Source organism: Mesoplodon densirostris, chromosome 10 (assembly GCF_025265405.1).
Source record: "Mesoplodon densirostris isolate mMesDen1 chromosome 10, mMesDen1 primary haplotype, whole genome shotgun sequence".
NCBI lineage: Eukaryota > Metazoa > Chordata > Mammalia > Artiodactyla > Ziphiidae > Mesoplodon > Mesoplodon densirostris.
This window is the reverse complement of record NC_082670.1, coordinates 48,770,515-48,842,603: the sequence shown is the minus strand read 5'-3', so window position 1 is coordinate 48,842,603 and position 72,089 is coordinate 48,770,515.

Here is a 72,089-nt window from a genome sequence, read left to right as displayed (position 1 = left end):
CCATTTCCCTGGCTGAGATACCCCTCCTGTCCCGGCCCCCACTCCTTTTTTTCCTTCCTCACCTCAGCCCGGAGAGAAATTCCTGCGGAAGTTATGGGTGACACATCCTCTTCTTTACAGGTGGCAGCCTGGCAACTCCTGCAGAAAGTCCAGCAGAGCCCCACTCACACCGGGCCACCAACAAAGCCGTGGACCCTCACACCCTCCCACCAGCACAGCCCCGAGACTGCTGACGGGGCAGAGAATATGGAGTCAGGCACAGCTGCAGGGTCTATTGCTGCCTGAAATGCTGTTTCCATTGACCTCAAACCAGGCACACCTGGGGAGGGCTTGCCAGCAGGGTCAGGCTGCCCAGGTCAGCTAATCCTCAGCCCTCAGGGAATCACATTGCAGAAAATGGACCTCGCTAAGACAGAATATTAGCCAAGGAAAAAAAGGGCACAATTTCATTTGCAGCACCGTAGATGAGTCTACAGGTAATCACGTGACTTGTAGTAAGTCAGAAAGTGAAAGACACATATCCTAGGATATCACTTATAGGTGTTACCTAAAAACGGATACCAGGGCAGATATTTCCTCGGAGAAGGGCAATCACAGATTCATTAAACAAACTTATGGTTCACCAATGGAAAGGTGTGAGGATTGGATTCATTACGATATTGGGGTTAAGAGACATATACAAACACAGGTGAAATATATAATCACCAAAGACCTACGGAATGCCAAGAGAAGACTACTCAACATTCTGTCATAACGTACATGGGAAAAGGGTCCCAGGAAGAACAGACATATGTATATGTGTAAAAGAACCACATCTTGCACACCTACAACAAGCCAAACGTTGTCATCAAACTTGCTGTAATAAAAAATAAAAAATTAAATTAAAAACACGAACAAGAAGTAGTGAGACAAACTTGAGGGGCTTTCTCCTGGCACATTCCATTCTAAATTCCAATCTAGAACAGGACTTCTATTGAGGCTCTGTTGCCTTAGTAACTAGATTTTCGAAGGGAGAACTGCTGCCACCTTGTGGCCGTTTCACACAACAGCAGCTTTAATCCCAGCGCTAATGGTCAGTGGATATTCCAAATCATTGCAGGCCTGTAAATGACACCTGCCCTGAAAACAAATCCTGGGGTCATATATCGACCAAAAAGTTCAAAAGACGTCCATATTTCAAAACGACAGTTTCAAGAGGCATATTTCACGCACATTAGTGTTCTGCTGCTTTTGATTTCTTTCTTTTTTGGTTAAAAAAAAACGGGAATGGAAAAAGGCAATCCTCAGAATGGGCGAAAACGTTCGCAAACGAATCAATGGACAAAGGTTTAATCTCCAATATATATAAACAGCTCACGCTGCTTAATATTAATAAAACAAACAACCCAATACAAAAATGGGCAGAAGATCTAAATAGACGTTTCTTCAAAGAAGTCACAGAGACGGCCAAGACGCACATGAAAAGCTGCTCAACACCACTATTTATTAGAGAAATGCAAATCACAATGACAATGAGGTATCACCTCACCCCTGTTAGAATCGGCATCATCAGAAAATCTACAAACAACAAATTCTGGGGAGGGTGTGGACAAAAGGAAGCCTCTTCCACTATTGGTGGGAAGGTAAATTGATACAGTCACTATGGAGAACAGTATGGAGTTTCCTTAAAGAAACTAGAAATAGAATTACCATAGGATCCAGCAATCCCACTTCTGGGCATATACCCAGAGAAAACCATAAATCAAAAACACACATTCACCACAATGTTCATTGCAGCACTATTTACAATAGCCAGGTAATGGAAGCAACCTAAATGCCCACAGACAGAAGAATGGATAAAGATGTGGTACATATATAAAATGGAATATGACTCAGCCATGAAAAGGAATGAAACTGGGTTACTTGTAGAGAAGTCGGTGGATCTAGAGACTGTCATACAGAATGAAGTAAGTCAGAAAGAGCAAAACAAATATTCTGTCTTAATGCATGTATGTGGAACCTAGATATATGGTACAGATGAACAGGTTTGCAGGGCAGAAATAGAGAAACAGAGGTAGAGAACAAACGTAAGGACACCAAGTGGGGGAAGCCATGGGGTGTTGGTGGTCAGATGAGTTGGGAGATAGGTATTGACCTGTATATATGTATATGAATAAAATAGATAACTAATAATAACCTGCTGTATAGAAAAATAAATATAATTAAACTTCAAAATTTTTAGAAGTAAAATTTAAAATAAAACAGAAAAAAGTTCTTCCCTTCACACAGATGTATTTCTATGAATGAATTATTTCCATGCTTATATCAATAAATACATAAAAGATGAATAAATTCTAACTTGAACCAAAAAAGAAAAAAAAAATCCTGAACCCAGCTGTTATACAGAGGAAAACCCTATCAGGGCACTTGCTCCAGCGGTAAACAATTCTGAAATTGGTCAGAGGTGGGGAATCATCTCCCATACAGCCAGCAGCCCGGGCCCCCCACGCAAGGAGCGTCCTCATTGCAAAGCTGGGGGACCATTCCGAGGCCTCTGTGAGTAAACGTGAGCTGAGCCCCAGGCCAGCTGCTGCTGAACTGTTCCCACCCTTCCCAGGTGAAACACCTGAATATGTACAAGGGATTGAAAGCCTAGAGGAAGGGCCATGGAGCCACACCAGCGACAGCACGCAGGCCAACTTGGTGCCTGCAGGCCAGCCAGGATGGTCCTGGCCCCAGGAGCTCTTCTGGAACGTTTCCATTTCCCTGGCTGAGATACCCCTCCTGTCCCGGCCCCCACTCCTTTTTTTCCTTCCTCACCTCAGCTCGGAGAGAAATTCCAGCGGAAGTTATGGGTGACACATCCTCTTCTTTACAGGTGGCAGCCTGGCAACTCCTGCAGAAAGTCCAGCAGAGCCCCACTCACACCGGGCCACCAACAAAGCCGTGGACCCTCACACCCTCCCACCAGCACAGCCCCGAGACTGCTGACGGGGCAGAGAATATGGAGTCAGGCACAGCTGCAGGGGCTATTGCTGCCTGGAGTGCTGTTTCTATTGACCTCAACCCAGGCACACCTGGGGAGGGCTTGCCGGCAGAGTCAGGCTGCCCAGGTCAGCTAATCCTCAGCCCTCAGGGAATCACATTGCAGAAAATGGACCTCGCTAAGACAGAATATTAGCCAAGGAAAAAAAGGGCACAATGCCATTTGCAGCACCGTAGATGAGTCTACAGGTAATCACGTGACTTGTAGTAAGTCAGAAAGTGAAAGACACATATCCTAGGATATCACTTATAGGTGTTACCTAAAAACGGATACCAGGGCAGATATTTCCACGGAGAAGGGCAATCACAGATTCATTAAACAAACTTATGGTTCACCAATGGAAAGGTGTGAGGATTGGATCATTATGATATTGGGGTTAAGAGACATATACAAACACAGGTGAAATATATAATCACCAAAGACCTACGGAATGCCAAGAGAAGACTACTCAACATTCTGTCATAACGTACATGGGAAAAGGGTCCCAGGAAGAACAGACATATGTATATGTTTAAAAGAACCACATCTTGCACACCTACAACAAGCCAAACGTTGTAATCAAACTTGCTGTAATAAAAAATTAAAAATTAAATTGAAAACACGAACAAGAAGTAGTGAGACAAACTTGAGGGGCTTTCTCCTGGCACATTCCATTCTAAATTCCAATCTAGAACACGGCTTCCATTGAGGCTCTGTTGCCCTAGTAACCAGATTTGCTAAGGGAGAACTGCTGCCACCTTGTGGCCGTTTCACACAACAGCAGCTTTAATCGCAGCGCTAATGGTCAGTGGATATTCCAAATCATTGAGGCCTGTAAAAGACACCTGCCCTGAAAACAAATCCTGGGGTCATATATCGACCAAAAAGTTCAAAAGACGTCCATATTTCAAAACGACAGTTTCAAGAGGCATATTTCACGCACATTAGTGTTCTGCTTCTTTTGCTTTCTTTCTTTTTTGGTTAAAAAAAACGGGAATGGAAAAAGGCAACCCTCAGAATGGGCGAAAACATTCGCAAACGAATCAATGGACAAAGGTTTAATCTCCAATATATATAAACAGCTCACGCAGCTTAATATTAATAAAACAAACAACCCAATACAAAAATGGGCAGAAGATCTAAATAGACGTTTCTTCAAAGAAGTCACAGAGACGGCCAAGACGCACATGAAAAGCTGCTCAACACCACTAATTATTAGAGAAATGCAAATCACAATGACAATGAGGTATCACCTCACCCCTGTTAGAATCGGCATCATCAGAAAATCTACAAACAACAAATTCTGGGGAGGGTGTGGACAAAAGGAAGCCTCTTCCACTATTGGTGGGAAGGTAAATTGATACAGTCACTATGGAGAACAGTATGGAGTTTCCTTAAAGAAACTAGAAATAGAATTACCATAGGATCCAGCAATCCCACTTCTGGGCATATACCCAGAGAAAACCATAAATCAAAAACACACATTCACCACAATGTTCATTGCAGCACTATTTACAATAGCCAGGTAATGGAAGCAACCTAAATGCCCACAGACAGAAGAATGGATAAAGATGTGGTACATATATAAAATGGAATATGACTCAGCCATGAAAAGGAATGAAACTGGGTTACTTGTAGAGAAGTCGGTGGATCTAGAGACTGTCATACAGAATGAAGTAAGTCAGAAAGAGCAAAACAAATATTCTGTCTTAATGCATGTATGTGGAACCTAGATATATGGTACAGATGAACAGGTTTGCAGGGCAGAAATAGAGAAACAGAGGTAGAGAACAAACGTAAGGACACCAAGTGGGGGAAGCCATGGGGTGTTGGTGGTCAGATGAGTTGGGAGATAGGTATTGACCTGTATATATGTATATGAATAAAATAGATAACTAATAATAACCTGCTGTATAGAAAAATAAATATAATTAAACTTCAAAATTTTTAGAAGTAAAATTTAAAATAAAACAGAAAAAAGTTCTTCCCTTCACACAGATGTATTTCTATGAATGAATTATTTCCATGCTTATATCAATAAATACATAAAAGATGAATAAATTCTAACTTGAACCAAAAAAGAAAAAAAAAATCCTGAACCCAGCTGTTATACAGAGGAAAACCCTATCAGGGCACTTGCTCCAGCGGTAAACAATTCTGAAATTGGTCAGAGGTGGGGAATCATCTCCCATACAGCCAGCAGCCCGGGCCCCCCACGCAAGGAGCGTCCTCATTGCAAAGCTGGGGGACCATTCCGAGGCCTCTGTGAGTAAACGTGAGCTGAGCCCCAGGCCAGCTGCTGCTGAACTGTTCCCACCCTTCCCAGGTGAAACACCTGAATATGTACAAGGGATTGAAAGCCTAGAGGAAGGGCCATGGAGCCACACCAGCGACAGCACGCAGGCCAACTTGGTGCCTGCAGGCCAGCCAGGATGTTCCTGGCCCCAGGAGCTCTTCTGGAACGTTTCCATTTCCCTGGCTGAGATACCCCTCCTGTCCCGGCCCCCACTCCTTTTTTTCCTTCCTCACCTCAGCTCGGAGAGAAATTCCAGCGGAAGTTATGGGTGACACATCCTCTTCTTTACAGGTGGCAGCCTGGCAACTCCTGCAGAAAGTCCAGCAGAGCCCCACTCACACCGGGCCACCAACAAAGCCGTGGACCCTCACACCCTCCCACCAGCACAGCCCCGAGACTGCTGACGGGGCAGAGAATATGGAGTCAGGCACAGCTGCAGGGGCTATTGCTGCCTGGAGTGCTGTTTCTATTGACCTCAACCCAGGCACACCTGGGGAGGGCTTGCCGGCAGAGTCAGGCTGCCCAGGTCAGCTAATCCTCAGCCCTCAGGGAATCACATTGCAGAAAATGGACCTCGCTAAGACAGAATATTAGCCAAGGAAAAAAAGGGCACAATGCCATTTGCAGCACCGTAGATGAGTCTACAGGTAATCACGTGACTTGTAGTAAGTCAGAAAGTGAAAGACACATATCCTAGGATATCACTTATAGGTGTTACCTAAAAACGGATACCAGGGCAGATATTTCCACGGAGAAGGGCAATCACAGATTCATTAAACAAACTTATGGTTCACCAATGGAAAGGTGTGAGGATTGGATCATTATGATATTGGGGTTAAGAGACATATACAAACACAGGTGAAATATATAATCACCAAAGACCTACGGAATGCCAAGAGAAGACTACTCAACATTCTGTCATAACGTACATGGGAAAAGGGTCCCAGGAAGAACAGACATATGTATATGTTTAAAAGAACCACATCTTGCACACCTACAACAAGCCAAACGTTGTAATCAAACTTGCTGTAATAAAAAATTAAAAATTAAATTGAAAACACGAACAAGAAGTAGTGAGACAAACTTGAGGGGCTTTCTCCTGGCACATTCCATTCTAAATTCCAATCTAGAACACGGCTTCCATTGAGGCTCTGTTGCCCTAGTAACCAGATTTGCTAAGGGAGAACTGCTGCCACCTTGTGGCCGTTTCACACAACAGCAGCTTTAATCGCAGCGCTAATGGTCAGTGGATATTCCAAATCATTGAGGCCTGTAAAAGACACCTGCCCTGAAAACAAATCCTGGGGTCATATATCGACCAAAAAGTTCAAAAGACGTCCATATTTCAAAACGACAGTTTCAAGAGGCATATTTCACGCACATTAGTGTTCTGCTTCTTTTGCTTTCTTTCTTTTTTGGTTAAAAAAAACGGGAATGGAAAAAGGCAACCCTCAGAATGGGCGAAAACATTCGCAAACGAATCAATGGACAAAGGTTTAATCTCCAATATATATAAACAGCTCACGCAGCTTAATATTAATAAAACAAACAACCCAATACAAAAATGGGCAGAAGATCTAAATAGACGTTTCTTCAAAGAAGTCACAGAGACGGCCAAGACGCACATGAAAAGCTGCTCAACACCACTAATTATTAGAGAAATGCAAATCAAAACGACAATGAGGTATCACCTCACACCTGTTAGAATCGGCGTCATCAGAAAATCTACAAACAACAAATTCTGGGGAGGGTGTGGACAAAAGGAACCCTCTTCCACTATTGGTGGGAAGGTAAATTGATACAGTCACTATGGAGAACAGTATGGAGTTTCCTTAAAGAAACTAGAAATAGAATTACCATAGGATCCAGCAATCCCACTTCTGGGCATATACCCAGAGAAAACCATAAATCAAAAACACACATTCACCACAATGTTCATTGCAGCACTATTTACAATAGCCAGGTAATGGAAGCAACCTAAATGCCCACAGACAGAAGAATGGATAAAGATGTGGTACATATATAAAATGGGATATGACTCAGCCATGAAAAGGAAGGAAACTATGTTATTTGTAGTGAAGTCGGTGGATCTAGAGACTGTCATACAGAATGAAGTAAGTCAGAATGAGCAAAATAAATATTCTGTCTTAATGCATGTATGTGGAACCTAGATATATGGTACAGATGAAGAGGTTTGCAGGGCAGAAATAGAGAAACAGAGGTAGAGAACAAAAGTATGGAAACCAAGTCGGGGAAGCCATGGGGTGTTGGTGGTCAGATGAGTTGGGAGATAGGTATTGACCTGTATATATATATATGAATAAAATAGATAACTAATAATAACCTGCTGTATAGAAAAATAAATATAATTAAACTTCAAAATTTGTAGAAGTAAAATTTAAAAATAAAACAGAAAAAAGTTCTTCGCTTCACACAGATGTATTTCTATGAATGAATTATTTCCATGCTTATATCAATAAATACATAAAAGATGAATAAATTCTAACTTGAACCAAAAAAGAAAAAAAAAACCTGAACCCAGCAGTTATACAGAGGAAAACCCTATCAGGGCACTTGCTCCAGCGGTAAACAATTCTGAAATTGGTCAGAGGTGGGGAATCATCTCCCATACAGCCAGCAACCCGGCCCCCCCACGCAAGGAGCGTCCTCATTGCAAAGCTGGGGGACCGTGCCGAGGCCTCTGTGAGTAAACGTGAGCTTTGCCCCAGGCCAGCTGCTGCTGAACTGTTCCCACCCTTCCCAGGTAAAACACCTGAATATGTACAAGGGCTTGAAAGCCTAGAGGAAAGGCCGTGGAGCCACAACAGCGACAGCACGCAGGCCAACTTGGTGCCTGCAGGCCAGCCAGGATGGTCCTGGCCCAAGGAGCTCTTCTGGAACGTTTCCATTTCCCTGGCTGAGATACCCCTCCTGTCCCGGCCCCCACTCCTTTTTTTCCTTCCTCACCTCAGCTCGGAGAGAAATTCCAGCGGAAGTTATGGGTGACACATCCTCTTCTTTACAGGTGGCAGCCTGGCAACTCCTGCAGAAAGTCCAGCAGAGCCCCACTCACACCGGGCCACCAACAAAGCCGTGGACCCTCACACCCTCCCAACAGCACAGCCCCGAGACTGCTGACGGGGCAGAGAATATGGAGTCAGGCACAGCTGCAGGGTCTATTGCTGCCTGAAATGCTGTTTCCATTGACCTCAAACCAGGCACACCTGGGGAGGGCTTGCCAGCAGGGTCAGGCTGCCCAGGTCAGCTAATCCTCAGCCCTCAGGGAATCACATTGCAGAAAATGGACCTCGCTAAGACAGAATATTAGCCAAGGAAAAAAAGGGCACAATTTCATTTGCAGCACCGTAGATGAGTCTACAGGTAATCACGTGACTTGTAGTAAGTCAGAAAGTGAAAGACACATATCCTAGGATATCACTTATAGGTGTTACCTAAAAACGGATACCAGGGCAGATATTTCCTCGGAGAAGGGCAATCACAGATTCATTAAACAAACTTATGGTTCACCAATGGAAAGGTGTGAGGATTGGATTCATTACGATATTGGGGTTAAGAGACATATACAAACACAGGTGAAATATATAATCACCAAAGACCTACGGAATGCCAAGAGAAGACTACTCAACATTCTGTCATAACGTACATGGGAAAAGGGTCCCAGGAAGAACAGACATATGTATATGTGTAAAAGAACCACATCTTGCACACCTACAACAAGCCAAACGTTGTCATCAAACTTGCTGTAATAAAAAATAAAAAATTAAATTAAAAACACGAACAAGAAGTAGTGAGACAAACTTGAGGGGCTTTCTCCTGGCACATTCCATTCTAAATTCCAATCTAGAACACGACTTCTATTGAGGCTCTGTTGCCTTAGTAACTAGATTTTCGAAGGGAGAACTGCTGCCACCTTGTGGCCGTTTCACACAACAGCAGCTTTAATCCCAGCGCTAATGGTCAGGGGATATTCCAAATCATTGCAGGCCTGTAAATGACACCTGCCCTGAAAACAAATCCTGGGGTCATATATCAACCAAAAAGTTCAAAAGACGTCCATATTTCAAAACGACAGTTTCAAGAGGGATATTTCACGCACATTAGTGTTCTGCTGCTTTTGCTTTCTTTCTTTTTTGGTTAAAAAAAAACGGGAATGGAAAAAGGCAACCCTCAGAATGGGCGAAAACGTTCGCAAACGAATCAATGGACAAAGGTTTAATCTCCAATATATATAAACAGCTCACGCTGCTTAATATTAATAAAACAAACAACCCAATACAAAAATGGGCAGAAGATCTAAATAGACGTTTCTTCAAAGAAGTCACAGAGACGGCCAAGACGCACATGAAAACCTGCTCAACACCACTAATTATTAGAGAAATGCAAATCACAATGACAATGAGGTATCACCTCACACCTGTTAGAATCGGCGTCATCAGAAAATCTACAAACAACAAATTCTGGGGAGGGTGTGGACAAAAGGAACCCTCTTCCACTATTGGTGGGAAGGTAAATTGATACAGTCACTATGGAGAACAGTATGGAGTTTCCTTAAAGAAACTAGAAATAGAATTACCATAGGATCCAGCAATCCCACTTCTGGGCATATACCCAGAGAAAACCATAAATCAAAAACACACATTCACCACAATGTTCATTGCAGCACTATTTACAATAGCCAGGTAATGGAAGCAACCTAAATGCCCACAGACAGAAGAATGGATAAAGATGTGGTACATATATAAAATGGAATATGACTCAGCCATGAAAAGGAATGAAACTGGGTTATTTGTAGAGAAGTCGGTGGATCTAGAGACTGTCATACAGAATGAAGTAAGTCAGAAAGAGCAAAACAAATATTCTGTCTTAATGCATGTATGTGGAACCTAGATATATGGTACAGATGAACAGGTTTGCAGGGCAGAAATAGAGAAACAGAGGTAGAGAACAAACGTAAGGACACCAAGTGGGGGAAGCCATGGGGTGTTGGTGGTCAGATGAGTTGGGAGATAGGTATTGACCTGTATATATGTATATGAATAAAAGAGATAACTAATAATAACCTGCTGTATAGAAAAATAAATATAAATAAACTTCAAAATTTTTAGAAGTAAAATTTAAAATAAAACAGAAAAAAGTTCTTCCCTTCACACAGATGTATTTCTATGAATGAATTATTTCCATGCTTATATCAATAAATACATAAAAGATGAATAAATTCTAACTTGAACCAAAAAAGAAAAAAAAAATCCTGAACCCAGCAGTTATACAGAGGAAAACCCTATCAGGGCACTTGCTCCAGCGGTAAACAATTCTGAAATTGGTCAGAGGTGGGGAATCATCTCCCATAGAGCCAGCAGCCCGGCCCCCACACGCAAGGAGCGTCCTCATTGCAAAGCTGGGGGACCGTGCCGAGGCCTCTGTGAGTAAACGTGAGCTGAGCCCCAGGCCAGCTGCTGCTGAACTGTTCCCACCCTTCCCAGGTAAAACACCTGAATATGTACAAGGGCTTGAATGCCTAGAGGAAAGGCCGTGGAGCCACACCAGTGACAGAACGCAGGCCAAAGTGGTGCCTGCAGGCCAGCCAGGATGGTCCTGGCCCCGGGAGCTCTTCTGGAAGCTTTCCATTTCCCTGGCTGAGATACCCCTCCTGTCCCGGCCCCCACTCCTTTTTTTCCTTCCTCACCTCAGCCCGGAGAGAAATTCCAGCGGAAGTTATGGGTGACACATCCTCTTCTTTACAGGTGGCAGCCTGGCAACTCCTGCAGAAAGTCCAGCAGAGCCCCACTCACACCGGGCCACCAACAAAGCCGTGGACCCTCACACCCTCCCACCAGCACAGCCCCGAGACTGCTGACGGGGCAGAGAATATGGAGTCAGGCACAGCTGCAGGGGCTATTGCTGCCTGGAGTGCTGTTTCTATTGACCTCAACCCAGGCACACCTGGGGAGGGCTTGCTGGCAGGGTCAGGCTGCCCAGGTCAGCTAATCCTCAGCCCTCAGGGAATCACATTGCAGAAAATGGACCTCGCTAAGACAGAATATTAGCCAAGGAAAAAAAGGGCACAATGCCATTTGCAGCACCGTAGATGAGTCTACAGGTAATCACGTGACTTGTAGTAAGTCAGAAAGTGAAAGACACATATCCTAGGATATCACTTAAAGGTGTTACCTAAAAACGGATACCAGGGCAGATATTTCCACGGAGAAGGGCAATCACAGATTCATTAAACAAACTTATGGTTCACCAATGGAAAGGTGTGAGGATTGGATTCATTACGATATTGGGGTTAAGAGACATATACAAACACAGGTGAAATATATAATCACCAAAGACCTACGGAATACCAAGAGAAGACTACTCAACATTTTGTCATAACGTACATGGGAAAAGGGTCCCAGAAAGAACAGACATATGTATATGTGTAAAAGAATCATATCTTGCACACCTACAACAAGCCAAACGTTGTAATCAAACTTGCTGTAATAAAAAATAAAAAATTAAATTAAAAACACGAACAAGAAGTAGTGAGACAAACTTGAGGGGCTTTCTCCTGGCACATCCCATTCTATATTCCAATCTAGAACACGACTTCCATTGAGGCTCTGTTGCCTTAGTAACCAGATTTGCTAAGGGAGAACTGCTGCCACCTTGTGGCCGTTTCACACAACAGCAGCTTTAATCCCAGTGCTAATAGTCAGTGGATATTCCAAATCATTGCAGGCCTGTAAATGACACCTGCACTGAAAACAAATCCTTGGGTCATATATCGACCAAAAAGTTCAAAAGACGTCCTTATTTCAAAACGACAGTTTCAAGAGGCATATTTCACTCACATTAGTGTTCTGCTTCTTTTGCTTTCTTTCTTTTTTTGGTTAAAAAAAAACGGGAATGGAAAAAGGCAACCCTCAGAATGGGCGAAAACGTTCGCAAACGAATCAATGGACAAAGGTTTAATCTCCAATATATATAAACAGCTCACGCAGCTTAATATTAATAAAACAAACAACCCAATACAAAAATGGGCAGAATATCTAAATAGACGTTTCTTCAAAGAAGTCACAGAGACGGCCAAGACGCACATGAAAAGCTGCTCAACACCACTAATTATTAGAGAAATGCAAATCACAATGACAATGAGGTATCACCTCACACCTGTTAGAATCGGCGTCATCAGAAAATCTACAAACAACAAATTCTGGGGAGGGTGTGGACAAAAGGAAGCCTCTGCCACTATTGGTGGGAAGGTAAATTGATACAGTCACTATGGAGAACAGTATGGAGTTTCCTTAAAGAAACTAGAAATAGAATTACCATAGGATCCAGCAATCCCACTTCTGGGCATATACCCAGAGAAAACCATAAATCAAAAACACACATTCACCACAATGTTCATTGCAGCACTATTTACAATAGCCAGGTAATGGAAGCAACCTAAATGCCCACAGACAGAAGAATGGATAAAGATGTGGTACATATATAAAATGGAATATGACTCAGCCATGAAAAGGAATGAAACTGGGTTATTTGTAGAGAAGTCGGTGGATCTAGAGACTGTCATACAGAATGAAGTAAGTCAGAAAGAGCAAAACAAATATTCTGTCTTAATGCATGTATGTGGAACCTAGATATATGGTACAGATGAACAGGTTTGCAGGGCAGAAATAGAGAAACAGAGGTAGAGAACAAACGTAAGGACACCAAGTGGGGGAAGCCATGGGGTGTTGGTGGTCAGATGAGTTGGGAGATAGGTATTGACCTGTATATATGTATATGAATAAAATAGATAACTAATAATAACCTGCTGTATAGAAAAATAAATATAATTAAACTTCAAAATTTTTAGAAGTAAAATTTAAAATAAAACAGAAAAAAGTTCTTCCCTTCACACAGATGTATTTCCATGAATGAATTATTTCCATGCTTATATCAATAAATACATAAAAGATGAATAAATTCTAACTTGAACCAAAAAAGAAAAAAAAAAACCTGAACCCAGCAGTTATACAGAGGAAAACCCTATCAGGGCACTTGCTCCAGCGGTAAACAATTCTGAAATTGGTCAGAGGTGGGGAATCATCTCCCATACAGCCAGCAGCCCGGCCCCCCGACGCAAGGAGCGTCCTCATTGCAAAGCTGGGGGACCGTGCCGAGGCCTCTGTGAGTAAACGTGAGCTGAGCCCCAGGCCAGCTGCTGCTGAACTGTTCCCACCCTTCCCAGGGAAAACACCTGAATATGTACAAGGGCTTGAAAGCCCAGAGGAAAGGCCGTGGAGCCACACCAGTGACAGCACGCAGGCCAACTTGGTGCCTGCAGGCCAGCCAGGATGGTCCTGGCCCCGGGCGCTCTTCTGGAAGCTTTCCATTTCCATGGCTGAGATACCCCTCCTGTCCCGGCCCCCACTCCTTTTTTTCCTTCCTCACCTCAGCCCGGAGAGAAATTCCTGCGGAAGTTATGGGTGACACATCCTCTTCTTTACAGGTGGCAGCCTGGCAACTCCTGCAGAAAGTCCAGCAGAGCCCCACTCACACCGGGCCACCAACAAAGCCGTGGACCCTCACACCCTCCCAGCAGCACAGCCCCGAGACTGCTGACGGGGCAGAGAATATGGAGTCAGGCACAGCTGCAGGGTCTATTGCTGCCTGGAGTGCTGTTTCTATTGACCTCAACCCAGGCACACCTGGGGAGGGCTTGCCAGCAGGGTCAGGCTGCCCAGGTCAGCTAATCCTCAGCCCTCGGGAATCACATTGCAGAAAACAGACCTCACTAAGACAGAATATTAGCCAAGGAAAAAAAGGGCACAATGCCATTTGCAGCACCGTGGATGAGTCTACAGGTAATCACGTGACTTGTAGTAAGTCAGAAAGTGAAAGACACATATCGTAGGATATCACTTATAGGTGTTACCTAAAAACGGATACCAGGGCAGATATTTCCACGGAGAAGGGCAATCACAGATTCATTAAACAAACTTATGGTTCACCAATGGAAAGGTGTGAGGATTGGATTCATTACGATATTGGGGTTAAGAGACATATACAAACACAGGTGAAATATATAATCACCAAAGACCTACGGAATGCCAAGAGAAGACTACTCAACATTCTGTCATAACGTACATGGGAAAAGGGTCCCAGGAAGAACAGACATATGTATATGTGTAAAAGAACCACATCTTGCACACCTACAACAAGCCAAACGTTGTAATCAAACTTGCTGTAATAAAAAATAAAAAATTAAATTAAAAACACGAACAAGAAGTAGTGAGACAAACTTGAGGGGCTTTCTCCTGGCACATTCCATTCTAAATTCCAATCTAGAACAGGACTTCTATTGAGGCTCTGTTGCCTTAGTAACTAGATTTTCGAAGGGAGAACTGCTGCCACCTTGTGGCCGTTTCACACAACAGCAGCTTTAATCCCAGCGCTAATGGTCAGTGGATATTCCAAATCATTGCAGGCCTGTAAGTGACACCTGCCCTGAAAACAAATCCTGGCGTCATATATCGACCAAAAAGTTCAAAAGACGTCCATATTTCAAAACGACAGTTACAAGAGGCATATTTCACGCACATTAGTGTTCTGCTGCTTTTGCTTTCTTTCTTTTTTGGTTAAAAAAAAAACGGGAATGGAAAAAGGCAACCCTCAGAATGGGCGAAAACGTTCGCAAACGAATCAATGGACAAAGGTTTAATCTCCAATATATATAAACAGCTCACGCTGCTTAATATTAATAAAACAAACAACCCAATACAAAAATGGGCAGAATATCTAAATAGACGTTTCTTCAAAGAAGTCACAGAGACGGCCAAGACGCACATGAAAACCTGCTCAACACCACTAATTATTAGAGAAATGCAAATCACAATGACAATGAGGTATCACCTCACACCTGTTAGAATCGGCGTCATCAGAAAATCTACAAACAACAAATTCTGGGGAGGGTGTGGACAAAAGGAAGCCTCTGCCACTATTGGTGGGAAGGTAAATTGATACAGTCACTATGGAGAACAGTATGGAGTTTCCTTAAAGAAACTAGAAATAGAATTACCATAGGATCCAGCAATCCCACTTCTGGGCATATACCCAGAGAAAACCATAAATCAAAAACACACATTCACCACAATGTTCATTGCAGCACTATTTACAATAGCCAGGTAATGGAAGCAACCTAAATGCCCACAGACAGAAGAATGGATAAAGATGTGGTACATATATAAAATGGAATATGACTCAGCCATGAAAAGGAATGAAACTGGGTTATTTGTAGAGAAGTCGGTGGATCTAGAGACTGTCATACAGAATGAAGTAAGTCAGAAAGAGCAAAACAAATATTCTGTCTTAATGCATGTATGTGGAACCTAGATATATGGTACAGATGAACAGGTTTGCAGGGCAGAAATAGAGAAACAGAGGTAGAGAACAAACGTAAGGACACCAAGTGGGGGAAGCCATGGGGTGTTGGTGGTCAGATGAGTTGGGAGATAGGTATTGACCTGTATATATGTATATGAATAAAATAGATAACTAATAATAACCTGCTGTATAGAAAAATAAATATAATTAAACTTCAAAATTTTTAGAAGTAAAATTTAAAATAAAACAGAAAAAAGTTCTTCCCTTCACACAGATGTATTTCCATGAATGAATTATTTCCATGCTTATATCAATAAATACATAAAAGATGAATAAATTCTAACTTGAACCAAAAAAGAAAAAAAAAACCTGAACCCAGCAGTTATACAGAGGAAAACCCTATCAGGGCACTTGCTCCAGCGGTAAACAATTCTGAAATTGGTCAGAGGTGGGGAATCATCTCCCATACAGCCAGCAGCCCGGCCCCCCGACGCAAGGAGCGTCCTCATTGCAAAGCTGGGGGACCGTGCCGAGGCCTCTGTGAGTAAACGTGAGCTGAGCCCCAGGCCAGCTGCTGCTGAACTGTTCCCACCCTTCCCAGGTAAAACACCTGAATATGTACAAGGGCTTGAAAGCCCAGAGGAAAGGCCGTGGAGCCACACCAGTGACAGCACGCAAGCCAACTTGGTGCCTGCAGGCCAGCCAGGATGGTCCTGGCCCCAGGAGCTCTTCTGGAACGTTTCCATTTCCCTGGCTGAGATACCCCTCCTGTCCCGGCCCCCACTCCTTTTTTTCCTTCCTCACCTCAGCCCGGAGAGAAATTCCTGCGGAAGTTATGGGTGACACATCCTCATCTTTACAGGTGGCAGCCTGGCAACTCCTGCAGAAAGTCCAGCAGAGCCCCACTCACACCGGGCCACCAACAAAGCCGTGGACCCTCACACCCTCCCAGCAGCACAGCCCCGAGACTGCTGACGGGGCAGAGAATATGGAGTCAGGCACAGCTGCAGGGGCTATTGCTGCCTGGAGTGCTGTTTCTATTGACCTCAACCCAGGCACACCTGGGGAGGGCTTGCCGGCAGGGTCAGGCTGCCCAGGTCAGCTAATCCTCAGCCCTCAGGGAATCACATTGCAGAAAATGGACCTCGCTAAGACAGAATATTAGCCAAGGAAAAAAAGGGCACAATGCCATTTGCAGCACCGTAGATGAGTCTACAGGTAATCACGTGACTTGTAGTAAGTCAGAAAGTGAAAGACACATATCATAGGATATCACTTATAGGTGTTACCTAAAAACAGATACCAGGGCAGATATTTCCACGGAGAAGGGCAATCACAGATTCATTAAACAAACTTATGGTTCACCAATGGAAAGGTGTGAGGATTGGATCATTATGATATTGGGGTTAAGAGACATATACAAACACAGGTGAAATATATAATCACCAAAGACCTACGGAATGCCAAGAGAAGACTACTCAACATTCTGTCATAACGTACATGGGAAAAGGGTCCCAGGAAGAACAGACATATGTATATGTTTAAAAGAACCACATCTTGCACACCTACAACAAGCCAAACGTTGTAATCAAACTTGCTGTAATAAAAAATTAAAAATTAAATTGAAAACACGAACAAGAAGTAGTGAGACAAACTTGAGGGGCTTTCTCCTGGCACATTCCATTCTAAATTCCAATCTACAACACGGCTTCCCTTGAGGCTCTGTTGCCCTAGTAACCAGATTTGCTAAGGGAGAACTGCTGCCACCTTGTGGCCGTTTCACACAACAGCAGCTTTAATCCCAGCGCTAATGGTCAGTGGATATTCCAAATCATTGCAGGCCTGTAACTGACACCTGCCCTGAAAACAAATCCTGGCGTCATATATCGACCAAAAAGTTCAAAAGACGTCCATATTTCAAAACGACAGTTTCAAGAGGCATATTTCACGCACATTAGTGTTCTGCTGCTTTTGCTTTCTTTCTTTTTTGGTTAAAAAAAAAACGGGAATGGAAAAAGGCAACCCTCAGAATGGGCGAAAACGTTCGCAAACGAATCAATGGACAAAGGTTTAATCTCCAATATATATAAACAGCTCACGCTGCTTAATATTAATGAAACAAACAACCCAATACAAAAATGGGCAGAAGATCTAAATAGACGTTTCTTCAAAGAAGTCACAGAGACGGCCAAGACGCACATGAAAAGTTGCTCAACACCACTAATTATTAGAGAAATTGAAATCAAAACGACAATGAGGTATCACCTCACACCTGTTAGAATCGGCGTCATCAGAAAATCTACAAACAACAAATTCTGGGGAGGGTGTGGACAAAAGGAAGCCTCTTCCACTATTGGTGGGAAGGTAAATTGATACAGTCACTATGGAGAACAGTATGGAGTTTCCTTAAAGAAACTAGAAATAGAATTACCATAGGATCCAGCAATCCCACTTCTGGGCATATACCCAGAGAAAACCATAAATCAAAAACACACATTCACCACAATGTTCATTGCAGCACTATTTACAATAGCCAGGTAATGGAAGCAACCTAAATGCCCACAGACAGAAGAATGGATAAAGATGTGGTACATATATAAAATGGGATATGACTCAGCCATGAAAAGGAAGGAAACTATGTTATTTGTAGAGAAGTCGGTGGATCTAGAGACTGTCATACAGAATGAAGTAAGTCAGAATGAGCAAAACAAATATTCTGTCTTAATGCATGTATGTGGAACCTAGATATATGGTACAGATGAAGAGGTTTGCAGGGCAGAAATAGAGAAACAGAGGTAGAGAACAAACGTATGGACACCAAGTCGGGGAAGCCATGGGGTGTTGGTGGTCAGATGAGTTGGGAGATAGGTATTGACCTGTATATATATATATATGAATAAAGTAGATAACTAATAATAACCTGCTGTATAGAAAAATAAATATAATTAAACTTCAAAATTTTTAGAAATAAAATTTAAAAATAAAACAGAAAAAAGTTCTTCCCTTCACACAGATGTATTTCTATGAATGAATTATTTCCATGCTTATATCAATAAATACATAAAAGATGAATAAATTCTAACTTGAACCAAAAAAGAAAAAAAAAAACCTGAACCCAGCAGTTATACAGAGGAAAACCCTATCAGGGCACTTGCTCCAGCGGTAAAAAATTCTGAAATTGGTCAGAGGTGGGGAATCATCTCCCATACAGCCAGCAGCCCGGCCCCCCGACGCAAGGAGCGTCCTCATTGCAAAGCTGGGGGACCGTGCCGAGGCCTCTGTGAGTAAACGTGAGCTGAGCCCCAGGCCAGCTGCTGCTGAACTGTTCCCACCCTTCCCAGGTAAAACACCTGAATATGTACAAGGGCTTGAAAGCCCAGAGGAAAGGCCGTGGAGCCACACCAGTGACAGCACGCAGGCCAACTTGGTGCCTGCAGGCCAGCCAGGATGGTCCTGGCCCCGGGCGCTCTTCTGGAAGCTTTCCATTTCCATGGCTGAGATACCCCTCCTGTCCCGGCCCCCACTCCTTTTTTTCCTTCCTCACCTCAGCCCGGAGAGAAATTCCTGCGGAAGTTATGGGTGACACATCCTCTTCTTTACAGGTGGCAGCCTGGCAACTCCTGCAGAAAGTCCAGCAGAGCCCCACTCACACCGGGCCACCAACAAAGCCATGGACCCTCACACCCTCCCACCAGCACAGCCCCGAGACTGCTGACGGGGCAGAGAATATGGAGTCAGGCACAGCTGCAGGGGCTATTGCTGCCTGGAGTGCTGTTTCTATTGACCTCAACCCAGGCACACCTGGGGAGGGCTTGCCGGCAGGGTCAGGCTGCCCAGGTCAGCTAATCCTCAGCCCTCAGGGAATCACATTGCAGAAAATGGACCTCGCTAAGACAGAATATTAGCCAAGGAAAAAAAGGGCACAATGCCATTTGCAGCACCGTAGATGAGTCTACAGGTAATCACGTGATTTGTAGTAAGTCAGAAAGTGAAAGACACATATCATAGGATATCACTTATAGGTGTTACCTAAAAACGGATACCAGGGCAGATATTTCCACGGAGAAGGGCAATCACAGATTCATTAAACAAACTTATGGTTCACCAATGGAAAGGTGTGAGGATTGGATCATTATGATATTGGGGTTAAGAGACATATACAAACACAGGTGAAATATATAATCACCAAAGACCTACGGAATGCCAAGAGAAGACTACTCAACATTCTGTCATAACGTACATGGGAAAAGGGTCCCAGGAAGAACAGACATATGTATATGTTTAAAAGAACCACATCTTGCACACCTACAACAAGCCAAACGTTGTAATCAAACTTGCTGTAATAAAAAATTAAAAATTAAATTGAAAACACGAACAAGAAGTAGTGAGACAAACTTGAGGGGCTTTCTCCTGGCACATTCCATTCTAAATTCCAATCTACAACACGGCTTCCATTGAGGCTCTGTTGCCCTAGTAACCAGATTTGCTAAGGGAGAACTGCTGCCACCTTGTGGCCGTTTCACACAACAGCAGCTTTAATCCCAGCGCTAATGGTCAGTGGATATTCCAAATCATTGCAGGCCTGTAACTGACACCTGCCCTGAAAACAAATCCTGGCGTCATATATCGACCAAAAAGTTCAAAAGACGTCCATATTTCAAAACGACAGTTTCAAGAGGCATATTTCACGCACATTAGTGTTCTGCTGCTTTTGCTTTCTTTCTTTTTTGGTTAAAAAAAAACGGGAATGGAAAAAGGCAACCCTCAGAATGGGCGAAAACGTTCGCAAACGAATCAATGGACAAAGGTTTAATCTCCAATATATATAAACAGCTCACGCTGCTTAATATTAATAAAACAAACAACCCAATACAAAAATGGGCAGAAGATCTAAATAGACGTTTCTTCAAAGAAGTCACAGAGACGGCCAAGACGCACATGAAAAGTTGCTCAACACCACTAATTATTAGAGAAATTGAAATCAAAACGACAATGAGGTATCACCTCACACCTGTTAGAATCGGCGTCATCAGAAAATCTACAAACAACAAATTCTGGGGAGGGTGTGGACAAAAGGAACCCTCTTCCACTATTGGTGGGAAGGTAAATTGATACAGTCACTATGGAGAACAGTATGGAGTTTCCTTAAAGAAACTAGAAATAGAATTACCATAGGATCCAGCAATCCCACTTCTGGGCATATACCCAGAGAAAACCATAAATCAAAAACACACATTCACCACAATGTTCATTGCAGCACTATTTACAATAGCCAGGTAATGGAAGCAACCTAAATGCCCACAGACAGAAGAATGGATAAAGATGTGGTACATATATAAAATGGGATATGACTCAGCCATGAAAAGGAAGGAAACTATGTTATTTGTAGAGAAGTCGGTGCATCTAGAGACTGTCATACAGAATGAAGTAAGTCAGAATGAGCAAAACAAATATTCTGTCTTAATGCATGTATGTGGAACCTAGATATATGGTACAGATGAAGAGGTTTGCAGGGCAGAAATAGAGAAACAGAGGTAGAGAACAAACGTATGGACACCAAGTCGGGGAAGCCATGGGGTGTTGGTGGTCAGATGAGTTGGGAGATAGGTATTGACCTGTATATATATATATATGAATAAAGTAGATAACTAATAATAACCTGCTGTATAGAAAAATAAATATAATTAAACTTCAAAATTTTTAGAAATAAAATTTAAAAATAAAACAGAAAAAAGTTCTTCCCTTCACACAGATGTATTTCTATGAATGAATTATTTCCATGCTTATATCAATAAATACATAAAAGATGAATAAATTCTAACTTGAACCAAAAAAGAAAAAAAAAAACCTGAACCCAGCAGTTATACAGAGGAAAACCCTATCAGGGCACTTGCTCCAGCGGTAAAAAATTCTGAAATTGGTCAGAGGTGGGGAATCATCTCCCATACAGCCAGCAGCCCGGCCCCCCGACGCAAGGAGCGTCCTCATTGCAAAGCTGGGGGACCGTGCCGAGGCCTCTGTGAGTAAACGTGAGCTGAGCCCCAGGCCAGCTGCTGCTGAACTGTTCCCACCCTTCCCAGGTAAAACACCTGAATATGTACAAGGGCTTGAAAGCCCAGAGGAAAGGCCGTGGAGCCACAACAGTGACAGCACGCAGGCCAACTTGGTGCCTGCAGGCCAGCCAGGATGGTCCTGTCCCCGGGCGCTCTTCTGGAAGCTTTCCATTTCCATGGCTGAGATACCCCTCCTGTCCCGGCCCCCACTCCTTTTTTTCCTTCCTCACCTCAGCCCGGAGAGAAATTCCTGCGGAAGTTATGGGTGACACATCCTCTTCTTTACAGGTGGCAGCCTGGCAACTCCTGCAGAAAGTCCAGCAGAGCCCCACTCACACCGGGCCACCAACAAAGCCGTGGACCCTCACACCCTCCCACCAGCACAGCCCCGAGACTGCTGACGGGGCAGAGAATATGGAGTCAGGCACAGCTGCAGGGGCTATTGCTGCCTGGAGTGCTGTTTCTATTGACCTCAACCCAGGCACACCTGGGGAGTGCTTGCCAGCAGGGTCAGGCTGCCCAGGTCAGCTAATCCTCAGCCCTCAGGGAATCACATTGCAGAAAATGGACCTCACTAAGACAGAATATTAGCCAAGGAAAAAAAGGGCACAATGCCATTTGCAGCACCGTGGATGAGTCTACAGGTAATCACGTGACTTGTAGTAAGTCAGAAAGTGAAAGACACATATCGTAGGATATCACTTATAGGTGTTACCTAAAAACGGATACCAGGGCAGATATTTCCACGGAGAAGGGCAATCACAGATTCATTAAACAAACTTATGGTTCACCAATGGAAAGGTGTGAGGATTGGATTCATTACGATATTGGGGTTAAGAGACATATACAAACACAGGTGAAATATATAATCACCAAAGACCTACGGAATGCCAAGAGAAGACTACTCAACATTCTGTCATAACGTACATGGGAAAAGGGTCCCAGGAAGAACAGACATATGTATATGTGTAAAAGAACCACATCTTGCACACCTACAACAAGCCAAACGTTGTAATCAAACTTGCTGTAATAAAAAATAAAAAATTAAATTAAAAACACGAACAAGAAGTAGTGAGACAAACTTGAGGGGCTTTCTCCTGGCACATTCCATTCTAAATTCCAATCTAGAACAGGACTTCTATTGAGGCTCTGTTGCCTTAGTAACTAGATTTTCGAAGGGAGAACTGCTGCCACCTTGTGGCCGTTTCACACAACAGCAGCTTTAATCCCAGCGCTAATGGTCAGTGGATATTCCAAATCATTGCAGGCCTGTAACTGACACCTGCCCTGAAAACAAATCCTGGTGTCATATATCGACCAAAAAGTTCAAAAGACGTCCATATTTCAAAACGACAGTTTCAAGAGGCATATTTCACGCACATTAGTGTTCTGCTGCTTTGGCTTTCTTTCTTTTTTGGTTAAAAAAAAACGGGAATGGAAAAAGGCAACCCTCAGAATGGGCGAAAACGTTCGCAAACGAATCAATGGACAAAGGTTTAATCTCCAATATATATAAACAGCTCACGCTGCTTAATATTAATAAAACAAACAACCCAATACAAAAATGGGCAGAAGATCTAAATAGACGTTTCTTCAAAGAAGTCACAGAGACGGCCAAGTCGCACATGAAAAGCTGCTCAACACCACTATTAGAGAAATGCAAATCACAATGACAATGAGGTATCACCTGTTAGAATCGGCGTCATCAGAAAATCTACAAACAACAAATTCTGGGGAGGGTGTGGACAAAAGGAACCCTCTTCCACTATTGGTGGGAAGGTAAATTGATACAGTCACTATGGAGAACAGTATGGAGTTTCCTTAAAGAAACTAGAAATAGAATTACCATAGGATCCAGCAATCCCACTTCTGGGCATATACCCAGAGAAAACCATAAATCAAAAACACACATTCACCACAATGTTCATTGCAGCACTATTTACAATAGCCAGGTAATGGAAGCAACCTAAATGCCCACAGACAGAAGAATGGATAAAGATGTGGTACATATATAAAATGGAATATGACTCAGCCATGAAAAGGAATAAAACTGGGTTACTTGTAGAGAAGTCGGTGGATCTAGAGACTGTCATACAGAATGAAGTAAGTCAGAAAGAGCAAAACAAATATTCTGTCTTAATGCATGTATGTGGAACCTAGATATATGGTACAGATGAACAGGTTTGCAGGGCAGAAATAGAGAAACAGAGGTAGAGAACAAACGTAAGGACACCAAGTGGGGGAAGCCATGGGGTGTTGGTGGTCAGATGAGTTGGGAGATAGGTATTGACCTGTATATATGTATATGAATAAAATAGATAACTAATAATAACCTGCTGTATAGAAAAATAAATATAATTAAACTTCAAAATTTTTAGAAGTAAAATTTAAAATAAAACAGAAAAAAGTTCTTCCCTTCACACAGATGTATTTCTATGAATGAATTATTTCCATGCTTATATCAATAAATACATAAAAGATGAATAAATTCTAACTTGAACCAAAAAAGAAAAAAAAAATCCTGAACCCAGCAGTTATACAGAGGAAAACCCTATCAGGGCACTTGCTCCAGCGGTAAACAATTCTGAAATTGGTCAGAGGTGGGGAATCATCTCCCATACAGCCAGCAGCCCGGCCCCCCCACGCAAGGAGCGTCCTCATTGCAAAGCTGGGGGACCATGCCGAGGCCTCTGTGAGTAAACGTGAGCTGAGCCCCAGGCCAGCTGCTGCTGAACTGTTCCCACCCTTCCCAGGTAAAACACCTGAATATGTACAAGGGATTGAAAGCCTAGAGGAAGGGCCATGGAGCCACACCAGCGACAGCACGCAGGCCAACTTGGTGCCTGCAGGCCAGCCAGGATGGTCCTGGCCCCAGGAGCTCTTCTGGAACGTTTCCATTTCCCTGGCTGAGATACCCCTCCTGTCCCGGCCCCCACTCCTTTTTTTCCTTCCTCACCTCAGCCCGGAGAGAAATTCCAGCGGAAGTTATGGGTGACACATCCTCTTCTTTACAGGTGGCAGCCTGGCAACTCCTGCAGAAAGTCCAGCAGAGCCCCACTCACACCGGGCCACCAACAAAGCCGTGGACCCACACACCCTCCCACCAGCACAGCCCCGAGACTGCTGACGGGGCAGAGAATATGGAGTCAGGCACAGCTGCAGGGGCTATTGCTGCCTGGAGTGCTGTTTCTATTGACCTCAACCCAGGCACACCTGGGGAGGGCTTGCCGGCAGGGTCAGGCTGCCCAGGTCAGCTAATCCTCAGCCCTCAGGGAATCACATTGCAGAAAATGGACCTCGCTAAGACAGAATATTAGCCAAGGAAAAAAAGGGCACAATGCCATTTGCAGCACCGTAGATGAGTCTACAGGTAATCACGTGACTTGTAGTAAGTCAGAAAGTGAAAGACACATATCGTAGGATATCACTTATAGGTGTTACCTAAAAACGGATACCAGGGCAGATATTTCCACGGAGAAGGGCAATCACAGATTCATTAAACAAACTTATGGTTCACCAATGGAAAGGTGTGAGGATTGGATCATTACGATATTGGGGTTAAGAGACATATACAAACACAGGTGAAATATATAATCACCAAAGACCTACGGAATGCCAAGAGAAGACTACTCAACATTCTGTCATAACGTACATGGGAAAAGGGTCCCAGGAAGAACAGACATATGTATATGTTTAAAAGAACCACATCTTGCACACCTACAACAAGCCAAACGTTGTAATCAAACTTGCTGTAATAAAAAATTAAAAATTAAATTGAAAACACGAACAAGAAGTAGTGAGACAAACTTGAGGGGCTTTCTCCTGGCACATTCCATTCTAAATTCCAATCTAGAACACGGCTTCCATTGAGGCTCTGTTGCCCTAGTAACCAGATTTGCTAAGGGAGAACTGCTGCCACCTTGTGGCCGTTTCACACAACAGCAGCTTTAATCCCAGCGCTAATGGTCAGTGGATATTCCAAATCATTGAGGCCTGTAAAAGACACCTGCCCTGAAAACAAATCCTGGGGTCATATATCGACCAAAAATTTCAAAAGACGTCCATATTTCAAAATGACAGTTTCAAGAGGCATATTTCACGCACATTAGTGTTCTGCTTCTTTTGCTTTCTTTCTTTTTTGGTTAAAAAAAAAACGGGAATGGGGCTTCCCTGGTGGCGCAGTGGTTGCGAGTCCGCCTGCCGATGCAGGGGACACGGGTTCGTGCCCCGGTCCGGGAAGATCCCACATGCCACGGAGCGGCTGGGCCCGTGAGCCATGGCTGCTGAGCCTGCACGTCCGGAGCCTGTGCTCCGCAACGGGAGAGGCCACAGCAGTGAGAGGCCCGCGTATCGCAAAAAAAAAAAAAAAAAAAAAAAAAAAAAAAAAAAAAAAAAAAAACGGGAATGGAAAAAGGCAACCCTCCGAATGGGCGAAAACGTTCGCAAACGAATCAATGGACAAAGGTTTAATCTCCAATATATATAAACAGCTCACGCAGCTTAATATTAATAAAACAAACAACCCAATACAAAAATGGGCAGAAGATCTAAATAGACGTTTCTTCAAAGAAGTCACAGAGACGGCCAAGACGCACATGAAAAGCTGCTCAACACCACTAATTATTAGAGAAATGCAAATCAAAACGACAATGAGGTATCACCTCACACCTGTTAGCATCGGCGTCATCAGAAAATCTACAAACAACAAATTCTGGGGAGGGTGTGGACAAAAGGAACCCTCTTCCACTATTGGTGGGAAGGTAAATTGATACACTCACTATGGAGAACAGTATGGAGTTTCCTTAAAGAAACTAGAAATAGAATTACCATAGGATCCAGCAATCCCACTTCTGGGCATATACCCAGAGAAAACCATAAATCAAAAACACACATTCACCACAATGTTCATTGCAGCACTATTTACAATAGCCAGGTAATGGAAGCAACCTAAATGCCCACAGACAGAAGAATGGATAAAGATGTGGTACATATATAAAATGGGATATGACTCAGCCATGAAAAGGAAGGAAACTATGTTATTTGTAGTGAAGTCGGTGGATCTAGAGACTGTCATACAGAATGAAGTAAGTCAGAATGAGCAAAATAAATATTCTGTCTTAATGCATGTATGTGGAACCTAGATATATGGTACAGATGAAGAGGTTTGCAGGGCAGAAATAGAGAAACAGAGGTAGAGAACAAACGTATGGACACCAAGTCGGGGAAGCCATGGGGTGTTGGTGGTCAGATGAGTTGGGAGATAGGTATTGACCTGTATATATATATATGAATAAAATAGATAACTAATAATAACCTGCTGTATAGAAAAATAAATATAATTAAACTTCAAAATTTTTAGAAGTAAAATTTAAAAATAAAACAGAAAAAAGTTCTTCCCTTCACACAGATGTATTTCTATGAATGAATTATTTCCATGCTTATATCAATAAATACATAAAAGATGAATAAATTCTAACTTGAACCAAAAAAGAAAAAAAAAACCTGAACCCAGCAGTTATACAGAGGAAAACCCTATCAGGGCACTTGCTCCAGCGGTAAACAATTCTGAAATTGGTCAGAGGTGGGGAATCATCTCCCATACAGCCAGCAACCCGGCCCCCCCACGCAAGGAGCGTCCTCATTGCAAAGCTGGGGGACCGTGCCGAGGCCTCTGTGAGTAAACGTGAGCTGAGCCCCAGGCCAGCTGCTGCTGAACTGTTCCCACCCTTCCCAGGTAAAACACCTGAATATGTACAAGGGCTTGAAAGCCTAGAGGAAAGGCCTTGGAGCCACACCAGTGACAGCACGCAGGCCAACTTGGTGCCTGCAGGCCAGCCAGGATGGTCCTGGCCACAGGAGCTCTTCTGGAAGCTTTCCATTTCCCTGGCTGAGATACCCCTCCTGTCCCGGCCCCCACTCCTTTTTTTCCTTCCTCACCTCAGCCCGGAGAGAAATTCCTGCGGAAGTTATGGGTGACACATCCTCTTCTTTACAGGTGGCAGCCTGGCAACTCCTGCAGAAAGTCCAGCAGAGCCCCACTCACACCGGGCCACCAACAAAGCCGTGGACCCTCACACCCTCCCACCAGCACAGCCCCGAGACTGCTGACGGGGCAGAGAATATGGAGTCAGGCACAGCTGCAGGGTCTATTGCTGCCTGAAATGCTGTTTCCATTGACCTCAAACCAGGCACACCTGGGGAGGGCTTGCCAGCAGGGTCAGGCTGCCCAGGTCAGCTAATCCTCAGCCCTCAGGGAATCACATTGCAGAAAATGGACCTCGCTAAGACAGAATATTAGCCAAGGAAAAAAAGGGCACAATTTCATTTGCAGCACCGTAGATGAGTCTACAGGTAATCACGTGACTTGTAGTAAGTCAGAAAGTGAAAGACACATATCCTAGGATATCACTTATAGGTGTTACCTAAAAACGGATACCAGGGCAGATATTTCCTCGGAGAAGGGCAATCACAGATTCATTAAACAAACTTATGGTTCACCAATGGAAAGGTGTGAGGATTGGATTCATTACGATATTGGGGTTAAGAGACATATACAAACACAGGTGAAATATATAATCACCAAAGACCTACGGAATGCCAAGAGAAGACTACTCAACATTCTGTCATAACGTACATGGGAAAAGGGTCCCAGGAAGAACAGACATATGTATATGTGTAAAAGAACCACATCTTGCACACCTACAACAAGCCAAACGTTGTCATCAAACTTGCTGTAATAAAAAATAAAAAATTAAATTAAAAACACGAACAAGAAGTAGTGAGACAAACTTGAGGGGCTTTCTCCTGGCACATTCCATTCTAAATTCCAATCTAGAACAGGACTTCTATTGAGGCTCTGTTGCCTTAGTAACTAGATTTTCGAAGGGAGAACTGCTGCCACCTTGTGGCCGTTTCACACAACAGCAGCTTTAATCCCAGCGCTAATGGTCAGTGGATATTCCAAATCATTGCAGGCCTGTAAATGACACCTGCCCTGAAAACAAATCCTGGGGTCATATATCGACCAAAAAGTTCAAAAGACGTCCATATTTCAAAACGACAGTTTCAAGAGGCATATTTCACGCACATTAGTGTTCTGCTGCTTTTGATTTCTTTCTTTTTTGGTTAAAAAAAAACGGGAATGGAAAAAGGCAATCCTCAGAATGGGCGAAAACGTTCGCAAACGAATCAATGGACAAAGGTTTAATCTCCAATATATATAAACAGCTCACGCTGCTTAATATTAATAAAACAAACAACCCAATACAAAAATGGGCAGAAGATCTAAATAGACGTTTCTTCAAAGAAGTCACAGAGACGGCCAAGACGCACATGAAAAGCTGCTCAACACCACTAATTATTAGAGAAATGCAAATCACAATGACAATGAGGTATCACCTCACCCCTGTTAGAATCGGCATCATCAGAAAATCTACAAACAACAAATTCTGGGGAGGGTGTGGACAAAAGGAAGCCTCTTCCACTATTGGTGGGAAGGTAAATTGATACAGTCACTATGGAGAACAGTATGGAGTTTCCTTAAAGAAACTAGAAATAGAATTACCATAGGATCCAGCAATCCCACTTCTGGGCATATACCCAGAGAAAACCATAAATCAAAAACACACATTCACCACAATGTTCATTGCAGCACTATTTACAATAGCCAGGTAATGGAAGCAACCTAAATGCCCACAGACAGAAGAATGGATAAAGATGTGGTACATATATAAAATGGAATATGACTCAGCCATGAAAAGGAATGAAACTGGGTTACTTGTAGAGAAGTCGGTGGATCTAGAGACTGTCATACAGAATGAAGTAAGTCAGAAAGAGCAAAACAAATATTCTGTCTTAATGCATGTATGTGGAACCTAGATATATGGTACAGATGAACAGGTTTGCAGGGCAGAAATAGAGAAACAGAGGTAGAGAACAAACGTAAGGACACCAAGTGGGGGAAGCCATGGGGTGTTGGTGGTCAGATGAGTTGGGAGATAGGTATTGACCTGTATATATGTATATGAATAAAATAGATAACTAATAATAACCTGCTGTATAGAAAAATAAATATAATTAAACTTCAAAATTTTTAGAAGTAAAATTTAAAATAAAACAGAAAAAAGTTCTTCCCTTCACACAGATGTATTTCTATGAATGAATTATTTCCATGCTTATATCAATAAATACATAAAAGATGAATAAATTCTAACTTGAACCAAAAAAGAAAAAAAAAATCCTGAACCCAGCTGTTATACAGAGGAAAACCCTATCAGGGCACTTGCTCCAGCGGTAAACAATTCTGAAATTGGTCAGAGGTGGGGAATCATCTCCCATACAGCCAGCAGCCCGGGCCCCCCACGCAAGGAGCGTCCTCATTGCAAAGCTGGGGGACCATTCCGAGGCCTCTGTGAGTAAACGTGAGCTGAGCCCCAGGCCAGCTGCTGCTGAACTGTTCCCACCCTTCCCAGGTGAAACACCTGAATATGTACAAGGGATTGAAAGCCTAGAGGAAGGGCCATGGAGCCACACCAGCGACAGCACGCAGGCCAACTTGGTGCCTGCAGGCCAGCCAGGATGTTCCTGGCCCCAGGAGCTCTTCTGGAACGTTTCCATTTCCCTGGCTGAGATACCCCTCCTGTCCCGGCCCCCACTCCTTTTTTTCCTTCCTCACCTCAGCTCGGAGAGAAATTCCAGCGGAAGTTATGGGTGACACATCCTCTTCTTTACAGGTGGCAGCCTGGCAACTCCTGCAGAAAGTCCAGCAGAGCCCCACTCACACCGGGCCACCAACAAAGCCGTGGACCCTCACACCCTCCCACCAGCACAGCCCCGAGACTGCTGACGGGGCAGAGAATATGGAGTCAGGCACAGCTGCAGGGGCTATTGCTGCCTGGAGTGCTGTTTCTATTGACCTCAACCCAGGCACACCTGGGGAGGGCTTGCCGGCAGAGTCAGGCTGCCCAGGTCAGCTAATCCTCAGCCCTCAGGGAATCACATTGCAGAAAATGGACCTCGCTAAGACAGAATATTAGCCAAGGAAAAAAAGGGCACAATGCCATTTGCAGCACCGTAGATGAGTCTACAGGTAATCACGTGACTTGTAGTAAGTCAGAAAGTGAAAGACACATATCCTAGGATATCACTTATAGGTGTTACCTAAAAACGGATACCAGGGCAGATATTTCCACGGAGAAGGGCAATCACAGATTCATTAAACAAACTTATGGTTCACCAATGGAAAGGTGTGAGGATTGGATCATTATGATATTGGGGTTAAGAGACATATACAAACACAGGTGAAATATATAATCACCAAAGACCTACGGAATGCCAAGAGAAGACTACTCAACATTCTGTCATAACGTACATGGGAAAAGGGTCCCAGGAAGAACAGACATATGTATATGTTTAAAAGAACCACATCTTGCACACCTACAACAAGCCAAACGTTGTAATCAAACTTGCTGTAATAAAAAATTAAAAATTAAATTGAAAACACGAACAAGAAGTAGTGAGACAAACTTGAGGGGCTTTCTCCTGGCACATTCCATTCTAAATTCCAATCTAGAACACGGCTTCCATTGAGGCTCTGTTGCCCTAGTAACCAGATTTGCTAAGGGAGAACTGCTGCCACCTTGTGGCCGTTTCACACAACAGCAGCTTTAATCCCAGCGCTAATGGTCAGTGGATATTCCAAATCATTGAGGCCTGTAAAAGACACCTGCCCTGAAAACAAATCCTGGGGTCATATATCGACCAAAAAGTTCAAAAGACGTCCATATTTCAAAACGACAGTTTCAAGAGGCATATTTCACGCACATTAGTGTTCTGCTTCTTTTGCTTTCTTTCTTTTTTGGTTAAAAAAAACGGGAATGGAAAAAGGCAACCCTCAGAATGGGCGAAAACATTCGCAAACGAATCAATGGACAAAGGTTTAATCTCCAATATATATAAACAGCTCACGCAGCTTAATATTAATAAAACAAACAACCCAATACAAAAATGGGCAGAAGATCTAAATAGACGTTTCTTCAAAGAAGTCACAGAGACGGCCAAGACGCACATGAAAAGCTGCTCAACACCACTAATTATTAGAGAAATGCAAATCACAATGACAATGAGGTATCACCTCACCCCTGTTAGAATCGGCATCATCAGAAAATCTACAAACAACAAATTCTGGGGAGGGTGTGGACAAAAGGAAGCCTCTTCCACTATTGGTGGGAAGGTAAATTGATACAGTCACTATGGAGAACAGTATGGAGTTTCCTTAAAGAAACTAGAAATAGAATTACCATAGGATCCAGCAATCCCACTTCTGGGCATATACCCAGAGAAAACCATAAATCAAAAACACACATTCACCACAATGTTCATTGCAGCACTATTTACAATAGCCAGGTAATGGAAGCAACCTAAATGCCCACAGACAGAAGAATGGATAAAGATGTGGTACATATATAAAATGGAATATGACTCAGCCATGAAAAGGAATGAAACTGGGTTACTTGTAGAGAAGTCGGTGGATCTAGAGACTGTCATACAGAATGAAGTAAGTCAGAAAGAGCAAAACAAATATTCTGTCTTAATGCATGTATGTGGAACCTAGATATATGGTACAGATGAACAGGTTTGCAGGGCAGAAATAGAGAAACAGAGGTAGAGAACAAACGTAAGGACACCAAGTGGGGGAAGCCATGGGGTGTTGGTGGTCAGATGAGTTGGGAGATAGGTATTGACCTGTATATATGTATATGAATAAAATAGATAACTAATAATAACCTGCTGTATAGAAAAATAAATATAATTAAACTTCAAAATTTTTAGAAGTAAAATTTAAAATAAAACAGAAAAAAGTTCTTCCCTTCACACAGATGTATTTCTATGAATGAATTATTTCCATGCTTATATCAATAAATACATAAAAGATGAATAAATTCTAACTTGAACCAAAAAAGAAAAAAAAAATCCTGAACCCAGCTGTTATACAGAGGAAAACCCTATCAGGGCACTTGCTCCAGCGGTAAACAATTCTGAAATTGGTCAGAGGTGGGGAATCATCTCCCATACAGCCAGCAGCCCGGGCCCCCCACGCAAGGAGCGTCCTCATTGCAAAGCTGGGGGACCATTCCGAGGCCTCTGTGAGTAAACGTGAGCTGAGCCCCAGGCCAGCTGCTGCTGAACTGTTCCCACCCTTCCCAGGTGAAACACCTGAATATGTACAAGGGATTGAAAGCCTAGAGGAAGGGCCATGGAGCCACACCAGCGACAGCACGCAGGCCAACTTGGTGCCTGCAGGCCAGCCAGGATGTTCCTGGCCCCAGGAGCTCTTCTGGAACGTTTCCATTTCCCTGGCTGAGATACCCCTCCTGTCCCGGCCCCCACTCCTTTTTTTCCTTCCTCACCTCAGCTCGGAGAGAAATTCCAGCGGAAGTTATGGGTGACACATCCTCTTCTTTACAGGTGGCAGCCTGGCAACTCCTGCAGAAAGTCCAGCAGAGCCCCACTCACACCGGGCCACCAACAAAGCCGTGGACCCTCACACCCTCCCACCAGCACAGCCCCGAGACTGCTGACGGGGCAGAGAATATGGAGTCAGGCACAGCTGCAGGGGCTATTGCTGCCTGGAGTGCTGTTTCTATTGACCTCAACCCAGGCACACCTGGGGAGGGCTTGCCGGCAGAGTCAGGCTGCCCAGGTCAGCTAATCCTCAGCCCTCAGGGAATCACATTGCAGAAAATGGACCTCGCTAAGACAGAATATTAGCCAAGGAAAAAAAGGGCACAATGCCATTTGCAGCACCGTAGATGAGTCTACAGGTAATCACGTGACTTGTAGTAAGTCAGAAAGTGAAAGACACATATCCTAGGATATCACTTATAGGTGTTACCTAAAAACGGATACCAGGGCAGATATTTCCACGGAGAAGGGCAATCACAGATTCATTAAACAAACTTATGGTTCACCAATGGAAAGGTGTGAGGATTGGATCATTATGATATTGGGGTTAAGAGACATATACAAACACAGGTGAAATATATAATCACCAAAGACCTACGGAATGCCAAGAGAAGACTACTCAACATTCTGTCATAACGTACATGGGAAAAGGGTCCCAGGAAGAACAGACATATGTATATGTTTAAAAGAACCACATCTTGCACACCTACAACAAGCCAAACGTTGTAATCAAACTTGCTGTAATAAAAAATTAAAAATTAAATTGAAAACACGAACAAGAAGTAGTGAGACAAACTTGAGGGGCTTTCTCCTGGCACATTCCATTCTAAATTCCAATCTAGAACACGGCTTCCATTGAGGCTCTGTTGCCCTAGTAACCAGATTTGCTAAGGGAGAACTGCTGCCACCTTGTGGCCGTTTCACACAACAGCAGCTTTAATCGCAGCGCTAATGGTCAGTGGATATTCCAAATCATTGAGGCCTGTAAAAGACACCTGCCCTGAAAACAAATCCTGGGGTCATATATCGACCAAAAAGTTCAAAAGACGTCCATATTTCAAAACGACAGTTTCAAGAGGCATATTTCACGCACATTAGTGTTCTGCTTCTTTTGCTTTCTTTCTTTTTTGGTTAAAAAAAACGGGAATGGAAAAAGGCAACCCTCAGAATGGGCGAAAACATTCGCAAACGAATCAATGGACAAAGGTTTAATCTCCAATATATATAAACAGCTCACGCAGCTTAATATTAATAAAACAAACAACCCAATACAAAAATGGGCAGAAGATCTAAATAGACGTTTCTTCAAAGAAGTCACAGAGACGGCCAAGACGCACATGAAAAGCTGCTCAACACCACTAATTATTAGAGAAATGCAAATCAAAACGACAATGAGGTATCACCTCACACCTGTTAGAATCGGCGTCATCAGAAAATCTACAAACAACAAATTCTGGGGAGGGTGTGGACAAAAGGAACCCTCTTCCACTATTGGTGGGAAGGTAAATTGATACAGTCACTATGGAGAACAGTATGGAGTTTCCTTAAAGAAACTAGAAATAGAATTACCATAGGATCCAGCAATCCCACTTCTGGGCATATACCCAGAGAAAACCATAAATCAAAAACACACATTCACCACAATGTTCATTGCAGCACTATTTACAATAGCCAGGTAATGGAAGCAACCTAAATGCCCACAGACAGAAGAATGGATAAAGATGTGGTACATATATAAAATGGGATATGACTCAGCCATGAAAAGGAAGGAAACTATGTTATTTGTAGTGAAGTCGGTGGATCTAGAGACTGTCATACAGAATGAAGTAAGTCAGAATGAGCAAAATAAATATTCTGTCTTAATGCATGTATGTGGAACCTAGATATATGGTACAGATGAAGAGGTTTGCAGGGCAGAAATAGAGAAACAGAGGTAGAGAACAAAAGTATGGACACCAAGTCGGGGAAGCCATGGGGTGTTGGTGGTCAGATGAGTTGGGAGATAGGTATTGACCTGTATATATATATATGAATAAAATAGATAACTAATAATAACCTGCTGTATAGAAAAATAAATATAATTAAACTTCAAAATTTTTAGAAGTAAAATTTAAAAATAAAACAGAAAAAAGTTCTTCGCTTCACACAGATGTATTTCTATGAATGAATTATTTCCATGCTTATATCAATAAATACATAAAAGATGAATAAATTCTAACTTGAACCAAAAAAGAAAAAAAAAACCTGAACCCAGCAGTTATACAGAGGAAAACCCTATCAGGGCACTTGCTCCAGCGGTAAACAATTCTGAAATTGGTCAGAGGTGGGGAATCATCTCCCATACAGCCAGCAACCCGGCCCCCCCACGCAAGGAGCGTCCTCATTGCAAAGCTGGGGGACCGTGCCGAGGCCTCTGTGAGTAAACGTGAGCTTTGCCCCAGGCCAGCTGCTGCTGAACTGTTCCCACCCTTCCCAGGTAAAACACCTGAATATGTACAAGGGCTTGAAAGCCTAGAGGAAAGGCCGTGGAGCCACAACAGCGACAGCACGCAGGCCAACTTGGTGCCTGCAGGCCAGCCAGGATGGTCCTGGCCCAAGGAGCTCTTCTGGAACGTTTCCATTTCCCTGGCTGAGATACCCCTCCTGTCCCGGCCCCCACTCCTTTTTTTCCTTCCTCACCTCAGCTCGGAGAGAAATTCCAGCGGAAGTTATGGGTGACACATCCTCTTCTTTACAGGTGGCAGCCTGGCAACTCCTGCAGAAAGTCCAGCAGAGCCCCACTCACACCGGGCCACCAACAAAGCCGTGGACCCTCACACCCTCCCAACAGCACAGCCCCGAGACTGCTGACGGGGCAGAGAATATGGAGTCAGGCACAGCTGCAGGGTCTATTGCTGCCTGAAATGCTGTTTCCATTGACCTCAAACCAGGCACACCTGGGGAGGGCTTGCCAGCAGGGTCAGGCTGCCCAGGTCAGCTAATCCTCAGCCCTCAGGGAATCACATTGCAGAAAATGGACCTCGCTAAGACAGAATATTAGCCAAGGAAAAAAAGGGCACAATTTCATTTGCAGCACCGTAGATGAGTCTACAGGTAATCACGTGACTTGTAGTAAGTCAGAAAGTGAAAGACACATATCCTAGGATATCACTTATAGGTGTTACCTAAAAACGGATACCAGGGCAGATATTTCCTCGGAGAAGGGCAATCACAGATTCATTAAACAAACTTATGGTTCACCAATGGAAAGGTGTGAGGATTGGATTCATTACGATATTGGGGTTAAGAGACATATACAAACACAGGTGAAATATATAATCACCAAAGACCTACGGAATGCCAAGAGAAGACTACTCAACATTCTGTCATAACGTACATGGGAAAAGGGTCCCAGGAAGAACAGACATATGTATATGTGTAAAAGAACCACATCTTGCACACCTACAACAAGCCAAACGTTGTCATCAAACTTGCTGTAATAAAAAATAAAAAATTAAATTAAAAACACGAACAAGAAGTAGTGAGACAAACTTGAGGGGCTTTCTCCTGGCACATTCCATTCTAAATTCCAATCTAGAACAGGACTTCTATTGAGGCTCTGTTGCCTTAGTAACTAGATTTTCGAAGGGAGAACTGCTGCCACCTTGTGGCCGTTTCACACAACAGCAGCTTTAATCCCAGCGCTAATGGTCAGTGGATATTCCAAATCATTGCAGGCCTGTAAATGACACCTGCCCTGAAAACAAATCCTGGGGTCATATATCGACCAAAAAGTTCAAAAGACGTCCATATTTCAAAACGACAGTTTCAAGAGGCATATTTCACGCACATTAGTGTTCTGCTGCTTTTGATTTCTTTCTTTTTTGGTTAAAAAAAAACGGGAATGGAAAAAGGCAATCCTCAGAATGGGCGAAAACGTTCGCAAACGAATCAATGGACAAAGGTTTAATCTCCAATATATATAAACAGCTCACGCTGCTTAATATTAATAAAACAAACAACCCAATACAAAAATGGGCAGAAGATCTAAATAGACGTTTCTTCAAAGAAGTCACAGAGACGGCCAAGACGCACATGAAAAGCTGCTCAACACCACTAATTATTAGAGAAATGCAAATCACAATGACAATGAGGTATCACCTCACCCCTGTTAGAATCGGCATCATCAGAAAATCTACAAACAACAAATTCTGGGGAGGGTGTGGACAAAAGGAAGCCTCTTCCACTATTGGTGGGAAGGTAAATTGATACAGTCACTATGGAGAACAGTATGGAGTTTCCTTAAAGAAACTAGAAATAGAATTACCATAGGATCCAGCAATCCCACTTCTGGGCATATACCCAGAGAAAACCATAAATCAAAAACACACATTCACCACAATGTTCATTGCAGCACTATTTACAATAGCCAGGTAATGGAAGCAACCTAAATGCCCACAGACAGAAGAATGGATAAAGATGTGGTACATATATAAAATGGAATATGACTCAGCCATGAAAAGGAATGAAACTGGGTTACTTGTAGAGAAGTCGGTGGATCTAGAGACTGTCATACAGAATGAAGTAAGTCAGAAAGAGCAAAACAAATATTCTGTCTTAATGCATGTATGTGGAACCTAGATATATGGTACAGATGAACAGGTTTGCAGGGCAGAAATAGAGAAACAGAGGTAGAGAACAAACGTAAGGACACCAAGTGGGGGAAGCCATGGGGTGTTGGTGGTCAGATGAGTTGGGAGATAGGTATTGACCTGTATATATGTATATGAATAAAATAGATAACTAATAATAACCTGCTGTATAGAAAAATAAATATAATTAAACTTCAAAATTTTTAGAAGTAAAATTTAAAATAAAACAGAAAAAAGTTCTTCCCTTCACACAGATGTATTTCTATGAATGAATTATTTCCATGCTTATATCAATAAATACATAAAAGATGAATAAATTCTAACTTGAACCAAAAAAGAAAAAAAAAATCCTGAACCCAGCTGTTATACAGAGGAAAACCCTATCAGGGCACTTGCTCCAGCGGTAAACAATTCTGAAATTGGTCAGAGGTGGGGAATCATCTCCCATACAGCCAGCAGCCCGGGCCCCCCACGCAAGGAGCGTCCTCATTGCAAAGCTGGGGGACCATTCCGAGGCCTCTGTGAGTAAACGTGAGCTGAGCCCCAGGCCAGCTGCTGCTGAACTGTTCCCACCCTTCCCAGGTGAAACACCTGAATATGTACAAGGGATTGAAAGCCTAGAGGAAGGGCCATGGAGCCACACCAGCGACAGCACGCAGGCCAACTTGGTGCCTGCAGGCCAGCCAGGATGTTCCTGGCCCCAGGAGCTCTTCTGGAACGTTTCCATTTCCCTGGCTGAGATACCCCTCCTGTCCCGGCCCCCACTCCTTTTTTTCCTTCCTCACCTCAGCTCGGAGAGAAATTCCAGCGGAAGTTATGGGTGACACATCCTCTTCTTTACAGGTGGCAGCCTGGCAACTCCTGCAGAAAGTCCAGCAGAGCCCCACTCACACCGGGCCACCAACAAAGCCGTGGACCCTCACACCCTCCCACCAGCACAGCCCCGAGACTGCTGACGGGGCAGAGAATATGGAGTCAGGCACAGCTGCAGGGGCTATTGCTGCCTGGAGTGCTGTTTCTATTGACCTCAACCCAGGCACACCTGGGGAGGGCTTGCCGGCAGAGTCAGGCTGCCCAGGTCAGCTAATCCTCAGCCCTCAGGGAATCACATTGCAGAAAATGGACCTCGCTAAGACAGAATATTAGCCAAGGAAAAAAAGGGCACAATGCCATTTGCAGCACCGTAGATGAGTCTACAGGTAATCACGTGACTTGTAGTAAGTCAGAAAGTGAAAGACACATATCCTAGGATATCACTTATAGGTGTTACCTAAAAACGGATACCAGGGCAGATATTTCCACGGAGAAGGGCAATCACAGATTCATTAAACAAACTTATGGTTCACCAATGGAAAGGTGTGAGGATTGGATCATTATGATATTGGGGTTAAGAGACATATACAAACACAGGTGAAATATATAATCACCAAAGACCTACGGAATGCCAAGAGAAGACTACTCAACATTCTGTCATAACGTACATGGGAAAAGGGTCCCAGGAAGAACAGACATATGTATATGTTTAAAAGAACCACATCTTGCACACCTACAACAAGCCAAACGTTGTAATCAAACTTGCTGTAATAAAAAATTAAAAATTAAATTGAAAACACGAACAAGAAGTAGTGAGACAAACTTGAGGGGCTTTCTCCTGGCACATTCCATTCTAAATTCCAATCTAGAACACGGCTTCCATTGAGGCTCTGTTGCCCTAGTAACCAGATTTGCTAAGGGAGAACTGCTGCCACCTTGTGGCCGTTTCACACAACAGCAGCTTTAATCGCAGCGCTAATGGTCAGTGGATATTCCAAATCATTGAGGCCTGTAAAAGACACCTGCCCTGAAAACAAATCCTGGGGTCATATATCGACCAAAAAGTTCAAAAGACGTCCATATTTCAAAACGACAGTTTCAAGAGGCATATTTCACGCACATTAGTGTTCTGCTTCTTTTGCTTTCTTTCTTTTTTGGTTAAAAAAAACGGGAATGGAAAAAGGCAACCCTCAGAATGGGCGAAAACATTCGCAAACGAATCAATGGACAAAGGTTTAATCTCCAATATATATAAACAGCTCACGCAGCTTAATATTAATAAAACAAACAACCCAATACAAAAATGGGCAGAAGATCTAAATAGACGTTTCTTCAAAGAAGTCACAGAGACGGCCAAGACGCACATGAAAAGCTGCTCAACACCACTAATTATTAGAGAAATGCAAATCACAATGACAATGAGGTATCACCTCACCCCTGTTAGAATCGGCATCATCAGAAAATCTACAAACAACAAATTCTGGGGAGGGTGTGGACAAAAGGAAGCCTCTTCCACTATTGGTGGGAAGGTAAATTGATACAGTCACTATGGAGAACAGTATGGAGTTTCCTTAAAGAAACTAGAAATAGAATTACCATAGGATCCAGCAATCCCACTTCTGGGCATATACCCAGAGAAAACCATAAATCAAAAACACACATTCACCACAATGTTCATTGCAGCACTATTTACAATAGCCAGGTAATGGAAGCAACCTAAATGCCCACAGACAGAAGAATGGATAAAGATGTGGTACATATATAAAATGGAATATGACTCAGCCATGAAAAGGAATGAAACTGGGTTACTTGTAGAGAAGTCGGTGGATCTAGAGACTGTCATACAGAATGAAGTAAGTCAGAAAGAGCAAAACAAATATTCTGTCTTAATGCATGTATGTGGAACCTAGATATATGGTACAGATGAACAGGTTTGCAGGGCAGAAATAGAGAAACAGAGGTAGAGAACAAACGTAAGGACACCAAGTGGGGGAAGCCATGGGGTGTTGGTGGTCAGATGAGTTGGGAGATAGGTATTGACCTGTATATATGTATATGAATAAAATAGATAACTAATAATAACCTGCTGTATAGAAAAATAAATATAATTAAACTTCAAAATTTTTAGAAGTAAAATTTAAAATAAAACAGAAAAAAGTTCTTCCCTTCACACAGATGTATTTCTATGAATGAATTATTTCCATGCTTATATCAATAAATACATAAAAGATGAATAAATTCTAACTTGAACCAAAAAAGAAAAAAAAAATCCTGAACCCAGCTGTTATACAGAGGAAAACCCTATCAGGGCACTTGCTCCAGCGGTAAACAATTCTGAAATTGGTCAGAGGTGGGGAATCATCTCCCATACAGCCAGCAGCCCGGGCCCCCCACGCAAGGAGCGTCCTCATTGCAAAGCTGGGGGACCATTCCGAGGCCTCTGTGAGTAAACGTGAGCTGAGCCCCAGGCCAGCTGCTGCTGAACTGTTCCCACCCTTCCCAGGTGAAACACCTGAATATGTACAAGGGATTGAAAGCCTAGAGGAAGGGCCATGGAGCCACACCAGCGACAGCACGCAGGCCAACTTGGTGCCTGCAGGCCAGCCAGGATGTTCCTGGCCCCAGGAGCTCTTCTGGAACGTTTCCATTTCCCTGGCTGAGATACCCCTCCTGTCCCGGCCCCCACTCCTTTTTTTCCTTCCTCACCTCAGCTCGGAGAGAAATTCCAGCGGAAGTTATGGGTGACACATCCTCTTCTTTACAGGTGGCAGCCTGGCAACTCCTGCAGAAAGTCCAGCAGAGCCCCACTCACACCGGGCCACCAACAAAGCCGTGGACCCTCACACCCTCCCACCAGCACAGCCCCGAGACTGCTGACGGGGCAGAGAATATGGAGTCAGGCACAGCTGCAGGGGCTATTGCTGCCTGGAGTGCTGTTTCTATTGACCTCAACCCAGGCACACCTGGGGAGGGCTTGCCGGCAGAGTCAGGCTGCCCAGGTCAGCTAATCCTCAGCCCTCAGGGAATCACATTGCAGAAAATGGACCTCGCTAAGACAGAATATTAGCCAAGGAAAAAAAGGGCACAATGCCATTTGCAGCACCGTAGATGAGTCTACAGGTAATCACGTGACTTGTAGTAAGTCAGAAAGTGAAAGACACATATCCTAGGATATCACTTATAGGTGTTACCTAAAAACGGATACCAGGGCAGATATTTCCACGGAGAAGGGCAATCACAGATTCATTAAACAAACTTATGGTTCACCAATGGAAAGGTGTGAGGATTGGATCATTATGATATTGGGGTTAAGAGACATATACAAACACAGGTGAAATATATAATCACCAAAGACCTACGGAATGCCAAGAGAAGACTACTCAACATTCTGTCATAACGTACATGGGAAAAGGGTCCCAGGAAGAACAGACATATGTATATGTTTAAAAGAACCACATCTTGCACACCTACAACAAGCCAAACGTTGTAATCAAACTTGCTGTAATAAAAAATTAAAAATTAAATTGAAAACACGAACAAGAAGTAGTGAGACAAACTTGAGGGGCTTTCTCCTGGCACATTCCATTCTAAATTCCAATCTAGAACACGGCTTCCATTGAGGCTCTGTTGCCCTAGTAACCAGATTTGCTAAGGGAGAACTGCTGCCACCTTGTGGCCGTTTCACACAACAGCAGCTTTAATCCCAGCGCTAATGGTCAGTGGATATTCCAAATCATTGAGGCCTGTAAAAGACACCTGCCCTGAAAACAAATCCTGGGGTCATATATCGACCAAAAAGTTCAAAAGACGTCCATATTTCAAAACGACAGTTTCAAGAGGCATATTTCACGCACATTAGTGTTCTGCTTCTTTTGCTTTCTTTCTTTTTTGGTTAAAAAAAACGGGAATGGAAAAAGGCAACCCTCAGAATGGGCGAAAACATTCGCAAACGAATCAATGGACAAAGGTTTAATCTCCAATATATATAAACAGCTCACGCAGCTTAATATTAATAAAACAAACAACCCAATACAAAAATGGGCAGAAGATCTAAATAGACGTTTCTTCAAAGAAGTCACAGAGACGGCCAAGACGCACATGAAAAGCTGCTCAACACCACTAATTATTAGAGAAATGCAAATCACAATGACAATGAGGTATCACCTCACCCCTGTTAGAATCGGCATCATCAGAAAATCTACAAACAACAAATTCTGGGGAGGGTGTGGACAAAAGGAAGCCTCTTCCACTATTGGTGGGAAGGTAAATTGATACAGTCACTATGGAGAACAGTATGGAGTTTCCTTAAAGAAACTAGAAATAGAATTACCATAGGATCCAGCAATCCCACTTCTGGGCATATACCCAGAGAAAACCATAAATCAAAAACACACATTCACCACAATGTTCATTGCAGCACTATTTACAATAGCCAGGTAATGGAAGCAACCTAAATGCCCACAGACAGAAGAATGGATAAAGATGTGGTACATATATAAAATGGAATATGACTCAGCCATGAAAAGGAATGAAACTGGGTTACTTGTAGAGAAGTCGGTGGATCTAGAGACTGTCATACAGAATGAAGTAAGTCAGAAAGAGCAAAACAAATATTCTGTCTTAATGCATGTATGTGGAACCTAGATATATGGTACAGATGAACAGGTTTGCAGGGCAGAAATAGAGAAACAGAGGTAGAGAACAAACGTAAGGACACCAAGTGGGGGAAGCCATGGGGTGTTGGTGGTCAGATGAGTTGGGAGATAGGTATTGACCTGTATATATGTATATGAATAAAATAGATAACTAATAATAACCTGCTGTATAGAAAAATAAATATAATTAAACTTCAAAATTTTTAGAAGTAAAATTTAAAATAAAACAGAAAAAAGTTCTTCCCTTCACACAGATGTATTTCTATGAATGAATTATTTCCATGCTTATATCAATAAATACATAAAAGATGAATAAATTCTAACTTGAACCAAAAAAGAAAAAAAAAATCCTGAACCCAGCTGTTATACAGAGGAAAACCCTATCAGGGCACTTGCTCCAGCGGTAAACAATTCTGAAATTGGTCAGAGGTGGGGAATCATCTCCCATACAGCCAGCAGCCCGGGCCCCCCACGCAAGGAGCGTCCTCATTGCAAAGCTGGGGGACCATTCCGAGGCCTCTGTGAGTAAACGTGAGCTGAGCCCCAGGCCAGCTGCTGCTGAACTGTTCCCACCCTTCCCAGGTGAAACACCTGAATATGTACAAGGGATTGAAAGCCTAGAGGAAGGGCCATGGAGCCACACCAGCGACAGCACGCAGGCCAACTTGGTGCCTGCAGGCCAGCCAGGATGTTCCTGGCCCCAGGAGCTCTTCTGGAACGTTTCCATTTCCCTGGCTGAGATACCCCTCCTGTCCCGGCCCCCACTCCTTTTTTTCCTTCCTCACCTCAGCTCGGAGAGAAATTCCAGCGGAAGTTATGGGTGACACATCCTCTTCTTTACAGGTGGCAGCCTGGCAACTCCTGCAGAAAGTCCAGCAGAGCCCCACTCACACCGGGCCACCAACAAAGCCGTGGACCCTCACACCCTCCCACCAGCACAGCCCCGAGACTGCTGACGGGGCAGAGAATATGGAGTCAGGCACAGCTGCAGGGGCTATTGCTGCCTGGAGTGCTGTTTCTATTGACCTCAACCCAGGCACACCTGGGGAGGGCTTGCCGGCAGAGTCAGGCTGCCCAGGTCAGCTAATCCTCAGCCCTCAGGGAATCACATTGCAGAAAATGGACCTCGCTAAGACAGAATATTAGCCAAGGAAAAAAAGGGCACAATGCCATTTGCAGCACCGTAGATGAGTCTACAGGTAATCACGTGACTTGTAGTAAGTCAGAAAGTGAAAGACACATATCCTAGGATATCACTTATAGGTGTTACCTAAAAACGGATACCAGGGCAGATATTTCCACGGAGAAGGGCAATCACAGATTCATTAAACAAACTTATGGTTCACCAATGGAAAGGTGTGAGGATTGGATCATTATGATATTGGGGTTAAGAGACATATACAAACACAGGTGAAATATATAATCACCAAAGACCTACGGAATGCCAAGAGAAGACTACTCAACATTCTGTCATAACGTACATGGGAAAAGGGTCCCAGGAAGAACAGACATATGTATATGTTTAAAAGAACCACATCTTGCACACCTACAACAAGCCAAACGTTGTAATCAAACTTGCTGTAATAAAAAATTAAAAATTAAATTGAAAACACGAACAAGAAGTAGTGAGACAAACTTGAGGGGCTTTCTCCTGGCACATTCCATTCTAAATTCCAATCTAGAACACGGCTTCCATTGAGGCTCTGTTGCCCTAGTAACCAGATTTGCTAAGGGAGAACTGCTGCCACCTTGTGGCCGTTTCACACAACAGCAGCTTTAATCGCAGCGCTAATGGTCAGTGGATATTCCAAATCATTGAGGCCTGTAAAAGACACCTGCCCTGAAAACAAATCCTGGGGTCATATATCGACCAAAAAGTTCAAAAGACGTCCATATTTCAAAACGACAGTTTCAAGAGGCATATTTCACGCACATTAGTGTTCTGCTTCTTTTGCTTTCTTTCTTTTTTGGTTAAAAAAAACGGGAATGGAAAAAGGCAACCCTCAGAATGGGCGAAAACATTCGCAAACGAATCAATGGACAAAGGTTTAATCTCCAATATATATAAACAGCTCACGCAGCTTAATATTAATAAAACAAACAACCCAATACAAAAATGGGCAGAAGATCTAAATAGACGTTTCTTCAAAGAAGTCACAGAGACGGCCAAGACGCACATGAAAAGCTGCTCAACACCACTAATTATTAGAGAAATGCAAATCAAAACGACAATGAGGTATCACCTCACACCTGTTAGAATCGGCGTCATCAGAAAATCTACAAACAACAAATTCTGGGGAGGGTGTGGACAAAAGGAACCCTCTTCCACTATTGGTGGGAAGGTAAATTGATACAGTCACTATGGAGAACAGTATGGAGTTTCCTTAAAGAAACTAGAAATAGAATTACCATAGGATCCAGCAATCCCACTTCTGGGCATATACCCAGAGAAAACCATAAATCAAAAACACACATTCACCACAATGTTCATTGCAGCACTATTTACAATAGCCAGGTAATGGAAGCAACCTAAATGCCCACAGACAGAAGAATGGATAAAGATGTGGTACATATATAAAATGGGATATGACTCAGCCATGAAAAGGAAGGAAACTATGTTATTTGTAGTGAAGTCGGTGGATCTAGAGACTGTCATACAGAATGAAGTAAGTCAGAATGAGCAAAATAAATATTCTGTCTTAATGCATGTATGTGGAACCTAGATATATGGTACAGATGAAGAGGTTTGCAGGGCAGAAATAGAGAAACAGAGGTAGAGAACAAAAGTATGGACACCAAGTCGGGGAAGCCATGGGGTGTTGGTGGTCAGATGAGTTGGGAGATAGGTATTGACCTGTATATATATATATGAATAAAATAGATAACTAATAATAACCTGCTGTATAGAAAAATAAATATAATTAAACTTCAAAATTTTTAGAAGTAAAATTTAAAAATAAAACAGAAAAAAGTTCTTCGCTTCACACAGATGTATTTCTATGAATGAATTATTTCCATGCTTATATCAATAAATACATAAAAGATGAATAAATTCTAACTTGAACCAAAAAAGAAAAAAAAAACCTGAACCCAGCAGTTATACAGAGGAAAACCCTATCAGGGCACTTGCTCCAGCGGTAAACAATTCTGAAATTGGTCAGAGGTGGGGAATCATCTCCCATACAGCCAGCAACCCGGCCCCCCCACGCAAGGAGCGTCCTCATTGCAAAGCTGGGGGACCGTGCCGAGGCCTCTGTGAGTAAACGTGAGCTTTGCCCCAGGCCAGCTGCTGCTGAACTGTTCCCACCCTTCCCAGGTAAAACACCTGAATATGTACAAGGGCTTGAAAGCCTAGAGGAAAGGCCGTGGAGCCACAACAGCGACAGCACGCAGGCCAACTTGGTGCCTGCAGGCCAGCCAGGATGGTCCTGGCCCAAGGAGCTCTTCTGGAACGTTTCCATTTCCCTGGCTGAGATACCCCTCCTGTCCCGGCCCCCACTCCTTTTTTTCCTTCCTCACCTCAGCTCGGAGAGAAATTCCAGCGGAAGTTATGGGTGACACATCCTCTTCTTTACAGGTGGCAGCCTGGCAACTCCTGCAGAAAGTCCAGCAGAGCCCCACTCACACCGGGCCACCAACAAAGCCGTGGACCCTCACACCCTCCCAACAGCACAGCCCCGAGACTGCTGACGGGGCAGAGAATATGGAGTCAGGCACAGCTGCAGGGTCTATTGCTGCCTGAAATGCTGTTTCCATTGACCTCAAACCAGGCACACCTGGGGAGGGCTTGCCAGCAGGGTCAGGCTGCCCAGGTCAGCTAATCCTCAGCCCTCAGGGAATCACATTGCAGAAAATGGACCTCGCTAAGACAGAATATTAGCCAAGGAAAAAAAGGGCACAATTTCATTTGCAGCACCGTAGATGAGTCTACAGGTAATCACGTGACTTGTAGTAAGTCAGAAAGTGAAAGACACATATCCTAGGATATCACTTATAGGTGTTACCTAAAAACGGATACCAGGGCAGATATTTCCTCGGAGAAGGGCAATCACAGATTCATTAAACAAACTTATGGTTCACCAATGGAAAGGTGTGAGGATTGGATTCATTACGATATTGGGGTTAAGAGACATATACAAACACAGGTGAAATATATAATCACCAAAGACCTACGGAATGCCAAGAGAAGACTACTCAACATTCTGTCATAACGTACATGGGAAAAGGGTCCCAGGAAGAACAGACATATGTATATGTGTAAAAGAACCACATCTTGCACACCTACAACAAGCCAAACGTTGTCATCAAACTTGCTGTAATAAAAAATAAAAAATTAAATTAAAAACACGAACAAGAAGTAGTGAGACAAACTTGAGGGGCTTTCTCCTGGCACATTCCATTCTAAATTCCAATCTAGAACAGGACTTCTATTGAGGCTCTGTTGCCTTAGTAACTAGATTTTCGAAGGGAGAACTGCTGCCACCTTGTGGCCGTTTCACATAACAGCAGCTTTAATCCCAGCGCTAATAGTCAGTGGATATTCCAAATCATTGCAGGCCTGTAACTGACACCTGCCCTGAAAACAAATCCTGGGGTCATATATCGACCAAAAAGTTTAAAAGACGTCCATATTTCAAAACGACAGTTTCAAGAGGCATATTTCACGCACATTAGTGTTCTGCTGCTTTTGCTTTCTTTCTTTTTTGGTTAAAAAAAAAACGGGAATGGAAAAAGGCAACCCTCAGAATGGGCGAAAACGTTCGCAAACGAATCAATGGACAAAGGTTTAATCTCCAATATATATAAACAGCTCATGCTGCTTAATATTAATAAAACAAACAACCCAATACAAAAATGGGCAGAAGATCTAAATAGACGTTTCTTCAAAGAAGTCACAGAGACGGCCAAGACGCACATGAAAAGCTGCTCAACACCATTAATTATTAGAGAAATGCAAATCACAATGACAATGAGGTATCACCTCACACCTGTTAGAATCGGCATCATCAGAAAATCTACAAACAACAAATTCTGGGGAGGGTGTGGACAAAAGGAACCCTCTTCCACTATTGGTGGGAAGGTAAATTGATACAGTCACTTTGGAGAACAGTATGGAGTTTCCTTAAAGAAACTAGAAATAGAATTACCATAGGATCCAGCAATCCCACTTCTGGGCATATACCCAGAGAAAACCATAAATCAAAAACACACATTCACCACAATGTTCATTGCAGCACTATTTACAATAGCCAGGTAATGGAAGCAACCTAAATGCCCACAGACAGAAGAATGGATAAAGATGTGGTACATATATAAAATGGAATATGACTCAGCCATGAAAAGGAATGAAACTGGGTTATTTGTAGAGAAGTCGGTGGATCTAGAGACTGTCATACAGAATGAAGTAAGTCAGAAAGAGCAAAACAAATATTCTGTATTAATGCATGTATGTGGAACCTAGATATATGGTACAGATGAACAGGTTTGCAGGGCAGAAATAGAGAAACAGAGGTAGAGAACAAACGTAAGGACACCAAGTGGGGGAAGCCATGGGGTGTTGGTGGTCAGATGAGTTGGGAGATAGGTATTGACCTGTATATATGTATATGAATAAAATAGATAACTAATAATAACCTGCTGTATAGAAAAATAAATATAAATAAACTTCAAAATTTTTAGAAGTAAAATTTAAAATAAAACAGAAAAAAGTTCTTCCCTTCACACAGATGTATTTCTATGAATGAATTATTTCCATGCTTATATCAATAAATACATAAAAGATGAATAAATTCTAACTTGAACCAAAAAAGAAAAAAAAAATCCTGAACCCAGCAGTTATACAGAGGAAAACCCTATCAGGGCACTTGCTCCAGCGGTAAACAATTCTGAAATTGGTCAGAGGTGGGGAATCATCTCCCATACAGCCAGCAGCCCGGCCCCCACACGCAAGGAGCGTCCACACTGCAAAGCTGGGGGACCATGCCGAGGCCTCTGTGAGTAAACGTGAGCTGAGCCCCAGGCCAGCTGCTGCTGAACTGTTCCCACCCTTCCCAGGTAAAACACCTGAATATGTACAAGGGCTTGAAAGCCTAGAGGAAGGGCTGATGAGCCACACCAGCGACAGCACGCAGGCCAACTTGGTGCCTGCAGTCCAGCCAGGATGGTCCTGGCCCCGTGAGCTCTTCTGGAACTTTTCCATTTCCCAGGCTGAGATACCCCTCCTGTCCCGGCCCCCACTCCTTTTTTTCCTTCCTCACCTCAGCCCGGAGAGAAATTCCAGCAGAAGTTATGGGTGACACATCCTCTTCTTTACAGGTGGCAGCCTGGCAACTCCTGCAGAAAGTCCAGCAGAGCCCCACTCACACCGGGCCACCAACAAAGCCGTGGACCCTCACACCCTCCCACCAGCACAGCCCCGAGACTGCTGACGGGGCAGAGAATATGGAGTCAGGCACAGCTGCAGGGGCTATTGCTGCCTGGAGTGCTGTTTCTATTGACCTCAACCCAGGCACACCTGGGGAGGGCTTGCCGGCAGGGTCAGGCTGCCCAGGTCAGCTAATCCTCAGCCCTCAGGGAATCACATTGCAGAAAATGGACCTCGCTAAGACAGAATATTAGCCAAGGAAAAAAAGGGCACAATGCCATTTGCAGCACCGTAGATGAGTCTACAGGTAATCACGTGACTTGTAGTAAGTCAGAAAGTGAAAGACACATATCCTAGGATATCACTTAAAGGTGTTACCTAAAAACGGATACCAGGGCAGATATTTCCACGGAGAAGGGCAATCACAGATTCATTAAACAAACTTATGGTTCACCAATGGAAAGGTGTGAGGATTGGATCATTACGATATTGGGGTTAAGAGACATATACAAACACAGGTGAAATATATAATCACCAAAGACCTACGGAATGCCAAGAGAAGACTACTCAACATTCTGTCATAACGTACATGGGAAAAGGGTCCCAGGAAGAACAGACATATGTATACGTGTAAAAGAATCATATCTTGCACACCTACAACAAGCCAAACGTTGTAATCAAACTTGCTGTAATAAAAAATAAAAAATTAAATTAAAAACACGAACAAGAAGTAGTGAGACAAACTTGAGGGGCTTTCTCCTGGCACATCCCATTCTAAATTCCAATCTAGAACACGACTTCCATTGAGGCTCTGTTGCCTTAGTAACCAGATTTGCTAAGGGAGAACTGCTGCCACCTTGTGGCCGTTTCACACAACAGCAGCTTTAATCCCAGCGCTAATAGTCAGTGGATATTCAAATCATTGCAGTCCTGTAAATGACACCTGCCCTGAAAACAAATCCTTGGGTCATATATCGACCAAAAAGTTCAAAAGATGTCCTTATTTCAAAACGACAGTTTCAAGAGGCATATTTCACGCACATTAGTGTTCTGCTGCTTTTGCTTTCTTTCTTTTTTGGTTAAAAAAAAACGGGAATGGAAAAAGGCAACCCTCAGAATGGGCGAAAACATTCGCAAACGAATCAATGGACAAAGGTTTAATCTCCAATATATATAAACAGCTCACGCAGCTTAATATTAATAAAACAAACAACCCAATACAAAAATGGGCAGAAGATCTAAATAGACGTTTCTTCAAAGAAGTCACAGAGACGGCCAAGACGCACATGAAAAGCTGCTCAACACCACTAATTATTAGAGAAATGCAAATCAAAACGACAATGAGGTATCACCTCACACCTGTTAGAATCGGCGTCATCAGAAAATCTACAAACAACAAATTCTGGGGAGGGTGTGGACAAAAGGAACCCTCTTCCACTATTGGTGGGAAGGTAAATTGATACAGTCACTATGGAGAACAGTATGGAGTTTCCTTAAAGAAACTAGAAATAGAATTACCATAGGATCCAGCAATCCCACTTCTGGGCATATACCCAGAGAAAACCATAAATCAAAAACACACATTCACCACAATGTTCATTGCAGCACTATTTACAATAGCCAGGTAATGGAAGCAACCTAAATGCCCACAGACAGAAGAATGGATAAAGATGTGGTACATATATAAAATGGGATATGACTCAGCCATGAAAAGGAAGGAAACTATGTTATTTGTAGAGAAGTCGGTGGATCTAGAGACTGTCATACAGAATGAAGTAAGTCAGAATGAGCAAAACAAATATTCTGTCTTAATGCATGTATGTGGAACCTAGATATATGGTACAGATGAACAGGTTTGCAGGGCAGAAATAGAGAAACAGAGGTAGATAACAAACGTATGGACACCAAGTCGGGGAAGCCATGGGGTGTTGGTGGTCAGATGAGTTGGGAGATAGGTATTGACCTGTATATATATATATGAATAAAGTAGATAACTAATAATAACCTGCTGTATAGAAAAATAAATATAATTAAACTTCAAAATTTTTAGAAATAAAATTTAAAAATAAAACAGAAAAAAGTTCTTCCCTTCACACAGATGTATTTCTATGAATGAATTATTTCCATGCTTATATCAATAAATACATAAAAGTTGAATAAATTCTAACTTGAACCAAAAAAGAAAAAAAAAAAACCTGAACCCAGCAGTTATACAGAGGAAAACCCTATCAGGGCACTTGCTCCAGCGGTAAACAATTCTGAAATTGGTCAGAGGTGGGGAATCATCTCCCATACAGCCAGCAGCCCGGCCCCCCCACGCAAGGAGCATCCTCATTGCAAAGCTGGGGGACCGTGCCGAGGCCTCTGTGAGTAAACGTGAGCTGAGCCCCAGGCCAGCTGCTGCTGAACTGTTCCCACCCTTCCCAGGTAAAACACCTGAATATGTACAAGGGCTTGAAAGCCTAGAGGAAAGGCCGTGGAGCCACACCAGTGACAGCACGCAGGCCAACTTGGTGCCTCCAGGCCAGCCAGGATGGTCCTGGCCCCGGGCGCTCTTCTGGAAGCTTTCCATTTCCCTGGCTGAGATACCCCTCCTGTCCCGGCCCCCACTCCTTTTTTTCCTTCCTCACCTCAGCCCGGAGAGAAATTCCTGCGGAAGTTATGGGTGACACATCCTCTTCTTTACAGGTGGCAGCCTGGCAACTCCTGCAGAAAGTCCAGCAGAGTCCCACTCACACCGGGCCACCAACAAAGCCGTGGACCCTCACACCCTCCCACCAGCACAGCCCCGAGACTGCTGACGGGGCAGAGAATATGGAGTCAGGCACAGCTGCAGGGTCTATTGCTGCCTGGAGTGCTGTTTCTATTGACCTCAACCCAGGCACACCTGGGGAGGGCTTGCCAGCAGGGTCAGGCTGCCCAGGTCAGCTAATCCTCAGCCCTCAGGGAATCACATTGCAGAAAATGGACCTCGGTAAGACAGAATATTAGCCAAGGAAAAAAAGGGCACAATGCCATTTGCAGCACCGTAGATGAGTCTACAGGTAATCACGTGACTTGTAGTAAGTCAGAAAGTGACAGACACATATCGGAGGATATCACTTATAGGTGTTACCCAAAAACGGATACCAGGGCAGATATTTCCACGGAGTAGGGCAATCACAGATTCATTAAACAAACTTATGGTTCACCAATGGAAAGGTGTGAGGATTGGATTCATTACGATATTGGGGTTAAGAGACATATACAAACATAGGTGAAATATATAATCACCAAAGACCTACGGAATGCCAAGAGAAGACTACTCAACATTCTGTCATAACGTACATGGGAAAAGGGTCCCAGGAAGAACAGACATATGTATATGTGTAAAAGAACCACATCTTGCACACCTACAACAAGCCAAACGTTGTCATCAAACTTGCTGTAATAAAAAATAAAAAATTAAATTAAAAACACGAACAAGAAGTAGTGAGACAAAATTGAGGGGCTTTCTCCTGGCACATTCCAATCTAAATTCCAATCTAGAACACGACTTCTATTGAGGCTCTGTTGCCTTAGTAACTAGATTTTCGAAGGGAGAACTGCTGCCACCTTGTGGCCGTTTCACACAACAGCAGCTTTAATCCCAGCGCTAATAGTCAGTGGATATTCCAAATCATTGCAGGCCTGTAACTGACACCTGCCCTGAAAACAAATCCTGGGGTCATATATAGACCAAAAATTTCAAAAGACGTCCATATTTCAAAACGACAGTTTCAAGAGGCATATTTCACGCACATTAGTGTTCTGCTGCTTTTGCTTTCTTTCTTTTTTGGTTAAAAAAAACGGGAATGGAAAAAGGCAACCCTCAGAATGGGCGAAAACATTCGCAAACGAATCAATGGACAAAGGTTTAATCTCCAATATATATAAACAGCTCACGCAGTTTAATATTAATAAAACAAACAAGCCAATACAAAAATGGGCAGAAGATCTAAATAGACGTTTCTTCAAAGAAGTCACAGAGACGGCCAAGACGCACATGAAAAGCTGCTCAACACCACTAATTATTAGAGAAATGCAAATCAAAACGACAATGAGGAATCACCTCACACCTGTTAGAATCGGCGTCATCAGAAAATCTACAAACAACAAATTCTGGGGAGGGTGTGGACAAAAGGAACCCTCTTCCACTATTGTGGGAAGGTAAATTGATACAGTCACTATGGAGAACAGTATGGAGTTTCCTTAAAGAAACAAGAAATAGAATTACCATAGGATCCAGCAATCCCACTTCTGGGCATATACCCAGAGAAAACCATAAATCAAAAACACACATTCACCACAATGTTCATTGCAGCACTATTTACAATAGCCAGGTAATGGAAGCAACCTAAATGCCCACAGACAGGCGAATGGATAAAGATGTGGTACATATATAAAATGGGATATGACTCAGCCATGAAAAGGAAGGAAACTTTGTTATTTGTAGAGAAGTCGGTGGATCTAGAGACTATCATACAGAATGAAGTAAGTCAGAATGAGCAAAACAAATATTCTGTCTTAATGCATGTATGTGGAACCTAGATATATGGTACAGATGAACAGGTTTGCAGGGCAGAAATAGAGAAACAGAGGTAGAGAACAAACGTATGGACACCAAGTCGGGAAAGCCATGGGGTGTTGGTGGTCAGATGAGTTGGGAGATAGGTATTGACCTGTATATATGTATATGAATAAAATAGATAACTAATAATAACCTGCTGTACAGAAAAATAAATATAATTAAACTTCAAAATTTTAGAAATAAAATTTAAAAATAAAACAGAAAAAAGTTCTTCCCTTCACACAGATGTATTTATATGAATGAATTATTTCCATGCTTATATCAATAAATACATAAAAGATGAATAAATTCTAACTTAAACCAAAAAAGAAAAAAAAACCCTGAACCCAGCAGTTATACAGAGGAAAACCCTATCAGGGCACTTGCTCCAGCGGTAAACAATTCTGAAATTGGTCAGATGTGGGAAATCATCTCCCATACAGCCAGCAGCCCGGCCCCCCCACGCAAGGAGCGTCCTCATTGCAAAGTTGGGGGACCGTGCCGAGGCCTCTGTGAGTAAACGTGAGCTGAGCCCCAGGCCAGCTGCTGCTGAACTGTTCCCACCCTTCCCAGGTAAAACACCTGAATATGTACAAGGGCTTGAAAGCCTAGAGGAAGGGCCGTGGAGCCACACCAGTGGCAGCACGCAGGCCAACTTGGTGCCTGCAGGCCAGCCAGGATGGTCCTGGGCCCGGGCGATCTTCTGGAAGCTTTCCATTTCCCTGCCTGAGATACCCCTCCTGTTCCGGCCCCCACTCCTTTTTTTCCTTCCTCACCTCAGCCCGGAGAGAAATTCCAGCGGAGGTTATGGGTGACACATCATCTTCTTTACAGGTGGCAGCCTGGCAACTCCTGCAGAAAGTCCAGCAGAGCCCCACTCACACCGGGCCACCAACAAAGCCGTGGACCCTCACACCCTCCCACCAGCACAGCCCCGAGACTGCTGACGGGGCAGCGAATATGGAGTCAGGCACAGCTGCAGGGGCTATTGCTGCCTGGAGTGCTGTTTCTATTGACCTCAACCCAGGCACACCTGGGGAGGGCTTGCCGGCAGGGTCAGGCTGCCCAGGTCAGCTAATCCTCAGCCCTCAGGGAATCACATTGCAGAAAATGGACCTCGCTAAGACAGAATATTAGCCAAGGAAAAAAAGGGCACAATGCCATTTGCAGCACCGTAGATGAGTCTACAGGTAATCACGTGACTTGTAGTAAGTCAGAAAGTGAAAGACACATATCCTAGGATATCACTTAAAGGTGTTACCTAAAAACGGATACCAGGGCAGATATTTCCACGGAGAAGGGCAATCACAGATTCATTAAACAAACTTATCGTTCACCAATGGAAATGTGTGAGGATTGGATTCATTACGATATTGGGGTTAAGAGACATTTACAAACACAGGTGAAATACATAATCAACAAAGACCTACGGAATGCCAAGAGAAGACTACTCAACCTTCTGTCATAATGTACATGGGAAAAGGGTCCCAGGAAGAACAGACATATGTATATGTGTAAAAGAACCACATCTTGCACACCTACAACAAGCCAAACGTTGTCATCAAACTTGCTGTAATAAAGAATAAAAAATTAAATTAAAAACACGAACAAGAAGTAGTGAGACAAACTTGAGGGGCTTTCTCCTGGCACATTCCATTCTAAATTCCAATCTAGAACACGACTTCCATTGAGGCTCTGTTGCCTTAGTAACCAGATTTGCTAAGGGAGAACTGCTGCCACCTTGTGGCCGTTTCACACAACAGCAGCTTTAATCCCAGCGCTAATGGTCAGTGGATATTCCAAATCATTGCAGGCCTGTAAATGACACCTGCACTGAAAACAAATATTTGGGTCATATATCGACCAAAAAGTTCAAAAGACATCCATATTTCAAAACGACAGATTCAAGAGGCATATTTCACGCACATTAGTGTTCTGCTTCTTTTGCTTTCTTTCTTTTTTGGTTAAAAAAAAACGGGAATGGAAAAAGGCAACCCTCAGAATGGGCGAAAACGTTCGCAAACGAATCAATGGACAAAGGTTTAATCTCCAATATATATAAACAGCTCACGCTGCTTAATATTAATAAAACAAACAACCCAATACAAAAATGGGCAGAAGATGTAAATAGACGTTTCTTCAAAGAAGTCACAGAGACGGCCAAGACGCACATGAAAAGCTGCTCAACACCACTAATTATTAGAGAAATGCAAATCACAATGACAATGAGGTATCACCTCACACCTGTTAGAATCGGCCTCATCAGAAAATCTACAAACAACAAATTCTGGGGAGGGTATGGACAAAAGGAAGCCTCTTCCACTATTGGTGGGAAGGTAAATTGATACAGTCACTATGGAGAACAGTATGGAGTTTCCTTAAAGAAACTAGAAATAGAATTACCATAGGATCCAGCAATCCCACTTCTGGGCATATACCCAGAGAAAACCATAAATCAAAAACACACATTCACCACAATGTTCATTGCAGCACTATTTACAATAGCCAGGTAATGGAAGCAACCTAAATGCCCACAGACAGAAGAATGGATAAAGATGTGGTACATATATAAAATGGGATATGACTCAGCCATGAAAAGGAATGAATCTGGGTTACTTGTAGAGAAGTCGGTGGATCTAGAGACTGTCATACAGAATGAAGTAAGTCAGAAAGAGCAAAACAAATATTCTGTATTAATGCATGTATGTGGAACCTAGATATATGGTACAGATGAACAGGTTTGCAGGGCAGAAATAGAGAAACAGAGGTAGAGAACAAACGTAAGGACACCAAGTGGGGGAAGCCATGGGGTGTTGGTGGTCAGATGAGTTGGGAGATAGGTATTGACCTGTATATATGTATATGAATAAAATAGATAACTAATAATAACCTGCTGTATAGAAAAATAAATATAATTAAACTTCAAAATTTTTAGAAGTAAAATTTAAAATAAAACAGAAAAAAGTTCTTCCCTTCACACAGATGTATTTCTATGAATGAATTATTTCCATGCTTATATCAATAAATACATAAAAGATGAATAAATTCTAACTTGAACCAAAAAAGAAAAAAAAATCCTGAACCCAGCAGTTATACAGAGGAAAACCCTCTCAGGGCACTTGCTCCAGCGGTAAACAATTCTGAAATTGGTCAGAGGTGGGGAATCATCTCCCATACAGCCAGCAGCCCGGCCCCCCCACGCAAGGAGCGTCCTCATTTCAAAGCTGGGGGACCATGCCGAGGCCTCTGTGAGTAAACGTGAGCTGAGCCCCAGGCCAGCTGCTGCTGAACTGTTCCCACCCTTCCCAGGTAAAACACCTGAATATGTACAAGGGCTTGAAAGCCTAGAGGAAGGGCCATGGAGCCACACCAGCGACAGCACGCAGGCCAACTTGGTGCCTGCAGGCCAGCCAGGATGGTCCTGAACCCAGGAGCTCTTCTGGAACGTTTCCATTTCCCTGGCTGAGATACCCCTCCTGTCCCGGCCCCCACTCCTTTTTTTCCTTCCTCACCTCAGCCCGGAGAGAAATTCCAGCGGAAGTTATGGGTGACACATCCTCTTCTTTACAGGTGGCAGCCTGGCAACTCCTGCAGAAAGTCCAGCAGAGCCCCACTCACACCGGGCCACCAACAAAGCCGTGGACCCTCACACCCTCCCACCAGCACAGCCCCGAGACTGCTGACGGGGCAGAGAATATGGAGTCAGGCACAGCTGCAGGGGCTATTGCTGCCTGGAGTGCTGTTTCTATTGACCTCAACCCAGGCACACCTGGGGAGGGCTTGCCGGCAGGGTCAGGCTGCCCAGGTCAGCTAATCCTCAGCCCTCAGGGAATCACATTGCAGAAAATGGACCTCGCTAAGACAGAATATTAGCCAAGGAAAAAAAGGGCACAATGCCATTTGCAGCACCGTAGATGAGTCTACAGGTAATCACGTGACTTGTAGTAAGTCAGAAAGTGAAAGACACATATCGTAGGATATCACTTATAGGTATTACCTAAAATCGGATACCAGGGCAGATATTTCCACGGAGAAGGGCAATCACAGATTGATTAAACAAATTTATGGTTCACCAATGGAAAGGTGTGAGGATTGGATCATTATGATATTGGGGTTAAGAGACATATACAAACACAGGTGAAATATATAATCACCAAAGACCTATGGAATGCCAAGAGAATACTACTCAACATTCTGTCATAACGTACATGGGAAAAGGGTCCCAGGAAGAACAGACATATGTATATGTTTAAAAGAACCACATCTTGCACACCTACAACAAGCCAAACGTTGTAATCAAACTTGCTGTAATAAAAAATTAAAAATTAAATTGAAAACACGAACAAGAAGTAGTGAGACAAACTTGAGGGGCTTTCTCCTGGCACATTCCATTCTAAATTCCAATCTAGAACACGACTTCCATTGAGGCTCTGTTGCCTTAGTAACCAGATTTGCTAAGGGAGAACTGCTGCCACCTTGTGGCCGTTTCACACAACAGCAGCTTTAATCCCAGCGCTAATAGTCAGTGGATATTCCAAATCATTGCAGGCCTGTAAATGACACCTGCACTGAAAACAAATCCTTGGGTCATATATCGACCAAAAAGTTCAAAAGACGTCCTTATTTCAAAACGACAGTTTCAAGAGGCATATTTCACGCACATTAGTGTTCTGCTTCTTTTGCTTTCTTTCTTTTTTGGTTAAAAAAGAAAAACGGGAATGGAAAAAGGCAACCCTCAGAATGGGCGAAAACGTTCGCAAACGAATCAATGGACAAAGGTTTAATCTCCAATATATATAAACAGCTCACGCTGCTTAATATTAATAAAACAAACAACCCAATACAAAAATGGGCAGAAGATGTAAATAGACGTTTCTTCAAAGAAGTCACAGAGACGGCCAAGAAGCACATGAAAAGCTGCTCAACACCACTAATTATTAGAGAAATGCAAATCACAATGACAATGAGGTATCACCTCACACCTGTTAGAATCGGCGTCATCAGAAAATCTACAAACAACAAATTCTGGGGAGGGTTTGGACAAAAGGAAGCCTCTTCCACTATTGGTGGGAAGGTAAATTGATACAGTCACTATGGAGAACAGTATGGAGTTTCCTTAAAGAAACTAGAAATAGAATTACCATAGGATCCAGCAATCCCACTTCTGGGCATATACCCAGAGAAAACCATAAATCAAAAACACACATTCACCACAATGTTCATTGCAGCACTATTTACAATAGCCAGGTAATGGAAGCAACCTAAATGCCCACAGACAGAAGAATGGATAAAGATGTGGTACATATATAAAATGGGATATGACTCAGCCATGAAAAGGAAGGAAACTATGTTATTTGTAGAGAAGTCGGTGGATCTAGAGACTGTCATACAGAATGAAGTAAGTCAGAATGAGCAAAACAAATATTCTGTCTTAATGCATGTATGTGGAACCTAGATATATGGTACAGATGAACAGGTTTTCAGGGCAGAAATAGAGAAACAGAGGTAGAAAAAAAACGTATAGAAACCAAGTCGGGGAAGCCATGGGGTGTTGGTGGTCAGATGAGTTGGGAGATAGGTATTGACCTGTATATATGTATATGAATAAAATAGATAACTAATAATAACCTCCTGTATAGAAAAATAAATATAATTAAACGTCAAAATTTTTAGAAATAAAATTTAAAAATAAAACAGAAAAAAGTTCTTCCCTTCACACAGATGTATTTCTATGAATGAATTATTTCCATGCTTATATCAATAAATACATAAAAGATGAATAAATTCGAACTTGAACCAAAAAAGAAAAAAAAAAACTGAACCCAGCAGTTATACAGAAGAAAACCCTATCAGGGCACTTGCTCCAGCGGTAAACAATTCTGAAATTGGTCAGAGGTGGGGAATCATCTCCCATACAGCCAGCAGCCCGGCCCCCCCACGCAAGGAGCGTCCTCATTGCAAAGCTGGGGGACCGTGCCGAGGCCTCTGTGAGTAAACGTGAGCTGAGCCCCAGGCCAGCTGTTGCTGAACTGTTCCCACCCTTCCCAGTTAAAACACCTGAATATGTACAAGGGCTTGAAAGCCTAGAGGAAAGGCCGTGGAGCCACACCAGTGACAGCATGCAGGCCAACTTGGTGCCTGCAGGCCAGCCAGGATGGTCCTGGCCCCGGGCGCTCTTCTGGAAGCTTTCCATTTCCCTGCCTGAGATACCCCTCCTGTCCCGGCCCCCACTCCTTTTTTTCCTTCCTCACCTCAGCCCGGAGAGAAATTCCAGCGGAGGTTATGGGTGACACATCCTCTTCTTTACAGGTGGCAGCCTGGCAACTCCTGCAGAAAGTCAAGCAGAGCCCCACTCACACCGGGCCACCAACAAAGCCGTGGACCCTCACACCCTCCCACCAGCACAGCCCCGAGACTGCTGACGGGGCAGAGAATATGGAGTCAGGCACAGCTGCAGGGGCTATTGCTGCCTGGAGTGCTGTTTCTATTGACCTCAACCCAGGCACACCTGGGGAGGCCTTGCCGGCAGGGTCAGGCTGCCCAGGTCAGCTAATCCTCAGCCCTCAGGGAATCACATTGCAGAAAATGGACCTCGCTAAGACAGAATATTACCCAAGGAAAAAAAGGGCACAATGCCATTTGCAGCACCGTAGATGAGTCTACAGGTAATCACGTGACTTGTAGTAAGTCAGAAAGTGAAAGACACATATCGTAGGATATCACTTATAGGTGTTACCTAAAAACGGATACCAGGGCAGATATTTCCATGGAGAAGGGCAATCACAGATTCATTAAACAAACTTATGGTTCACCAATGGAAAGGTGTGAGGATTGGATCATTATGATATTGGGGTTAAGAGACATATACAAACACAGGTGAAATATATAATCACCAAAGACCTACGGAATGCCAAGAGAAGACTACTCAACATTCTGTCATAACGTACATGGGAAAAGGGTCCCAGGAAGAACAGACATATGTATATGTTTAAAAGAACCACATCTTGCACACCTACAACAAGCCAAACGTTGTAATCAAACTTGCTGTAATAAAAAATAAAAAATTAAATTGAAAACACGAACAAGAAGTAGTGAGACAAACTTGAGGGGCTTTCTCCTGGCACATTCCATTCTCAATTCCAATCTAGAACACGACTTCTATTGAGGCTCTGTTGCCTTAGTAACTAGATTTTCGAAGGGAGAACTGCTGCCACCTTGTGGCCGTTTCACACAACAGCAGCTTTAATCCCAGCGCTAATGGTCAGTGGATATTCCAAATCATTGCAGGCCTGTAAATGACACCTGCCCTGAAAACAAATCCTGGGGTCATATATCGACCAAAAAGTTCAAAAGACGTCCATATTTCAAAACGACAGTTTCAAGAGGCATATTTCACGCACATTAGTGTTCTGCTGCTTTTGCTTTCTTTCTTTTTTGGTTAAAAAAAACGGGAATGGAAAAAGGCAACCCTCAGAATGGGCGAAAACGTTCGCAAATGAATCAATGGACAAAGGTTTAATCTCCAATATATATAAACAGCTAACGCAGCTTAATATTAATAAAACAAAGAACCCAATTCAAAAATAGGCAGAAGATGTAAATAGACGTTTCTTCAAAGAAGTCACAGAGACGGCCAAGACGCACATGAAAAGCTGCTCAACACCACTAATTATTAGAGAAATGCAAATCACAATGACAATGAGGTATCACCTCACACCTGTTAGAATCCGCATCATCAGAAAATCTACAAACAACAAATTCTGGGGAGGGTGTGGACAAAAGGAACCCTCTTCCACTATTGGTGGGAAGGTAAATTGATACAGTCACTATGGAGAACAGTATGGAGTTTCCTTAAAGAAACTAGAAATAGAATTACCATCTGATCCAGCAATCCCACTTCTGGGCATATACCCAGAGAAAACCATAAATCAAAAACACACATTCACCACAATGTTCATTGCAGCACTATTTACAATAGCCAGGTAATGGAAGCAACCTAAATGCCCACAGACAGAAGAATGGATAAAGATGTGATACATATATAAAATGGAATATGACTCAGCCATGAAAAGGAATGAAACTGGGTTATTTGTAGAGAAGTCGGTGGATCTAGAGACTGTCATACAGAATGAAGTAAGTCAGATAGAGCAAAACAAATATTCTGTATTAGTGCATGTATGTGGAACTTAGATATATGGTACAGATGAAGAGGTTTGCAGGGCAGAAATAGAGAAACAGAGGTAGAGAACAAACGTAAGGACACCAAGTGAAGGAAGCCATGGGGTGTTGGTGGTCAGATGAGTTGGGAGATAGGTATTGACCTATATATATGTATATGAATAAAATAGATAACTAATAATAACGTGCTCTATAGAAAAATAAATATAATTAAACTTCAAAATTTTTAGAAGTAAAATTTAAAATAAAACAGAAAAAAGTTCTTCCCTTCACACAGATGTATTTCTATGAATGAATTATTTCCATGCTTATATCAATAAATACATAAAAGATGAATAAATTCTAACTTGAACCAAAAAAGAAAAAAAAAATCCTAAACCCAGCAGTTATACAGAGGAAAACCCTATCAGGGCACTTGCTCCAGTGGTAAACAATTCTGAAATTGGTCAGAGGTGGGGAATCATCTCCCATACAGCCAGCAGCCCGGCCCCCCCACGCAAGGAGCGTCCACATTGCAAAGCTGGGGGACCGTGCCGAGGCCTCTGTGAGTAAACGTGAGCTGAGCCCCAGGCCAGCTGCTGCTGAACTGTTCCCACCCTTCCCAGGTAAAACACCTGAATATGTACAAGTGCTTGAAAGCATAGAGGAAGGGCCGTGGAGCCACACCAGCGACAGCACGCAGGCCAACTTGGTGCCTGCAGGCCAGCCAGGATGGTCCTGGCCCCGGGAGCTCTTCTGGAAGGTTTCCATTTCCCTGGCTGAGATACCCCTCCTGTCCTGGCCGCCACTCCGTTTTTTCCTTCCTCACCTCAGCCCGGAGAGAAATTCCAGCGGAAGTTATGGGTGACACATCCTCTTCTTTACAGGTGGCAGCCTGGCAACTCCTGCAGAAAGTCCAGCAGAGCCCCACTCACACCGGGCCACCAACAAAGCCGTGGACCCTCACACCCTCCCACCAGCACAGCCCCGAAACTGCTGACGGGGCAGAGAATATGGAGTCAGGCACAGCTGCAAGGGCTATTGCTGCCTGGAGTGCTGTTTCTATTGACCTCAACCCAGGCACACCTGGGGAGGGCTTGCCGGCAGGGTCAGGCTGCCCAGGTAAGCTAATCCTCAGCCCTCAGGGAATCACATTGCAGAAAATGGACCTCGCTAAGACAGAATATTAGCCAAGGAAAAACAGGACACAATGCCATTTGCAGCACCGTAGATGAGTCTACAGGTAATCACGTGACTTGTAGTAAGTCAGAAAGTGAAAGACACATATCGTAGGATATCACTTATAGGTGTTACCTAAAAACGGATACAAGGGCAGATATTTCCACGGAGAAGGGCAATCACAGATTCATTAAACAAACTTATGGTTCACCAATGGAAAGGTGTGAGGATTGGATCATTATGATATTGGGGTTAAGAGACATATACAAACACAGGTGAAATATATAATCACCAAAGACTTACGGAATGCCAAGAGAAGACTACTCAACATTCTGTCATAACGTACATGGGAAAAGGGTCCCAGAAAGAACAGACATATGTATATGTGTAAAAGAACCACATCTTGCACACCTACAACAAGCCAAACGTTGTAATCTAACTTGCTGTAATAAAAAATAAAAAATTAAATTGAAAACACGAACAAGAAGTAGTGAGACAAACTTGAGGGGCTTTTTCCTGGCACATTCCATTCTAAATTCCAATCTAGAACAAGGCTTCCATTGAGGCTCTGTTGCCCTAGTAACCAGATTTGCTAAGGGAGAACTGCTGCCACCTTGTGTCCGTTTCACACAACAGCAGCTTTAATCCCAGCGCTAATGGTCAGTGGATATTCCAAATCATTGAGGCCTGTAAAAGACACCTGCCCTGAAAACAAATCCTGGGGTCATATATCGACCAAAAAGTTCAAAAAACGTCCATATTTCAAAACGACAGTTTCAAGAGGCATATTTCACGCACATTAGTGTTCTGCTTCTTTTGCTTTCTTTCTTTTTTGGTTAAAAAAAAACGGGAATGTAAAAAGGCAACCCTCAGAATGGATGAAAACATTCGCAAATGAATCAATGGACAAAGGTTTAATCTCCAATATATATAAACAGCTCACGCAGCTTAATATTAATAAAACAAACAACCCAATACAAAAATGGGCAGAAGATCTAAATAGACGTTTCTTCAAAGAAGTCACAGAGACGGCCAAGACGCACATGAAAAGCTGCTCAACACCACTAATTATTAGAGAAATGCAAATCAAAACGACAATGAGGTATCACCTCACACCTGTTAGAATCGGCGTCATCAGAAAATCTACAAACAACAAATTCTGGTGAGGGTGTGGACAAAAGGAAGCCTCTTCCACTATTGGTGGGAAGGTAAATTGATACAGTCACTATGGAAAACAGTATGGAGTTTCCTTAAAGAAAATAGAAATAGAATTACCATAGGATCCAGCAATCCCACTTCTGGGCATATACCCAGAGAAAACCATAAATCAAAAACACACATTCACCACAATGTTCATTGCAGCACTATTTACAATAGCCAGGTAATGGAAGCAACCTAAATGCCCACAGACAGACGAATGGATAAAGATGTGGTACATATATAAAATGGGATATGACTCAGCCATGAAAAGGAAGGAAACTATGTTATTTGTAGAGAAGTCGGTGGATCTAGAGACTGTCATACAGAATGAAGTAAGTCAGAATGAGCAAAACAAATATTCTGTCTTAATGCATGTATGTGGAACCTAGATATATGGTACAGATGAACAGGTTTGCAGGGCAGAAATAGAGAAACAGAGGTAGAGAACAAACGTATGGACACCAAGTCGGGAAAGCCATGGGGTGTTGGTGGTCAGATGAGTTGGGAGATAGGTATTGACCTGTATATATGTATATGAATAAAATAGATAACTAATAATAACCTGCTGTATAGAAAAATAAATATAATTAAACTTCAAAATTTTAGAAATAAAATTTAAAAATAAAACAGAAAAAAGTTCTTCCCTTCACACAGATGTATTTCTATGAATGAATTATTTCCATGCTTATATCAATAAATACATAAAAGATGAATAAATTCTAACTTGAACCAAAAAAGAAAAAAAAACCTGAACCCAGCAGTTATACAGAGGAAAACCCTATCAGGGCATTTGCTCCAGTGGTAAACAATTCTGAAATTGGTCGGAGGTGGGGAATCATCTCGCATACAGCCAGCAGCCCGGCCCCCCCCACGCAAGGAGCGTCCTCATTGCAAAGTTGGGGGACAGTGCCGAGGCCTCTGTGAGTAAACGTGAGCTGAGCCCCAGGCCAGCTGCTGCTGAACTGTTCCCACCCTTCCCAGGTAAAACACCTGAATATGTACAAGGGCTTGAAAGCCTAGAGGAAGGGCCGTGGAGCCACACCAGTGACAGCACGCAGGCCAACTTGGTGCCTGCAGGCCAGCCAGCATGGTCCTGGCCCCGGGCGATCTTCTGGAATCTTTCCATTTCCCTGCCTGAGATACCCCTCCTGTCCCGGCCCCCACTCCTTTTTTTCCTTCCTCACCTCAGCCCGGAGAGAAATTCCAGCGGAGGTTATGGGTGACACATCCTCTTCTTTACAGGTGGCAGCCTGGCAACTCCTGCAGAAAGTCCAGCAGAGCCCCACTCACACCGGGCCACCAACAAAGCCGTGGACCCTCACACCCTCCCACCAGCACAGCCCCGAGACTGCTGACGGGGCAGAGAATATGGAGTCAGGCACAGCTGCAGGGGCTATTGCTGCCTGGAGTGCTGTTTCTATTGACCTCAAGCCAGGCACACCTGGGGAGGGCTTGCCGGCAGGGTCAGGCTGCCCAGGTCAGCTAATCCTCAGCCCTCAGGGAATCACATTGCAGAAAATGGACCTCGCTAAGACAGAATATTAGCCAAGGAAAAAAAGGGCACAATGCCATTTGCAGCACCGTAGATGAGTCTACAGGTAATCACGTGACTTGTAGTAAGTCAGAAAGTGAAAGACACATATCCTAGGATATCACTTAAAGGTGTTACCTAAAAACGGATACCAGGGCAGATATTTCCACGGAGAAGGGCAATCACAGATTCATTAAACAAACTTATGGTTCACCAATGGAAAGGTGTGAGGATTGGATTCATTACGATATTGGGGTTAAGAGACATTTACAAACACATGTGAAATATATAATCACCAAAGACCTACGGAATGCCAAGAGAAGACTACTCAACATTCTGTCATAACGTACATGGGAAAAGGGTCCCAGAAAGAACAGACATATGTATATGTGTAAAAGAACCACATCTTGCACACCTACAACAAGCCAAACGTTGTAATCAAACTTGCTGTAATAAAAAATAAAAAATTAAATTAAAAACACGAACAAGAAGTAGTGAGACAAACTTGAGGGGCTTTCTCCTGGCACATTCCATTCTAAATTCCAATCTAGAACACGACTTCTATTGAGGCTCTGTTGCCTTAGTAACTAGATTTTTCAAGGGAGAACTGCTGCCACCTTGTGGCCGTTTCACACAACAGCAGCTTTAATCCCAGCGCTAATAGTCAGTGGATATTCCAAATCATTGCAGGCCTGTAAATGACACCTGCCCTGAAAACAAATCCTGGGGTCATATATCGACCAAAAAGTTCAAAAGACGTCCATATTTCAAAACGACAGTTTCAAGAGGCATATTTCACGCACATTAGTGTTCTACTGCTTTTGCTTTCTTTCTTTTTTGGTTAAAAAAAACGGGAATGGAAAAAGGCAACCCTCAGAATGGGCGAAAACTTTCGCAAATGAATCAATGGACAAAGGTTTAATCTCCAATATATATAAACAGCTCACGCAGCTTAATATTAATAAAACAAAGAACCCAATTCAAAAATGGGCAGAAGATCTAAATAGACGTTTCTTCAAAGAAGTCACAGAGACGGCCAAGACGCACATGAAAAGCTGCTCAACACCACTAATTATTAGAGAAATGCAAATCACAATGACAATGAGGTATCACCTCACACCTGTTAGAATCCGCATCATCAGAAAATCTACAAACAACAAATTCTGGGGAGGGTGTGGACAAAGGGAACCCTCTTCCACTATTGGTGGGAAGGTAAATTGATACAGTCACTATGGAGAACAGTATGGAGTTTCCTTAAAGAAACTAGAAATAGAATTACCATAGGATCCAGCAATCCCACTTCTGGGCATATACCCAGAGAAAACCATAAATCAAAAACACACATTCACCACAATGTTCATTGCAGCACTATTTACAATAGCCAGGTAATGGAAGCAACCTAAATGCCCACAGACAAAAGAATGGATAAAGATGTGGTACATATATAAAATGGAATATGACTCAGCCATGAAAAGGAATGAAACTGGGTTATTTGTAGAGAAGTCGGTGGATCTAGAGACTGTCATACAGAATGAAGTAAGTCAGAAAGAGCAAAACAAATATTCTGTATTAATGCATGTATGTGGAACCTAGATATATGGTACAGATGAACAGGTTTGCAGGGCAGAAATAGAGAAACAGAGGTAGAGAACAAACGTAAGGACACCAAGTGGGGGAAGCCATGGGGTGTTGGTGGTCAGATGAGTTGGGAGATAGGTATTGACCTGTATATATGTATATGAATAAAATAGATAACTAATAATAACCTGCTGTATAGAAAAATAAATATAATTAAACTTCAAAATTTTTAGAAGTAAAATTTAAAATAAAACAGAAAAAAGTTCTTCCCTTCACACAGATGTTTTTCTATGAATGAATTATTTCCATGCTTAATACAATAAATACATAAAAGATGAATAAATTCTAACTTGAACCAAAAAAGAAAAAAAAATCCTAAACCCAGCAGTTATACAGAGGAAAACCCTATCAGGGCACTTGCTCCAGTGGTAAACAATTCTGAAATTGGTCAGAGGTGGGGAATCATCTCCCATACAGCCAGCAGCCCGGCCCCCCCACGCAAGGAGCGTCCACATTGCAAAGCAGGGGGACCGTGCCGAGGCCTCTGTGAGTAAACGTGAGCTGAGCCCCAGGCCAGCTGCTGCTGAACTGTTCCCACCCTTCCCAGGTAAAACACCTGAATATGTACAAGGGCTTGAAAGCCTAGAGGAAGGGCCGTGGAGCCACACCAGCGACAGCACGCAGGCCAACTTGGTGCCTGCAGTCCAGCCAGGATGGTCCTGGCCCCGGGCGATCTTCTGGAAGCTTTCCATTTCCCTGCCTGAGATACCCCTCCTGTCCTGGCCCCCACTCCTTTTTTTCCTTCCTCACCTCAGCCCGGAGAGAAATTCCAGCGGAAGTTATGGGTGACACATCCTCTTCTTTACAGGTGGCAGCCTGGCAACTCCTGCAGAAAGTCCAGCAGAGCCCCACTCACACCGGGCCACCAACAAAGCCGTGGACCCTCACACCCTCCCACCAGCACAGCCCCGAGACTGCTGACGGGGCAGAGAATATGGAGTCAGGCACAGCTGCAGGGGCTATTGCTGCCTGGAGTGCGGTTTCTATTGACCTCAACCCAGGCACACCTGGGGAGGGCTTGCCGGCAGGGTCAGGCTGCCAAGGTCAGCTAATCCTCAGCCCTCAGGGAATCACATTGCAGAAAATGGACCTCGCTAAGACAGAATATTAGCCAAGGAAAAAAAGGACACAATGCCATTTGCAGCACCGTAGATGAGTCTGCAGGTAATCACGTGACTTGTAGTAAGTCAGAAAGTGAAAGACACATATCGTAGGATATCACTTATAGGTGTTACCTAAAAACGGATACAAGGGCAGATATTTCCACGGAGAAGGGCAATCACAGATTCATTAAACAAACTTATGGTTCACCAATGGAAAGGTGTGAGGATTGGATCATTATGATATTGGGGTTAAGAGACATATACAAACACAGGTGAAATATATAATCACCAAAGACCTACGGAATGCCAAGAGAAGACTACTCAACATTCTGTCATAACGTACATGGGAAAAGGGTCCCAGGAAGAACAGACATATGTATATGTTTAAAAGAACCACATCTTGCACACCTACAACAAGCCAAACGTTGTAATCAAACTTGCTGTAATAAAAAATTAAAAATTAAATTGAAAACACGAACAAGAAGTAGTGAGACAAACTTGAGGGGCTTTTTCCTGGCACATTCCATTCTAAATTCCAATCTAGAACAAGGCTTCCATTGAGGCTCTGTTGCCCTAGTAACCAGATTTGCGAAGGGAGAACTGCTGCCACCTTGTGTCCGTTTCACACAACAGCAGTTTTAATCCCAGCGCTAATGGTCAGTGGATATTCCAAATCATTGAGGTCTGTAAAAGACACCTGCCCTGAAAACTAATCCTGGGGTCATATATCGACCAAAAATTTCAAAAGACGTCCATATTTCAAAACGACAGTTTCAAGAGGCATATTTCACGCACATTAGTGTTCTGCTTCTTTTGCTTTCTTTCTTTTTTGGTTAAAAAAAAACGGGAATGTAAAAAGGCAACCCTCAGAATGGACGAAAACTTTCGCAAACGAATCAATGGACAAAGGTTTAATCTCCAATATATATAAACAGCTCACGCAGCTTAATATTAATAAAACAAACAACCCAATACAAAAATGGGCAGAAGATCTAAATAGACGTTTCTTCAAAGAAGTCACAGAGACGGCCAAGACGCACATGAAAAGCTGCTCAACACCACTAATTATTAGAGAAATGCAAATCAAAACGACAATGAGGTATCACCTCACACCTTTTAGAATCGGCGTCATCAGAAAATCTACAAACAACAAATTCTGGGGAGGGTGTGGACAAAAGGAAGCCTCTTCCACTATTGGTGGGAAAGTAAATTGATACAGTCACTATGGAGAACAGTATGGAGTTTCCTTAAAGAAACTAGAAATAGAATTACCATAGGATCCAGCAATCCCACTTCTGGGCATATACCCAGAGAAAACCATAAATCAAAAACACACATTCACCACAATGTTCATTGCAGCACTATTTACAATACCCAGGTAATGGAAGCAACCTAAATGCCCACAGACAGACGAATGGATAAAGATGTGGTACATATATAAAATGGGATATGACTCAGCCATGAAAAGGAAGGAAACTATGTTATTTGTAGAGAAGTCGGTGGATCTAGAAACTGTCATACAGAATGAAGTAAGTCAGAATGAGCAAAACAAATATTCTGTCTTAATGCATGTATGTGGAACCTAGATATATGGTACAGATGAACAGGTTTGCAGGGCAGAAATAGAGAAACAGAGGTAGAGAACAAACGTATGGACACCAAGTCGGGAAAGCCATGGGGTGTTGGTGGTCAGATGAGTTGGGAGATAGGTATTGACCTGTATATATGTATATGAATAAAATAGATAACTAATAATAACCTGCTGTATAGAAAAATAAATATAATTAAACTTCAAAATTTTAGAAATAAAATTTAAAAATAAAACAGAAAAAAGTTCTTCCCTTCACACAGATGTATTTATATGAATGAATTATTTCCATGCTTATATCAATAAATACATAAAAGATGAATAAATTCTAACTTGAACCAAAAAAGAAAAAAAAACCTGAACCCAGCAGTTATACAGAGGAAAACCCTATCAGGGCACTTGCTCCAGTGGTAAACAATTCTGAAATTGGTCAGAGGTGGGGAATCATCTCCCATACAGCCAGCAGCCCGGCACCCCCACGCAAGGAGCGTCCTCATTGCAAAGTTGGGGGACAGTGCCGAGGCCTCTGTGAGTAAACGTGAGCTGAGCCCCAGGCCAGCTGCTGCTGAACTGTTCCCACCCTTCCCAGGTAAAACACATGAATATGTACAAGGGCTTGAAAGCCTAGAGGAAGGGCCGTGGAGCCACACCAGTGACAGCACGCAGGCCAACTTGGTGCCTGCAGGCCAGCCAGGATGTTCCTGGCCCCGGGCGATCTTCTGGAAGCTTTCCATTTCCCTGCCTGAGATACCCCTCCTGTCCCGGCCACCACTCCTTTTTTTCCTTCCTCACCTCAGCCCGGAGAGAAATTCCAGCGGAGGTTATGGGTGACACATCCTCTTCTTTACAGGTGGCAGCCTGGCAACTCCTGCAGAAAGTCCAGCAGAGCCCCACTCACACCGGACCACCAACAAAGCCGTGGACCTCACACCCTCCCACCAGCACAGCCCCGAGACTGCTGACGGGGCAGAGAATATGGAGTCAGGCACAGCTGCAGGGGCTATTGCTGCCTGGAGTGCTGTTTCTATTGACCTCAAGCCAGGCACACCTCGGGAGGGCTTGCCGGCAGGGTCAGGCTGCCCAGGTCAGCTAATCCTCAGCCCTCAGGGAATCACATTGCAGAAAATGGACCTCGCTAAGACAGAATATTAGCCAAGGAAAAAAAGGGCACAATGCCATTTGCAGCACCGTAGATGAGTCTACAGGTAATCACGTGACTTGTAGTAAGTCAGAAAGTGAAAGACACATTTCCTAGGATATCACTTAAAGGTGTTACCTAAAAACGGATACCAGGGCAGATATTTCCACGGAGAAGGGCAATAACAGATTCATTAAACAAACTTATGGTTCACCAATTGAAAAGTGTGAGGATTGGATTCATTACGATATTGGGGTTAAGAGACATTTACAAACACAGGTGAAATATATAATCACCAAAGACCTACGGAATGC